At 34.5% G+C, this 63288-nt stretch overlaps 7 protein-coding genes and 1 non-coding gene across 13 annotated transcripts; 3 read left to right on the forward strand and 5 right to left on the reverse strand.

The window, feature by feature from the left end:
• Window positions 1–7017: 7017 nt before the first annotated feature.
• Window positions 7018–15099, forward strand: EMB1211 (MORN (Membrane Occupation and Recognition Nexus) repeat-containing protein). The gene is made up of 11 exons (XM_086445130.1): window positions 7018–7682; window positions 9160–9231; window positions 9811–9900; window positions 10021–10194; window positions 11095–11185; window positions 11329–11391; window positions 11508–11574; window positions 11930–12033; window positions 12122–12248; window positions 12979–13712; window positions 14433–15099. The coding sequence occupies exons 1-11, from the start codon at window positions 7102–7104 to the stop codon at window positions 14841–14843; spliced, it is 2514 nt and encodes an 837-aa protein (XP_086301256.1). The 5' UTR covers window positions 7018–7101; the 3' UTR covers window positions 14844–15099.
• A 2306-nt stretch (window positions 15100–17405) lies between these two features.
• Window positions 17406–17488, reverse strand: TRNAL-UAA (transfer RNA leucine (anticodon UAA)). The gene has a single exon. It is a non-coding gene; the product is annotated as a tRNA-Leu (tRNA).
• Window positions 17489–17584: 96 nt separating this feature from the next.
• On the forward strand, window positions 17585–22458 carry LOC147399676 (splicing factor U2af small subunit B-like). 5 transcript variants are annotated; one of them, XM_086445133.1, is made up of 6 exons: window positions 17585–17873; window positions 19054–19140; window positions 19367–19448; window positions 20166–20292; window positions 20383–20839; window positions 20959–22458. In XM_086445133.1, exons 1-5 carry the CDS (start codon window positions 17637–17639, stop codon window positions 20816–20818), a joined length of 969 nt encoding a protein of 322 aa, XP_086301259.1. In that variant the 5' UTR covers window positions 17585–17636; the 3' UTR covers window positions 20819–20839; window positions 20959–22458. The 5 variants fall into 5 exon arrangements, with proteins under 5 accessions (XP_086301259.1, XP_086301258.1, XP_086301260.1 ...); XM_086445132.1 differs by having other exon boundaries at window positions 22217–22458; XM_086445134.1 differs by having other exon boundaries at window positions 20383–20829.
• Window positions 22459–23775: 1317 nt separating this feature from the next.
• Window positions 23776–24405, reverse strand: LOC147399677 (uncharacterized). Its single transcript, XM_086446543.1, has one exon. The coding sequence runs from the start codon at window positions 24403–24405 to the stop codon at window positions 23776–23778; it is 630 nt and encodes a 209-aa protein (XP_086302669.1).
• A 2840-nt stretch (window positions 24406–27245) lies between these two features.
• Window positions 27246–28171, forward strand: LOC147399678 (peroxiredoxin-2E-1, chloroplastic-like). Its single transcript, XM_086445137.1, has one exon. The coding sequence runs from the start codon at window positions 27349–27351 to the stop codon at window positions 28003–28005; it is 657 nt and encodes a 218-aa protein (XP_086301263.1). The 5' UTR covers window positions 27246–27348; the 3' UTR covers window positions 28006–28171.
• Window positions 28172–30596: 2425 nt separating this feature from the next.
• LOC147399679 (glucomannan 4-beta-mannosyltransferase 9-like) lies at window positions 30597–36299 on the reverse strand. Its single transcript, XM_086445136.1, has 9 exons — window positions 35392–36299; window positions 35184–35282; window positions 34657–34909; window positions 33793–33903; window positions 32992–33128; window positions 32766–32879; window positions 31764–31963; window positions 31462–31659; window positions 30597–31328 (listed from the first exon to the last, which is right to left on the reverse strand). Exons 1-9 carry the CDS (start codon window positions 35719–35721, stop codon window positions 31166–31168), a joined length of 1605 nt encoding a protein of 534 aa, XP_086301262.1. The 5' UTR covers window positions 35722–36299; the 3' UTR covers window positions 30597–31165.
• A 12084-nt stretch (window positions 36300–48383) lies between these two features.
• On the reverse strand, window positions 48384–55185 carry LOC147399680 (P-loop containing nucleoside triphosphate hydrolases superfamily protein). The gene is made up of 7 exons (XM_086445138.1): window positions 54976–55185; window positions 53182–53817; window positions 52572–52660; window positions 51974–52073; window positions 50591–50842; window positions 49324–49496; window positions 48384–49149 (listed from the first exon to the last, which is right to left on the reverse strand). The coding sequence occupies exons 1-7, from the start codon at window positions 55126–55128 to the stop codon at window positions 48876–48878; spliced, it is 1677 nt and encodes a 558-aa protein (XP_086301264.1). The 5' UTR covers window positions 55129–55185; the 3' UTR covers window positions 48384–48875.
• A 2742-nt stretch (window positions 55186–57927) lies between these two features.
• LOC147399681 (AT-hook motif nuclear-localized protein 1-like) lies at window positions 57928–61995 on the reverse strand. 2 transcript variants are annotated; one of them, XM_086446611.1, is made up of 6 exons: window positions 61525–61995; window positions 61039–61106; window positions 60746–60877; window positions 58756–58917; window positions 58238–58573; window positions 57928–58143 (listed from the first exon to the last, which is right to left on the reverse strand). In XM_086446611.1, the coding sequence occupies exons 1-5, from the start codon at window positions 61832–61834 to the stop codon at window positions 58247–58249; spliced, it is 999 nt and encodes a 332-aa protein (XP_086302737.1). In that variant the 5' UTR covers window positions 61835–61995; the 3' UTR covers window positions 57928–58143; window positions 58238–58246. The 2 variants fall into 2 exon arrangements, with proteins under 2 accessions (XP_086302737.1, XP_086302736.1); XM_086446610.1 differs by having other exon boundaries at window positions 57931–58151.
• Between the last annotated feature and the right edge of the window lie 1293 nt (window positions 61996–63288).

Raw genomic sequence — 63288 nt, forward strand, 5'->3', positions numbered from 1 at the left:
ATTTGGATTCCAATTAAATAGAAGATCAAGCCTAAAATACTTCTCCAAAAGTCAAGAAATCATTTTCCGTTGATATAGTGCGAAGTCCTGAGAAAAGAAAATCTATAGAAGTCTCTATAGAAGATTAAATACAAACAAAGTCACCGTTAAAACAACCTTCTTAGCTGATCACACTTAAAGTTCAGAAATAAGAAAGCTACACACGCATCTTTATTTTTGTACTTGATTATTAATTAGAGGAAAATATTGAGATTTGTATCTCCCTTTTTATCAAAATCTATAAAATCATTTACAATCTTATTTCATGAATCTCAAGGTAGATTGTGAAATTTGTTATCGACACCCTTGTCATCAAATAAAAAAAATCACCAATAATACAAGAACACAAAACATATCATAAAGATAATTAAAGCCATCCTTCTGAAACAACCACCTTTAGCACGTCGGTACTTTCTTTTATAAGATAATTAAAATTCATGTGATCAAATCCCCTATAATATAACAATCTTTATTGCTTCGACCTGTGATTTTTAATCCAATTGTCCTCCTCAATCGATGAAGTTAATTGATCAAATTGTCCAGATTGAACTCCAAATTGATGATTTGTGGGTGACACATGTAAAATATGGGACATAAGAGCATCATCTTAAATGTTTTTAAAAGAGCATTACAAACTAATGATGAAAGGGAAAATGGTCAAAAGTGATGGCAACATTTTCTTCAATGTGTGGTATAATGGTACACACCATTGACAAAGAGGCATGTAGTGTCATATAAAGGAGATCCACATATGGGTTTTGGTGAAAAAAAAAAAAACTAGAGAAGAAAAGAAAAAGAAAGGTGCGTTAGGGTAGATTTAAGACCCACAATTGATTGTGTTGACATTAGGTTAAATCCATTGGATTCAACATCCTCGAGATTCACGTGTCACACATGACAAAATACTTGAGCTGACACACAATTTTACCCACCCACGCCACAAAAGCCATTAGATAATTACAAAGTTGTTCAGATTCAATGAAACATCAAAGTTGGTAAAAGAAATAAGTCTAAAAGATTTACTTCAAAGCTTTTTATCACTGTTGAGGAAACTTTGTTAGGCGTTGAATGAGAGAAAGAAAATTGCAATTAGTAGCACAAAGCCAAGGTCTCTGACTTTAGGCAAATGATTGTGAAACACGAAAAATAAAATAAAATGAAGTAAACAGCTTGGAAAACGTGACTGATTCTTTAATTAGTGGGTCTTATTTCTTTACTTCTATATCAATATATGATCATATTGGTTAATTTCAAAGATTTTCTATGTTAAATACCTAATTAATGAGGTGATCTTATCATATAATATCTGAAAAAAATCTTATATTTTTCCTTAATATTAAGCGTGTTTATTACAATTACCAAAAAATGATTTTTATTTACTGTTGAGTTCATCATTTTTATATACTGTCGAGTTCAACACTTCTATTTACTTTCGAATTCTACACTGGTAAAACCAACCCATTTTCAATTTTCGAGTTTGCTCGACTAAAATACATGGAAAGATCTATTAAAATTTTGAGATAATGACTTGTTTATAGATGATTTCAACACAAAAGAATCATTCTTGATTGATTTTCATCCAAAAACTTAGAAGAAAAAAAAATGAAAAACCCTAATTCTTTATATATATTTTCAAAATATTTGAAAAAAATCCTTGAAAATGCCTTCTTCTTCCTTCTTAAATCCTTGCCAATGAGAACAGTTAGGACATTCAATCTTGAGAAATGTGGGAGATGAGGTCCAGGGACCGTTAAGAAAAGAAAAGTTTACTAAATGAACTATTAAGAGACCGCCCAAAACTTCGGAACTATTTAGAAGAAGTCCTCCGCGAGGATCCCTTGATTTTAGCAATCTAACAAAAAAAGATATGTTTGTTTAACATTCCCACCTCACCCTACAAAAAAAAACAGAAGGGAAGATGATTCTCACAACGCTGTAGTACTCAGGTGGTCCTTAACAAAGATTAGTATTTCATTGAATAGAGCATGAAAAGGATGTGTGGAGCAACCACTTTCCAACCTTCCTAGTTGGCTTGGACTAGGTATAAGAGCTAGTCATGGATTCCTCTAGTGGGGCCCAAAAGCTGCACCCAACCATCAATTGAGTCCACACCCTATCTCCATCTATACAAAGTTTCAAAGGTGAGGGGACCCCAGACAGAGAGAGAGAGAGAGAGAGACCACTTTTTTCATGCTTGCTAGAAAAGAAATCATAAAGCCAAGGGTGACAAAGGCTCACCTCCTTTACTCATTTGTCTTTGTATTTAGTGAAATGGGCACAATGAGGAAATGAAGAGAAACTTTTCTATTTGTAAGGTACAAATGTCTAGCTAGCTACAACCACCAAACAAAAGAAGATAATAATAGATGTTCAAAACTTAGAATTCAGTTAACTTTTTTTTTTTTCTTATATAAATAAAAAAAGATGTTGGCGTGTTCATTAGTGATGAAAGGGTCTTGCTATCTATCTCATTTTAATGCAAAATGGTATCGAGCCTAGTTCATGAAACCTACACAGGCATTTCGAGTTGCTTGCAATGCACGATATCTTCCCTTAGAAGGTGTTGGAGAGTGAACTAAGAGTTAGTCTCGAAAGTTTCATTGGTGTAAAGTAGTAGAAAAAGACGACAATACCTTCGTCAAGAGTTGTGTCAAGGTTGGTAACCAGTCTAAAAATCCATCACCTCCTATCTTTTGGATAAGGCTCCGGTGGTGATGATTGATTGATTAGAAAGCTAACTAACTCTACCGCCCCATTGCTAAGGTCAATACGTGCTTCACTCCTCACAAGGGTCTCATTGATCATCAATTTAGTCCTGTTGATTATACTACATAAGTTCAGAATAATCCTAATATGAGGTAAAACAAAGGAAAGTCGTTCGAAATTATTTTAACATTTACAAAGGAGACCAATTATAATATGGAGGGATAGCTTAGAATTGCCATAATTTTTTAATCCTATCACATATCTTTTCTTTATTGATTTTTACAAAAAAAAAAATTGTGTTCTCCAACTAGAAGATATGCTATATGAACCAATAGATAAAAACATCAATCAAGCTGATTTTGGTGGGTTGATCCATATGTGGATGGGCCAAAGATTACGGGTCATGGGGCCCGAAATAGTGTGTATGTAGAACAAACGGAGATGACGATCATGTACACTTAGCGATGGTGAAAAGGAAGATCAACAAACATTTAGAAGGTAGAAACCCTCTCCAATTTCATTGTCGAAATCCAGAATTTTATAAGCCAACAATAAAATCGGTCATGGTTTATATTGTTAAATGCTTAGCTATAAGGAATAATATTTCATAAAATGAGCATAGCAGGGATAAGGATGATCGAGATTGATGAGTGGTAAGACTAGAAAAGATAAAATAAATAAAAATGAGTAAATCTCGTAAAAATTAAGAGTTCAACATATTTAATGTTGTGGACCCTTTCAATTGGGACTCTGAGGATGATGATGATCATCATCAAACCCTTGTCCCAAAATGTTGGGGTTGGCACGCATAAGGAATATTGTTCCTCCATTTTTCCCATTTTGGATAAAATAAAGTTATAATTGCAAACAATTGTATCTTTACGTCACGTGTCACACATTTCTGATGCCTCACAATATATTCCTTGAGCACCATTGTATTTGTACACTATAAACATGCTCTGTGATTTCTATTTGTTGGATTTGAGAATTTTTTTTTTAAATTATGGGCTGGAAATCTAATGTATTTTATCCTAGGCATGGTTTACGATAAAATAAAATAAAATAAAAAATCAGATTTTTGAATTATTAATTGGGCTTATTTTGTTGTTTAATAGGTCGGCCCATGAAAATTCATAGGGTCAGACTTTGAATGGGCTGGTTTTAGCCCAAGATAGATCTGTTAACTGGAATATTAAGAAAAAGAGATTTGGTTCACCAAATTTATATTGTGTGACCCAATACTATTTACTAACCCATTAACCAGTTTAAGGATATTTTTTAGTCTACTATTTTGGTTATTTTTCTTGTTTTTAATGGTCTTATAATATCTAAGTAACCAAAATATCGAATCATGAAGGATGAAAGGTTTCGTTTAACCACATAAATATAGAAATTTGAAGTTAAGCGCAAGCCCAATCCGTAGACTAAACTGATCAAATCCAGCCAAAGTAGGATAAATAAAAAATGAAAGCCCATTATTTTGGGCCAGGGAGGTTTGTTTGATTTTAGTTAATTAATGCAAGAGACCTTAGAAAAGGAACTCATATATGTTTACACATAACCACCAAGGGGGTGGCTGAATGGTAGTAACTTGGGGCCAAGGAATCTGCTCTTTCTATGGTCTCAAGTTCAAATCCCACTACCCATAAAAAACCTTGGTGGCCACGCACCGCTCCACGTAGTGGGGCATAGCCTGGGTGCGGGGGGCGTAGGGACTAGTCTGGTGCGCGCAAGCTGGCTCGGATACCCTTCGTTATAAAATATATATATATATAATCTCAACCGTCTAAATGAAAAATCTCTAATGGTCTAGTAAAAGACATATACGGAGAATAGATCTGCATCTCTAAGATAGTGCTAACCATTGGATTTCACATTTCACCGATTGGGCTTGACATTTCTTTGGGAACAATAGTGTCATTATTTTAAATTGTTTAAATTCATAGTTCAATTTTAATGGCTCATTGTACCCATTTAATGTGAAAAAAAAGAAGAAGATATTTTACAATTTTACCCCCCCCCTCTCTCTCCCCTCTTGAGTTTCTCGAGGAGTTGAAGATTAAGATTTTTTTTTTCACGTTATCTTACTCCCTTGAAATTACTGTTATTATTATTATTTTTTTTTTGTATTTAATCATCAAGGAGTTAAGTCGAAAAAAATCATTATTAAAATATCCAAAATGACAATTTTGGATTGAAGAACTCATATATTTTTGACTGATTTTTTTTTTTTTTTGGAAGGTTTAGAGTGAATTTGTTTTAGCAAATTCGGTAGGTACCTATTGAATATTACAAAACAAATTCGATAGCAAAACAGATTTGGTAGTTACCTACCAAACATAATTTTCTTAGGAAATCTTTGTGTTTGGTATGCTAATATTGAATCTTTATGCATAGGATTAGTAAGTACCAACTGAAAATTTTCAAAATGATTTGATACTGACATATTGAACATAAAATTGCTTCGGCTCGATTGTATTTTTGAAGTGTTGGGGTAAAACAAAAGAAATAAGATTAAAGCTAAATGCCATCGTTGAAATCTTTCTAAATTAAAGAAGAAGAAGAATGTGTATGTGAGAGAGAGAGAGAGAGAGAGAAGTATTCAGTAGCCACTTGAGTGCGAGCAATGAAAACTAGGTAAAAACTTGTGAATTGAGTTTGTGCAACGAGACATTTTGTCTTTAAGATGGGTATCACGAGTAAGTAGGTAAAATGAGCCATTGGGGTGTGTGAAAATAGAGTCATCCTTTTGATTATCGAATTTTATTTTATTTTTAAATTAGGATTATTTGTGGGGTTGAATTCAATCATACACCTTGAGATATGTCTTATAAATAATGAAGATCTTCTATTGGTGGCCTTATTTGCTCCCTCCGTTGGCATGGACGAGATTTAACAAATTACATCTTGATGTCCGAGTCAATTATCAAATTGACCGAATAACATCTTATTATCAACTCTTACTAGTTAAATTGAGTAGTCATGATTCCTTTAATTTCAAGGATTTGGTAAGAGTGATTGATGCAAAACTGATCCAATAAGTTATTAGAATATCAGAACCCAAATCCTTGATCCGGATCCATAATAATCGGATTAGAACGGGTTGAATTTCGGGGCTGATCCTATTCGTCCACGACCCTACGATATATGTTTTGATTTAAAGACTCTCAATAGGATTTGGCATACAAGAGATCTCTGGGTCCACATCATATGATGGGTCCATCACAATGCACTAATAGCTTATAATATAGCACTTTTAACCAACCAGTCCAAGATCCAACAAGAGAAAACCCATCAAGGGATTTTTCTAATGTCAAACCATGTTTGAGGCTAAGCATCATTGAAAAACACAAGTTGGTTGAATTTTTACACATGTTCGAATCCCTAGGAATATCTTCCCACTCTACCGTACGTTTGACCTGTTCGTCCAACGAATTGGTGATAAGAATTGTCCAAACTCCATTACTCTATTGCCACACCAACTTTACTATGATCACCCTAAGATGTGTATCAATCCATCTTAATTTAAGAAGTTGTTATTGGCACACCAACTTTTTCTTATTTCAACCCAATTTCTTAAATTATTTATCAAATCACAATTAAAATATTAAAACACACCCTTAAACATTGAGTTGTGATAATATGATATCCCCTCTGACACATGCCCCCATCACATAATCGTAAATCATTTATCTTAAGATATATAAGAAAAGATTTATGATTATGCACAGGGACGGAGCTAGTAAGGAGCTGGTGGGGGCAATTGCCCCTACAGAACTTTGAGACACCCTTATATTTTCAACTAATTACATACCCCATTTGTCCCTACTCCCTCACCTCTCTCCCCATTTGCCCCCACACCCCTCATCTTCCTCTAATTTTTGCCCCCACACCCTCATCTCCCTCCATTCAAGTTCTTCGACTATACAATTAATAATAGTTTGCCCCCATTACAAGAAAATCCTGGCTCCACCCCTGATTATGCATATCTAAAGGCAAATGATCTACGATTCTATAATTGAGGGAGGCGTTAGAAAATCATTACATTCAAACATTACTAAGCTTTGGCTAAAATTATAACTAACATTATAAAACAATTTGAGTAGTTGTTTACTAATGCCACACCAACTCTATCATAAGTAAAAGTCTCTCATATAAAATCTTAAACCCAAGAATGAAAATATCGCATGTAAATTGAAGTACTCTTAGTAAAAGTTGGTGTGGCAATAGAATCTCTCACTTAAGTTTAAAACCCTCAAATCTTAGCTTCGTGAGTGTCGCTGAGGTCTTCGGAGCACCTTATCTTCTTCTCGCTCGCTCATCTCAAATCCACTCGCAGTCGCATAGCAACCAACAATGGACGAAAAAGATTCAATCGAACCCAATGAAGAAGAACCAGAAGCCCAACTCGAGATGCCATCATCTTCTTCTTCAGAAGAAGAATCTGAGTACGACTCAGACGATTCATCCGGCTACGACGAGTACAGCTCGGAAGACGAAACAGAGGACAAAGACCCTGCAAAAGTCAACATAAGACGCATCACCGAAGCTCTCGAAACTAAGAGTAGGAAGAAACAAGAAGAGAAAGAAGACCGAAGTTACCGTTATTATGAAGACGTCTTCGATTTTCCAGAAGACCCAGAGAAATGGAGAGAAGAAGACTTGAGGGAACTTTGGGCAGATGCCCCATTTGAGTTGACGAAACCAGGTTGGGATCCAGTTTGGGCTGATGAGGAAGATTGGGAGGTTGTTGAGAAAGAAGTTGAAGAAGGGAGGGACCCACCCATTGCTCCATTTTACCTCCCATTTAGGAAACACTATCCTGCCATTCCAGATAACCATCACGACATTTATAGTCCCAGATCGGTAATCGAGGAACTCGATCGAATTGAGGAGTTTCTCAAATGGGTCAGCTTCATTTTCCCTGATGGGAGTTCGTAAGTGTAGTTTGCTTATTATCTTCATATTTTGCTAATTATTTATATATTTTATTTTGAACTTGTAGTGATTGTGGGTTTGGTATTTTTAATTCATACTAGTGTTCCTCAAATGGGTTACTCAATTCTTGAATTTTGGGAGTCGCCACTCTGTTCTAGGTCTAGGAATCAGAAAAAAAAAAAAGACTCAAGTAAGATTCGGGTCATTATATGGTCTCTGAGAATTTAGAAAAAAATCGGAGAAAAGATTTGAACGGGTTTGGTCCAAGCTATTGGTTCTCAGTTGCTTCTTTCTCATAATTAGAAATCCACATCAAGTTGCTATATCAATTGTATCGTTAATTGGAGAAATTAGGATGATTTGAAGACTACCCAAAGTGTTTTTTTTTGGTTGCTATTTCAATGGTATTGTTTTACCATGGTACATTTGTATTTTAGCTACATTTTCTCCATTTGGAGCACTATTGAGTGTAAGTTTGCCTTTAAGTATACTATTATTATTATTATCTATGTGGTTCAATGTTTATTTTTGTGTGCTTCGCTTTGATGGTTGTGAGTTTGATTGGGGACTTGGTAATCTTAGATGAATCAGTCATATTTCTTAATTTTTTTATCTACATATAACAATATGATTTCTACTGAAACGCGGATTGGATGTTTAAAGAATTTGAGTGGATAGAGGAGTTTCTCAAATTCTCAACTAGATTCTTATATATTTGGTCTATATTCTGATTGCATTTACTCCACTTGTTTTTATATATTTCTTTATGAGTTCTGGCCACATGTTCTCTGAGAGGAGACAACAAATGTCATTATCTATGTACTGTTTTTATCATCGTATTTTATCTGGCTGTTAGACATTTTCTTTTTCTGTTTTGATGAATATTACTCGATGGAGGGATTGGTAATTTCACTCTATGCTAGTATTCCTCAGATGGGTTAGTCACATTTTTTTCCTGATTTGCGTGATTTATGTGACTTTTGTTTTATATTAAATGATATGATGGTGGCTGAAACACTACAATGATTATATGAGTTTATTTGGTGAGTTAGTGAACCTTTTCTACTTGGTTTTTATTCCAAATTGTGGTGCTTTAGTATGTTTGGCATGTGTTTTGGCTTGTTGAGTTGGACTAGAGTGAGGGTTTGGTAGATCAGTCAGCTTTTTATTGTATGAAGGTTTACTTGGGTCTTTGATTTATATGAAATACCAAATTGGTGAATGAAGATCCATATTGGACAGGTGATCTTTCCTAAACGATTTATTTCATTATTTGGTTACAAAACTATTCATGCATATGCATATGGCTTAGATGCTTTTATTTTTCTTATTTGGTGTTTAGTAGCTGATATTTTGTATATGCTACTCTTTTATATAAATTTCTTTTTTTCTTTGGTTTCAATAAATTACACATGTTGGCAATTAAACTGAAAGATTTTTATACTCATAGCTCTCTTCATATAAATTTTGCTGAAGGTATGAAGGAACTGTTTGGGATGATTTGGCGCATGGAAAAGGCGTGTACGTTGCTGAACAGGGACTGGTCAGGTTTGTCTATCCTAATTCTTATGACCCAATGTTTACCACACTGTTTACTTCATGCTATGTGGCAACTGACAAGGACATGGATATGCTTATTGGTGGCTGATGGTGTTTGACGCTCATACAAAGTATTTGACACACTGGGCCACAAAAACATGATATGCCAACACGTGCATATGATCTATTTTGTATGTTAGGAGATACGTCTTTGTATAATACTTTATCTCATGTTAACTATGTAACATAGAAGAAATTTATTAGATAAGTTGATGTGAATCAAAATCATATAAAAAATATCCAACTAATAGAATAAAATGAAATATTTGAGCAATTAAAATTTTCTTTTGCAACATGTTTGGTACGTGTGTATGACCACTTTGCATTTTTTGTGTTGACCCATGGTTCTTTCTCTTGATTTTTCTAGAACATGTTAATGTTATTAGATGGTGGAACTTTAGTTTCACTAATAAAGTTCTTGGGACTATTAATTCTCGAGTTTTTGGTGGTTGAATGTTTTTCTAGCTGATGGTGTCAAATGTCTGGTCCATTCGTAAACATTTCCCAAGAGGCTTTCTCTGGTTGCAGGTATGAAGGTGAGTGGCTTCAAAACAACATGGAAGGTCATGGGGTGGTTGAAGTAGACATACCTGCGAGAGAACCTGTGCCAGGTTCCAAGTATGTATGCCATCTCTACTTACATACCAATGCTACTACTACCATATTACTAAAGGATCTTATAAATATTTTTCTTAATAACTAGTTCAAGTGAGTTGTTTCTGATACCTGTCTTTCTAGGCTTGAAGCAAAGATGCGTGCAGAAGGGAAGATCATATCTAGGGATTTTATGTCCCCGGAAGATAGAGAATGGATGGAGATGGACATTGAAGATAGCTACCGTTTAGCCAATGGAACATACGAAATTCCATTTGAGGAAAATAATGAATGGGTCAGACAATTTGGAAAGAGACCGTAAGCTTCTATGTCCACCGATTAGCCATTTATTTTTTTCCAAAGCTCTTGATTTTTCACATGCCTTCCATATCTATGATCATTGTCATCAAAGTGTAATCCCACATGAGGGGGGTTTGTTGAGCAAATCTTGTTCCACTGGTTGATTCTACATAAAGTCATGTCTAGTCTTTCATTTCGATGCCATTTTTTTTTTTTTTTTTGGATAGATGATGCCATTACTTTTTTCATTCATTGAAATAGTCATCACCTTCATCCACATAGTCTTATGGAATCATGTGTGTGCTCATAAACAAACACGGGTGTGCATGCATGTAAACTAGGGCTACAACTTGGGCGGGCTGGCCTGAGCTCTACCCGAGCTAAATTGATAGTTGAGCCTGGGCCGAGTTATGTCGAACACAAGTTGACCTTAGGTTAGAACAACTCAACCTGACCTTAATTGGGGCTGAGGATTCGAGCAACCCAACTCAACCCCAACCCAAGGTTATATAATATGTAAATGTATTTTAATTATTTTTTGTTTATGAGTAGAATTTCTTTGCTAATCAAAACAAAATTAGGCCTGTTCAATGAGCCCAACCTGCTCGAAACTACCTAATTTGGGCTAATCCCTCTATGGTCAAGGGTTAAGGTCAAAACTCCATTGGTTGATAATCAACACCAAAACCACGAGGCCACTGGAACAACCACCTCTCCCAGAAAAAGGAGAACTTGAAAATTGGTTTTCTTGTTTCCAAAATAGAGTAGCCGTTTAGTATGATATGTCCATTTCTGCACAAGTTCCTTTTACGTATCTCCTGGCATATCTATTTTTCATTTTGAACTGAGATACTCTGTTTCATATATTTTTATAGAAGGGCTTTGACTTGTTTATTAATGATAATGTTTCTCTTCCAGGGAAAAAGGTCGATACCGTTATGCCGGGCAATGGAAGCATGGCCGGATGCATGGCTGTGGTGTATATGAAGTCAATGAACGTCCCATATTTGTAGGTGCATAAAAACGAGCAATTTGTGCAAGTGTTAAACTTGATTCTTTCTCTCTTTCATACAAATTTTGCAGATATGAACACATGTGCCGATGCTGTATCAGACAATTAACTTTGCAAATATTCAAATGTTCTGTATTCAGGGCAGATTCTACTTCGGAGAGCTATTGGAGGATCCTTATGATTGTGATGAAAATGTTTCAACGGTATTTAAAAAAAAAAAAGGCTTGTCAGTCTTTTGGGTACATTTTAAGGTTTTTGTTTTGGGACTTGTACCGGTTTTGACAAAATAGTTTTTATTCTTGTTTTGGGTATATTTCAGCTGCACGCAGGTATAGCAGAAGTTGCTGCTGCAAAGGCTCGGATGTTTGTTAACAAGCCTGATGGAAGTATGTCTCTTAAACATAATGATTGCTTCAGGGTTAAAAATAAACGAGTATGAGGTTGTCAAGTTCTATATTAAGTACAAACTGAAATCTTAACTACAAGTCCACTTTAGTGAGTGGGTAATTCGGTAATAGTATATGTGGAACTTGGAGAAACCAATTTGTCAGTTTATTCTCGGAGTAGTGAGTGGAATCAAATTGTTAATCACCGACTCATTTAAGTTGACCTTGGGAAACTAATTTTTTTTGCTTTGTTGCTATATGTGGCACTTCACCTAATTTCCACGAAGCTCCATTGCATTTTATTATTATATAACTTTCATTTTAATGTCACTTGATTGTTACCCTACATGCACAGTGGTAAGGGAAGAGAGAGGTCCATATAGTGATCCTCAACATCCCTATTTGTATGAGGAAGAAGATGTGTGGATGGCACCGGGGTTCATTAACCAGTTTTATGATGTAAGCAAAGATTCTCTTTGGCTGGTGAAAATCAAGCTTTGGTTATTCCATTTAAGGAATTAAAAAAAATAAATATGTTTCTATGCAGGTTCCTGATTATTGGAAAACATATGCACAAGAGGTGGATCAGGAAAGGGAGATGTGGTTGAACTCCTTCTATAAATCGCCATTGCGGATCCCCATGCCTGCTGAGCTTGAGTACTGGTGGTCAAAAGGTATTAATTAACCTCGTGTTTCTTCCCTTTTGAAGGACACATCATCTTCATGCTAGGTCGGAGTTAATGGGGAGGGGGTGTGAACCCTCTAGAGGCTGTAGCCTTTCATTTCCTCATCAGAAGATTCTCATGAAACGAAAGTAGAAGGTAGAAAGTAACTGAGGAAGAAAGTAGTTTTGGGAGAAAGTAGCTTTTAGAAAGTAGAAAATAGTTTCATTTTGCTTTTTAAAAAGTTTCTTTTTTAACATTTTAGAAGTAGTTTTTTAAAATGAGTCAGGATCCAGAATGATGTCCCATTGCCATAGCATAGGAATGATATCTACGTGGTGTGTCTTGGTAGGATTTTAAGACACATTGGGTTCCTAACTAAGCCATTTTTTATATGGCACAGAACCCAATGTGTTTGTTTTCCAATAAAGACATGCCACATAGACGCTGTATTTTGCTTTAGGAACAGGACACTGTACTGGATCGCGACTCTTTTAAAATTAATCCAAACAAACTTTTAACTTCTCAACTTTCAAAAGTTTAAAGAAAAAAAAAATGTACTTTTAAAGTAATCCAAATGGGCTTTGAGGTCTCAAGAAGAAAGATAAAAGAGGAGCATAAAAATTCCCAGTGTAAAAACATTTCATGCTTTAGACCATGGGTTTTTTGGTTTGATTTGATAGTTTATAATCAATTTTTGAACATTTTTGTGATTTGATGAGGAATATATCATTTACATCAGATGAGAATCCCGAATTTGTTCTCCTAAACAAGGAACCAGAGCCCGACCCCGAAGACCCATCAAAGCTTGTATATACAGAAGACCCGGTCATTCTACACACACCAACCGGACGCTTAATCAATTATATTGAGGATGAGAAATATGGTGTTCGTTTATTTTGGCAGCCCCCTCTTAAAGAAGGGGAGGAAGTGGACCCGAACAAAGCCGAGTTTCTTCCACTTGGATTTGATGAGTTCTATGGGAAATCTGTGCCTATAAGGAAGGCAGGCATATGGGAACGCCTTAATACAAAACTTGCAAATACAATCAATCCAGTATTTGATAAGCTGGAGAATTGGATTGAAGAAAAGAAGAAAGAAAGTGAGATGAGATGCAAATTGATCGAACATGAGCTTGAATTTGTAGAAGCTGAATTGTGTCTCAAAGAAGCAATTGAAGACATGGAAACGGAGCTTGAAAGGAAACAAAAAGAAGAGGAGAAGAAAGTGGATATGGGTCAGCAGGATGGAGAAGATACTACTATTGCACCTGATCAGGATGGCAGAGATTTGGCAGAGGAGGACGAGGATGCAGACGAGGATGAGGGAGAGGACGATGAGGGTGAGCCTACGAGTTTCGGATCAGTTATAGAAGATCAGGACTCGGGAAATAATGACAAGAAGGGAAACAAACCTGGGAAATCTCCCTTTTCTTCTTCTTCATTGTCGTTCGCTTCTTGTAGCCTGGTTTTAACAGTAAGTTCTTTTATATTTTTCCTTGGCTTTTATTTGTTTGATCATTTGATTTGAAAAGGAAAAATAAATAAATCGAGACTCGATTCAGAATCAGTGACAGCCAAGTCTTGATCAATCATAAATTCTTATAGCATAGTGTACTTTCTGTTTAAAAGCTTATAATAGAGAGATGCTATTGGCACGCCAATTTTTACTTATTACACCCAATTAGAATAGAAAACAAAAAGTTAATGATGAGAATAAGTAAAAGTTGGGGAGCCAATAGAAACTCTCTTTTTTTTTTTACTTTTTTAGATTTTTATTTGTTAGATGTTGGAATTTATATGGGCCCTAATCCTAATTGTAAACAACTGTTGAAGTTGTTTGAATTGTTATAATGCTTTCCAATGTCGAAGTAATAGCTTGAACCAAACTTTTGCAATGTTTGAATGGCGTGTTTTAATCTTTAATTAGGGTGTGATAAATAATTTAAGAATTTGGTGGGTGTAATAAGTAAAAGTTGGTGTGCCAATAGCTGCTCTCTTATAATAACTATAATTTGATTCCAGGTACTCTTTAGATTCTTAAATATTTTAACTAGTGTTTTTTTCTCTTCTCGATTGCTTTATGAAAACTTACCCACTTAACTTCACCTGAATTTTGAAGGTAGACGACTCAATTTGGAAACATTTTGTATGAGAACCAAACTTGTGAATTTACTGTTCTCGTTGGGCCTTGCAGGTTCCATCTAAGGTTCAAGAATACTTTCTATCATGGAAGAACGGAAGAAAATGGCCTACAACTACAACACTTGGTCCTCAGTCATGTTCCGAGAACTCCATTGGTCCTTTGGAAACATTGAACACAGTTAGTTTCCCCATTGTGCCCGACCAACATAGAAGCCTCAAAGCAACAAGTCAAGAACCACGTAGGTTTTACAAGAAAGGCAACAAATTCTCTCAAATGCATTCATTGTCTCGGATTTTATTAAGAAATCAGGCTTCTGCAACCCAAAAGAAAACCCCGAGAGAGCAAGGACTGTGGAGGCATCACCAGCCACAACGAGCACCTGAAATAAATTATCCCAACTTGTTATCGCTGCACACCCCGATACATTGTCTGGAGTCTTATATGGATAAATTAATGGGGTGATTTGTGTGCTTCTCTCATTATTTGTACTCCTTTTTTGTGGATGAACTCTGTAGCGTAAAATTTAATAGTGTCTGTGATGATGAGAGACATGCAAGAAGCAATGGGTCTCCATTGTTTCTGCCAATTTACCTAAGCCTTCCCTTGTGTTTGTTCTAGTTGAGGTGAAAAATGTTGTTTGTCAATTTGAACTTTGAGGAATCAATAAGTTTAGAGATATATGAAAACTCAAAGAAGTATTTTTCTTCTTTGGTATCAATAGCTTCTGTTCCTTTTGTCCAACAGGCCAATGCATCTGCTAATATCATTGCTTATAATCATTTGCAAATGCAAATAATTTTCTAAAATTAATTTTATTGGTGCACCATGCAAATGATTTGCATTAAATTGCAAATGATTTGTATGTTATTGGATCACCTAAATTCTTAAGAAATTTTATTTGCACAAATCATTTGCGAAATTATTTGACTCCGAGGCATATCAAAATTACTAAAATATCTTTTATCAAGGAAATTAAAATTTATAAAAAAAAAAAATGAGGTATTATACTTTTTACAATAATATGCATATGAATTTATGAAAATACCCTTCCTCCAATATACATTAAATTGCATATTGAAATTACAAATTTAGCTCTCATCTATCTTATTACAAAATATCTATCATTGTGGAGGTATTTTTGCAAATTCATATTTATATTATTGTAATAGGTGTTAAGCTATTTTGTTATTGGAATTGGTTATTTGATGATGGGTAATTTTTGTAATTCCAATATGTAGATTATTATACCTTTTTATAGCGATAGTTTTGTAAATTCATATGTAACAAGTAAAAATTGTTTTCGAATTTTATTTTAACAAAAAAATTGCATTGCAAATATCAATCAAACACAAGACGAGATTTGCTAGAGATTTCTCAATGTTTAACAAGTAATGGTAAATATTTCATTGCAAACCATTTACAAATACAAATGATTTGTAGTGTACCAGGCAGGGCCTAAAATTCAATTGGGTACAAACCTATTACTAATATATTTTATTGCTGTGACCACTCATATATATCTTGCCACTAAGGAAAACCTCCAAAAATATTTTTTTTAATCAAACATTTCTTGGTCAACTTATATTATTAAATCTCATGTATGATGCATCTCGTATATGATACAAGAAATTCAAAATATTTTAATCAATTTACATCTTCAGTCAATCTCTAAGAGTCTTAATCAAATGCAATTCAATTCTATTTGATGACCATTTATTATAAATTTTAGTTTATAATTGAAACTAATTACTACAACTAGATAGGGCTCAGAACATTGCACCTTTTTTAAAGAAATCTCCAAGGTTGAGATTTGAAACCCCCAAGTGCTAGTGCCTGGTGAGAAGGCCAAGACCACACCTCAAAAAGTGAAGGTCTTGAGTTTGAATCCCCCTTTACGAGCTACTCTCAGGGATTTATATCAGAAATTATTGCATGTCAAGGGAGAGGACAATACGTGCCTCAAGGATTAGTCAAGTGCTCTAAGAGGCCCAAATAACTTGGTTCAAAAAACCTTTGGTTAAGCTTTGAAAATTTAGAATAAGGTCTTCAAATATTCTGTTGATCTCAAATTATTTTTCAAGTTTTAGTCATTTTTAGATTATCAAGCGAAAATAATGATTTTTGAATAGTCATCAAAACGATGACTATTTTAGGAAAGGGGAGAGGGATCTTCCTCCTAATATATGTTACAATAGGATTTTTCTCTAAAATCATGCCTACAACGCATCTTGTCCCTCTAATTGAAAGAATGAGTAGAAAAAATGGTTTTTAGGTGTTAAACGAGTAAAACATACCTTTTTCAAAAAATAAAATAAAATAATAATAATATTTTTTTAAACAGATTTTTCGTATTTGATTTTGGTCCTTATAAGCTTTGAAGGGTGGTGCTCAAATTAGAAAATCAACTAATTCTACAAAGAGGAAAAAGAACACAACACAACAATTTATATTTTTATAGTTTCCTTCTTCTTTCAAAAAAAAAAAAAAAAAACTTTTATACCATGGCAAACCCATAATCCAACATGGTGGTGGCTAACTAAATACATTCAAGGAGGAGAAAGACTTGGTCATACCTACCCAAATAAGATCCTTATTATCATCTCTAGGATTAAAAGTCTAAAAAATAAAGATTTGCTCTCTTTTTGTTGTGTGTTTGAAATTGAGTGGCCTCTTAATTTATCTTATTGCAAGTTAGGAAATTTTTGCACATCTTTGCATTATCACAAAAAAATAAATATTGTGGGTGCTTATAGTATGACTCAACTTCAAAACCCACCTTCAACTTAACTCACTTAGCATAAAAAAGAGTCATAATAATGTGATGCTCTTTTTTCAGATGCCCCTATACGTCCTCACCACAAAATCATAGATCCTTTGCTTTGAGATATACAAGAAAAAGATTTATGGTTTTGTAACTACGAAGTCAGGGGGGTGCCTGAAAAAAGAGGTCATTATCATTAGTCTAAAATTAAAGTATATTTTAAAAATATATTGTATTTTACATAAATTAAAAATTTTAAAACATGCTGGCTATGGGGTTCGAACCCATGCGCACTTATGTGCAGAAGATCTTAAGTCTTCCCCCTTAACCTCTCGGGCAAACCAGCTTATATTTTAGATGTAGACGTATGTTATAATATATACTAATTTACTTTATAAAGTGAATGAATTTCTCTAGAAGTTTCTCGCAAGTACAAAATCTAACTTTTGCCGAATCAAATTTCAGAGACGAGAACACAAAGCTTCGATTCATCAATGGCAGAGCACTTAGCTTCGATCTTTGGAACTGAGAAAGATCGAGTGAATTGCCCGTTTTACTTCAAGATCGGAGCTTGTAGACATGGAGATCGGTGTTCGAGACTCCATACAAAACCCAGCATCAGCCCTACGTTACTTCTCTCAAACATGTACCAGAGGCCTGATATGATCACTCCAGGGATAGATCCTCAAGGACAAGCCATGGATCCTCGCAAGATCCAGGAACATTTCGAGGTTTTAAAAGAAATTTAATATTTGTTTTTTTTAATGAGTATGTTTGCATGTAAATGAAGATCTTTGATTTTGATCAGAATTAGGGTTTTATTTCATGTTCTAGAGAAAGAAATGTTTTAAAGACTTTAATTTGATGAGAAATGTGGATTGTGTTAGGTGATTTTAGTTATTTAATTGGTTGGATAAAAATTTTAATTGGGTATGGTTATGCGGTCTTGGATTCGTCTCTGTTTTATATTATATTATATATAATACATAAAGCATTTAATTTAATTTATTATATAGGATAGCGTTCAATGGCTAACTTTTTGGCAAAACATTTTTCAAAACATGAGTTAGAAGTTTTGGAATGGGCTGATTTTTGGTGATGATGATCTCCTCACCGTAGAGATCATCCTCACCAAAAATCAGCCCATTCCAAAACTTCTAACTCATGTTTTGAAAAATGTTTTGCCAAAAAGTTTGCCATTGAACGTGACCCTATTATATATTTCCAATATAACATGTTCTCAAACATAATTATACATGTTATGATGCCAACAAAAAAAAAAAAAACTGATCAACATATCTTTTGTTCAAAATAATACACTATTGAAAAAATGCAAAATCATAACATCGAGATATAATCATCAAATCTCAAATTTATACATTTATGAATCAAAATTATATTATGTATAAAAAAAAAATCCCACATAAAAAATGATAGTATTTAGTTTAGTTTAGTTTTTTTTTTTGAAAAGAAAAAAACATGTTTAAAATGTAAAAAAGGCATTTAAAACAAAAAAAAAAAAAAAAAACTTGACTTTTTCAACCAAAAAAAAAAAAAAGAAAATGAGACATTTCAAAAAGTTGTGTTTTCTCATTGTTTTTAATCATCGGAGGTACAAGACGTGTTTTACATGCGTTTTTTGTTACTATGGAAAGAAATGATATATTACAAGTCTTTGCAACTGATTAGAAATGGAAAAAAAAAAAAAAAGGTGAAATAGAAAGATATAATTGGCTTGAGATTTGGGTCATGGGGGGCAGGGGATTTCTATAAATCTGCTAGATTTAGAGAAAAGAAAAATTGAAGATCACGTCAAAGTTTGATTCCCATTTGTTGATTCTATTATGTGCCATATGTGTATTGCAGTTGTATTTTATTTTTGTTAGCTGCAGGGTTTCCTTTTGAATGCAGGATTTCTATGAAGATTTGTTCGAGGAGCTGAGTAAATATGGAGAGATTGAGAGTTTGAACATATGTGACAACTTGGCTGATCACATGGTAATTTTCTTTGATTGCAAAGTCTTTGTATTTAATCATTTTACTTCAGTATATAAATTTTCTTCAAGAAGGTGCCACTTAGCTAAGTTGGTAAAGGCTTGAGGAGAGTTGATCCCATGACCTAGGTTCAAATCCCGTTGAACTCACCTTCACCACTGTTAGCCACTAACCCCTTTCTAGCCAAGCAAGAAACAAAATATAAATTTGCATTGATATTTGTATACAGGTGGGTAATGTCTATGTTCAGTTTAGAGAGGAAGAACATGCTTCAAATGCACTTCGGAATCTTAGTGGAAGATTTTATGCAGGTCATTTTTCCCTACTTTTTTTTTTTTTTTTTGAAACTTAGAAGATGGTTATTTACAGAATAGAGTGAGACTATTGATTTCAATCTGGACTTTTTATTTGTAGTCAGCTCTCATATTAGCCATTAGTAGCTTAGACTTAGGTCATAAATAGTAAAAACCAGCAATATCATTAGCTTCTTTGTCTGTCCTTGACTCGGTTTTTTGATAATAAAAGTTTGCCTTATCCTATATGGTGTTTCACTTAGAGTAAGACTAATCTTACTAACTTATGGCAACCAAAAACATGATCCGATGCCACAGGGTTGAGAGGACAAAATTCTATCAACTTCGGAAAAAAAAAGTTATTTTTTAACTGTTGAATTTTTATTTTAAATTTTGGAGTTTGCTGGAAGTTCAGTAGCTGTCCATTTTCAAAACCTTGGATCAAGCCCAAAAAAAATGTTTTTTTTTTTTTTAATTTTGTTTTTTGCATCTGAGTTTTTTCATGAAATCTAGTGGGCTTTGGTGTTGGATTGCCAATGTGCTAATCCATTTGAGCTCAACATTTAAATCTTACTAAGTTAGCAAGGAAACTGTTCTTCCACTTATTTCAGCATCTAGCATGTTATGTGATTGCATCCTTCTTTTCCATTGTTTAGTGGTTCTAGCTGGTTGATAGTTCTGATTATTTCATATCAAAACTCCATCTCACTACGGAGATATAATTAAATGTTTCAGGGCGTCCCATTATTGTCGACTTTTCCCCTGTGACGGATTTCCGTGAAGCCACATGTAGGCAATATGAGGAGAACACGTGCAACCGAGGTGGTTACTGCAACTTTATGCATCTGAAAAAGATTAGTAGGTAAACATACCGATGAATTTCTGTTCTTCCTTTTTCATTTCTTATAGACTCATTTTCTTGCAATTGATGCATATAACTTCAACATGTCAGAGAGTTGAGGCGGCAATTATTCGGTAGATACCGGAGCAGGCACAGTCGCAGTCGAAGCAGAAGCCGAAGTCCTTATAGGCATCGCAGCTATGAGGAGCACTTACATGATGGCCGTGGTCATAGTAGAAGGCATGATGACAGAGGCCGCCATTATCATGACGAACGTGGTAGGAGGCCCAGGAGTCCCCACACTGGACATAGGAGGGGACGTAGCGGAAGCCCTCAAAATAGGAGTCCTATTAGGGAAGGTAGTGCTGAGAGAAGGGCTAAAATTGAGCAATGGAACAGAGAAAGGGAACAAGCAGAATTTGCTAATAAGAATGATAATAAAACTACTAGTAATGATAACTATGAGAGCAATGGGTATGCACAAAGTGGAAACGATTATGACCAACATCAACAGCAGTCGGCACACCATGGAGGATATGGCTACTGATCATCTAATAGGTGTTCTCTGGTTTGTTCCCCTTGCTCTTACTTTATCGTTTCTCTGTTTAAGATTTAGTAAAGAGGGTTGCTATGTACAAAAGCACACACTAAACAAATATATCTTACAGTCCATTTTCCACTGTGCAGGTGGAGTGCAGGTTCAGTCCTTTGATATAGAATGATAAAAACCAAAAAAATATTCATTCTTTTTTCAAAAAAATGTTATTTTTCTTCCTAACCACCACAACAATGCCTTACTTATATGCTTGAATGAACGATGGTGTGCTTGTTAACCATTTCTTGTTTCCTTTTTCATTTTCCTTGTTTTTTTGTTTGTTCTGTGTCTTTTTGCCCTTCTTCCCATACCATTTGAATCTTAAAACTTATTTTTATGTATCAATTACTTTCTGAAATTTGGCCAAAAACCCACATCAAATCCACATGTCAGAGATGTTGACACCTTAATTTAGAGGAATCTATTGTTATCGTACATATTTTTTTCTTGACTATTGTTTATATAACTATATGTTTTTCATTTATATCTACTTATTTAAGAACATTCTCTTATATATTATGCTTAAATAAACAATTATGATTGAGTCATCCTTCATGATAGATAGGATGAACTTTTGCAGACCTGTCAGTGGAGTTTTGTTGAGGTTGGGTTGCCACAAAACATGTCTAGTTATGTTTAGCAGACTTCAAAATGGGTACTTTATCCTTAATGGAGATTCCAGTTTTAAGTGAAATATAATATTCACACTTATCCTTTATGTATCTGGGTAACATTTTATCCCAGTTAATTGGTTGTAATACAGTCAGTGTTATATTGGTTGTTTTTCACAATCATGTTTAAAGGCTCTTATTTTGTTAGTTATAATCTCTTATGATATTTTGCGCATTTTAGGACATCTGAAAAGAGCTTCTGGAATTTAAATTACGCCAAATGTTTTAAATGCAAAAGTTATATGCAGCTGTTTTTTCTTGGGCTTGAACCCACCATCTCAAAAGTTGCATTGCACATGTCAACCAACCAAGCTATTGGTCCAAGCCGTAGCTCTCAAACCATTTTGTCATTCCTCATAGGACCATCTGAACTGACTTGTGCTAAAATACATTTTTTGGTGATTAAAAGTGGAAACTGTTTGAGGGGGTGAGGAATGCTACTCGAACGTCTACAATTGCAAATTTGTTCTTGTGTAGACCATGATTGTTATGGTGAATCGACCTTTATCTTTGACTGCCGAACATGGTTAGACAACTGGATTTTTACTACTTATATTCCCCCCTTTTTTTGCCAGAAATAATTGCGATCTTACAAACTTTTGAGTTTTGCAGATTCAGGTATCTCTTATAAAGCTTGACCTTGGTTTTTATAGCACCTTACGATGAAATTTGTGTACAGGTTGTTGGGTACATTGTCAGTGGAGTGAGTTTGCAGGATTTAACAGATTGCATCCAGAAGAGTTATCAAGAGATCTTTCTCAAAATACAAAGCAAAAGCGGATGGAATGCTCTTTGAAGGGAACATACTTCAAACTTATTCAGAATTTATGTGTACTATGTTTATGAAATCTTATCAGAATGAGGCCTTGGTTTGCATAGAAAAATCAAAGTTAATTGCTCGTCTTTTTGTGTGACTTCTAATCATCTTTTTATATTTTTTCCTTGTTTCATGGCATAAACCTATAGTGGCGTTACAGATTCCAAGTGTGTTTGCTCTTACACTAACGCAGACACCATGACTCTTCACACTTAGTTTCTTGCCCCCATTAAAATTATTTGATATTTCCCTCACCACCTCCATAACTATTATTTGTAACTGGTAACCTTGTTATTTCGTCCATTTTTTTCAACAATTTTATGCAGCTCCACAACCTAAATTTTGATTCTCTCCATTTGTTTGTTTTAAGATAGAAAAATTAAAATCAATCATTTGCACCATTGGTGAAGCTGGAGAAAATAGAAATTTAAGAAACTTACCTTCTCTCCCTACCACCTCTGTAGGAACAAAAATTTCATACTGTCACCCAATTTAAGAAAAAGGTTCAGAGAAAAAAACTAGTAGTTATAAATTTCACACTTGGTGTGGTATAATGGAAAGTGGGTGTGTCAGTTTGAAATTTTTTTAAATTTATTTTCGTTTTTATAATTATATTTTCTTTTTAATATTTTTTTTGAGTAAATGCTTAAAATTCATGACGATTGGTTGGAAACTTATTTGCAATCTAATCTAAGTTTCTAGTAGTATAAGGTTAGTAACTTCTCTAAAATCATCGTCCTCCTCCGAAGCATGGTAACAAATTTCAGATTTGGTAGTCATTTGGGTGGAGGTTCAATTAAGTAAGTTAAGATAAATTCAAGAAAGTTTCGTTACAATATCAAAAAATGTGGGGGGGCACATGGGGTACATCGACATAGAGGAGTGCGCATGTTCGTAAATGCATTTTATGCGTATCTCGAAGAATATGCATTTGGGGCATACACACACCACCACTACCACCTTACGATGTTTCTTATGTATCCCCTACTGAGGTCACTTAAGCCTTAATCATGTACAAATAATGTTTTTTGATTTCTTATTCAAACCCATCATCTTCAACATTCTTTAAAATCGTATTTTGTTCTTAATACTTGATTTAAGAAAATAAAAAGTTGGGGGTGAATGACAAAAATATTAGCATATTCCACCATTAGATGATGAGTTAACAATTAAAAATCCATCAATTTGTTAATTTAATCAGTTAGTTTTTTACAAAAATTTTGATAAATTCAGAGAATTTTTCTCTTATCAGATTAATTGTTCTTAGGGTTTAGGGTGCAAGAACCAATTTTTTTTTTTTTTTTTTTGAGATGTTTTGCATGGATTAAGGAAGAAGAGATTCGTTACTCTGTACCACATTTTTTTTTTTTTTTGTCGATTAATGGGGGGTTAGGCAGACCCCCAACCAGAAAAAAACAAGATTAGAACCTTTCATAGGCATGCCCAGAAGCATCCTTAGATATAATATCTATCAACCTCTGAGGGAGGTCCCTATGCTCAAGAATAACGCTACCTGAAGAATGAAGGAGTGAAGCAAGAAAGTCGGCAGCTTTGTTGCATTCTCTGTAGCAGTAGGTGAATCCAATTTTTTGGAAGTGGTTCCTTTTCGTCTTAATGGCTTTAACTAGCCTTTCTTCTCTCCAAGGGATTGTTCTCTCCCCCTTAATGCATTCGATAGCCTCTTTAGAGTCGGTTCTGATCTCTAGCACTTTGATGTTTTCCTTTTCCGCCATTGTCATCCCCTTTAGGATTGCTTGAAGCTCATGGTGTAAGACTGTCTCTCCTTGGTTTTGCTCCGCTAAAGCTAACACCATCTTGCCATCGCTGTCTCTAATAATAGCCCCTTCCCCTCCCCTGTCACCTTTTAGAGACCCATCGGTGTTAAGCACAAACCAGTGCTCCGGAGGCTTGGTCCATATGCATTTCAGAGGCACTCTAACCATATACTGAAGGCTTAGGTTCCATGAGTCCATGAATGCTCTATTAGCAGGGTTGTCTTCCACAAAGGCTTCGATGCTTTGAATTCTCATTTGAACATCTCTGACTATCATAGTCTCTACAAGCTCAGAGGGGTTGTAGCTGTTTTGGAAGATCCTCCTACATCGCTCAGCCCACACATGGTGTATGAAGGCATTGAATGCCAATTTTTTAGTGACCGCATGAAAAGTTTTACCTTTGAAATTGTTGCATGCCCACTCGACCTCTTCTCTCCAATTTCTATTTGATTGGGGTATGTTAGATCTTCTTAGCATTCTTTGCCACAAGCCGTGAGAGAAATTACATCCCAAAAATAAGTGATCCTCTGATTCAGGATGGTTTCTACAGAAGCAGCAGCACGAGTTCTGAATGACCCCTCTAGCCTTGAGCATGTCTTGAGTTTTCAGACCCCTTGCTTAGGCAAAGCCATGCGGTGGCGCTATGCCGTTTGATGTTGTTAGGGAACCATACCAAGGTGTGCCATCTAACTTGAGGTATGGTCTCTTTAAGAGCTTTGTATGCAGATTTCATAGAATAAGTACCTTTAGGATCAACTGTCCAGATGACTCTGTCTGACTCCGAGCAGTCGAGATTCATAACTTTGATCTGATCCCATATCCCTCCTAACGAGGTAGCTAGGTGGGCTGGAAGGTGCCACTCGCCTCCTCTAACCAAAATGCTGACCCTGGCTTCACTGTGAAGTCTGGTGTCATAGGAGTTCCCTTGTTGTATTACTCCCTCAGTAGTCCAAGGGTCATGCCATATAAAGGTGTTGCTGCCATCGCCGATTCTATGAGTGATCATGTCTTTAGAGGCCTCTCTCATCTGAAGCAACTTTCTCCACATCCATGATGCATTACTCGGGATACTCATAGTCCAGAAGTGGTTTTCTTTTATCAGATTCTTATGGATCCATTCTACCCATATGCTTTTCCTGATCGAAGCAATATCCCAGACTTGTCTAACAATACCCGCTTTGTTTTGAAGACCGAGGTCATGAAATCCCAACCCCCCTTCTTCTCTTCCCCTAGCCATTCTCTTCCAGCTCACACAATGCATTTTGTTTCCCATGTTCGGCCCTGCCCATAGAAAGTTAGCACATATTCTTTCAATTTCTTTCAGCACCTTCTTGGGGAGCATTAAAATACTAGACCAATAGATATGCATACTGCATATCACTGATTTGATGAGCTCCATCCTTCCTGCAAAAGAGAGAAAATGGGCTTTCCAAGACTTGATCTTACTAGTTATCTTGCTAACAATAGGCTCGCAATCAGCAACCTTGAGTCTTGTTGAAATGAGGGGCAGTCCAAGATACTTGACAGGAAGAGTAGCTTCAGCGATTTGAATGGTATTGGAAATTCTCTCTCTCACTTGGCTGCCAATCCCAGCACAATAAAGCTTACTTTTATTCAAGTTCATCTTCAGCCCTGTGATGTTGTTGAACCATTCCAAAGCTTCTTTAATAGCAGTTGCAGATCTGATATTCCCTTTGAAGAATAACATCAGGTCATCAGCGAAAATCAAGTGGCTAACTTTGGGATCTCTGCAATTGTCCATCAGCTCCAACTTCCCTTTATTCGTCATATCTTGTAGTTTGGCTGAAAGCAGCTCCATAACGAGCACAAACAAGTAGGGGGATAAAGGGTCCCCTTGACGAATCCCTCTCTTACCTGGGAAGTATCCTTTCAAGCTTCCGTTAATAGCTATCGAGTACATAGGGGATGAGATGCACCCCCATATCCAAGCTATAAAATTCTCTGGGTATTTCATCAACTCCAAGCAGTGGATGATTGCCTCCCAAGCAACTGAATCATAAGCCTTCTTCAAATCGACCTTTGCAACGCATTACTCTGTACCACATTCAATTCAAATAAGCAATCTATCTTAATTTGGGCACTTTTATAGCCTTAACCCACATGAAGCTCTCTCCATCAACTAATAGTTAGGATTTGAGGGAAACCGCATATTTTTTAGGCAGATTTACCAAAACATGCACAACTTTTCATTTATTTTCCAAAACAGTACACTGTAGCAATTAATTCCGAAAACGGTATTTTTTAGGCAGATTTACCAAAACATGCACAACTTTTCATTTATTTCCCAAAACAGTACACTGTAGCAATTAATTCCGAAAACGGTAAATTTATCGTTTTCGGAATTAATTTTTTTTACCAAAACGGTAAAAACAGTAAAATGTATTTTTTTATACCAAAAATACCCTTTTTTATTTTTTGACTGAAATTACAAAAATAAAATTGATTTCGGTAAAAAAAAATTATAAATGTATATGATTGATGGATTACCGAAAGAGAGTGAATCTTTTTAGTTGGATTTTCATTTTTTTAAGGTTAAAATTGTAAATATATATGTAAAACAAAAAAAGGGTATTTTCGGTATAAAAAAAAATATTTTACTATTTTTACCGTTTTGGTAAAAAATATTAATTTCGAAAACGGTAAATTTACCGTTTTCGGAATTAATTGCTACAGTGTACCATTTTCGGAATTAATTTCGAAAACTCTACCGTTTTGGTAAATTATTCTATTTTTTAAGAGGTCTTTTAGGGTTAATACAATTTTCCTAGGGATTCTTTTATGGGAATAATCCCTAACTCCGATTTCCTTGTGACGCGCTTCGGGAGAACTTCAAGGACCACAAATAACGTTCTCCTCAGGACGACAGAAGAGTGCGGTTTGTCTTACATGTAAAATAGTAAAATACAACACAAATGCTTTCTGCAATTTTTACCTTTCTGACGTGGAGGTGCTCATATAACTATAGATGTCTTTAATCGTATCGCGAGGAAAAAGAATCTACGGTTATAATGTGCACATCCAATTCAGAAATGTAAAAATCGCAGTAAATCCGGTGTCACCCCAGCACGACTCAAAATACAAAAGTCTCCATCTCATGACACGTGAGCCCTTACTTCATCGTCTCCTCCGCCCCAAATCCCAACAGTACCTTTCCTCTTGTGTCTCCTCCACCACATAAGCTCTCTCTCTCTCTCTGCAATGGCGATCACAGCTTCTCTATCCATGGCCAGACTACTTGCAGCTCCAACTGCAACCAGTCTCTCCAACACTGCTCGTCTCTCATCCAAAACCCTCTCGTCTTCCTTTCCCCTCTTCAAACTCCAACGTAAACCTCTTCGATTCAGCACCTCCACCACTATCTCCGCCACCATTTCTGTAGGAGACAAGCTTCCTGAATCCACATTCTCTTACCTCGATACTTCAGGAGAACTCCAAACGACAACTGTCTCTGACCTCACAAAGGGCAAAAAATCCATCTTTTTTGCTGTACCAGGCGCTTTTACTCCCACTTGTTCACAAAAACACCTCCCTGGATTCGTCGAGAAATCCGGAGAATTGAAATCAAAGGGCATCGATACAATTGCTTGTATTTCTGTTAACGATGCTTTTGTCATGAAGGCATGGAAGGAAAGTTTGAAAATTGGGGATGAAGTGTTGTTGTTGTCTGATGGGAATGGAGATTTCACAAAAGCAATTGGGGTCGAACTTGACCTAAGTGACAAGCCAGTTGGGTTGGGTGTGCGGTCGAGGCGATACGCTCTTCTTGCTGAAGATGGGATTGTTAAGATTTTGAATTTGGAGGAAGGAGGGTCCTTCACATTTAGTGGCGCAGAGGATATGCTCAAAGCTCTTTGATTTTGTTTTTAGATCCTTTGGTGAGTGAGGGTTGTTGGGTTAGGTCCTTCTTTGTTTGATTTTTGTTCTCCTCTGTTGTTTGAAACTGGGTTCTTTAGTTCTAATTATTTGTGTTCTTGTTTTTCCTTGATCAAGGTATTAAATTTTCCCAAATATTTTGCCCCAATTTTTTTTTTTCCTGAAAAATTTCCATCAAAATCATTATTCACTGTTCAAGGAGAAAAATTGACTGAAATTAGGTTGAACCTGTTCAAGAATAACAGAATATTATGTTAATTAATTTAGCAATTTTTTTTTCCTTGGCATTTTTCTTGGAAGATTGTACCAGTTGATTGCTTAACAAAACTGCACCAAGGTTCCTCCCAAAAACACTCAATTCCCTCTCCCAAAAGAAGATCTCCCCTCGGATGCTCTCTGCCTATACTTGGCCTTGACCACCCTTTTGTAACGATTATCTTGATTGATCATGAATCTCCAAAGTCATTTTCCACAAATAGTAGAATTAATAACACTAGCTTCCTAAACAAAAGACTCATTTTTTTTATCCTAGGACAGCAAACAAGCTTCCATTTAATCAAGCGGAATGAATGTGATTACCATCCTAATCATTCCATAAGAAGTCTCCGACCAGTTTTCCTAAACTTTTTTCCACTGTTTGGCATTGAAAATGGGAAGATATAGTAGATTGGAAACCTTGCAAGTGTGCTATTGATCAAAGCCATTTTACTCCCCATTAGATAGATATATTGCTTTTTATAATCCCAAGCTCTTCCTCACAGGTTCAATGATGGGATCTTAAATGCTTGAGGACTTGTAAGCTCTAAGGGTAATTGTGAATATTTGAAATTGAGTCAACTCCAAAATCTTACTCTTCTTCCTAAGGTTGACAGGCAAACCAAAGTGTCATCTGCAAATTGAAGATGAGACATCAAAGTAGCATTGTCTTTAACACCAAAACCTTTCAAGGCACAAAGACTTACTCCACGTATCATTCTTCTGAGGGCTTCCACGACAATGATAAAAAAAAAAAAAGGGTGGGGGGATACAATGGGTCACCTTGCCTGAGTCCCCTAGAACTTGTAAAAGAATTACTAAATTATCATTCACAAAGACTGAATGAAGTAGAGGATTGTCAATTTATAAAAGATCTATTGGGCTTAATTCCATGGCTCAGTTGGTTTGATACAAATCAATGCAAAGAAACTTTGAGGTCGTGGGTTCAAGGATTGCTAGCCCATCAATAAAAAGAAAAAAAGAAGTGGAGGAAACACATTTCATAATCTATAGAATGCATCTTTTTCCTTTGCCTACTTAACTCTGACAATTTTCTTCACTTTATGGTCAATTCTTTTCTTTTTCCACTTTTCTAATGAACATGGAAACTTGTATTACAAATCATAATCATCATCATCAAAGCTTGATCCAAAATTTTGGGGTCGGCAAAACTTGAATTACAAACATCAGTACATGCCCAAGTCCTGCCATTAATGATATTTGTAGTCTGGTAGGTTAAGTTTTCATTAGTGACAAGGCTTTCAAACACCATGTAACAGTCACAGATCGAATTTTTGAGACTACCAATTAATGTATTGTTGAGATTGGAATTCGTCTGCTTTGCTCCCTTCTTGAAGTAATTAGTGTCCTCAAATGCCCTTGGAAAGAAACAAATAAATTTGAGCTTTGCAATTATTTGATTCTCCTAGGCGTGGTGAGAGTTGTTTTCTTCATGGCTTTAACTGCCATCTGAGAGTGTAAACTAGCTAAGAATGTCTGCCAACCAAATTCTTGATAGATCTGCTTTTGCCTTCAGTAATGGTGATTAACATGCCATGGTAGAATTCACAGGAGTCTTAAGAGGAAACCTTTATGATTTTGGATTGTCCAACCTCTTGCAACCCTTTTTTTAATGTTGCGCTGAAATGATGGTAGTCCATTTTTGTCCATCTGTGTTGGGACCATTCTATCTGATAGCGTCAATTTTTTATTTTTTTTTGTTATGGAAGTAGTTACTTAGAGCTCGTTCCTTCGCACCAAAATAACAAGACCACAATTATTATTCAGTTCCTTCCTCTCCTTTTGTTGGGTAATGCATCCTATTGAAAGCAGAAAAGCAATTGTATTATCTCTACCTAGTAGAGCCTTCGGACATGGTTAAAATTTTGATTATGGGGTTGAAACAATGAACATTTTTTCCATCAGTAGGTATGGGTATTTCTAATTCCAAGTCAGGTAAGTGGGTTCGTCTTGATTAGGAAACCAAGAATTGTTAAACCGTGATTTTGGTGGAAGAAATTGTAGCTAATTTATTTTCTCTTCTTTCTTTCATTTCCTTGAAGAAGTTGATAGCATCATCAGTGAAGGCAAGTAGGAGTTTGGTTTCCGTAGGAAAGAATATTGCTTTGCTCCATGAAGAGTCTCAAGGTTTTTGCATTGGAAAATTTGTGCTAGAATTTATCATGCTTGGAGATTGTAAAAAAAATGGTGAGTGATTCAAATAAGGTTCGGATGGCATTCTGATTGAATTTTGACTAAAAGGGTGTGTAAGGTGTGGTCCCCTGGAGGGTTTTGTTCTAACTTGGTCCATCTTAGGAGAAAAAACAAAAAGTAGTCCACCTTACTACATATTTTTGTTTTAAAGAGACTACAAATTATAAAAGGCAAAAACCCATTTCCTTGTCAAACACTATTCTCAGTCTGTGGACTGACACAGAAAAGGATAAAAGAGACACATATAGAGACTATGTAAAGGGAAGGAAAGATAATTTCAGCTTATTGAAACCCTCCAAAAACAAAACCCAACAAAAGGGATTGAAAAAAGAAAAAAAAAAAAAAAAAAAACTACAAATCCAACAATTACAAGCAATCCATTCAAAGATGTCACACCCACTTGGGGGTCAAAACCCATATGCTGCTTATGCATGCTTCTTTCTTTGCTTCTATATGATTTGTTCTTTCTTAAGTTTGTGTATCTTCTTGACTTCTCGAGTATTCACAGAATTCTTTGAGGCACGAGATGAGTGCGTCCCCTTGGCATAAAAGAATGACCGGCATTTTTTTCCCCTTATGAGCTAACACAATAGTAAATGTGATAAAAATGTTTCTAAAATATCATTAATATACGTTGTCGAAGAAAGAGATACCACCACAGACACGGGTCCTGCTAAGAGCTGAGGACGAAGGTGCCAACGTAACCAAACCCCACGATGAAGAATGCCATGGCTTGTAGGTAAAGGTATATGAAGTAATGGTTCTTCCCAAATGCAACGTCATAGCAAGCGCAAAAGAAGAGAAAAGCTCCAACCCCAAGTTCCAACAGATGGAGCCTATTGATGATTAACCATGAAACAATTAAATCAAGGTACGATACTATGAAGTTTGACTTCCATGAAAGGTACAAAATTGATGTATAATAGTAACTTGGTTAATTGAATTGAGCATGTTTTCTTAAAATTTTACCTTTCTCCGATCCTGAGTCGAGGTTTCTTGGGTGCTTTGGTTCCTGCTTTATTAACTTTGAGAGCATCTCCTAATTTTTCGGTGACAACCCATTCGTTTACTCTCCCTGCCTCCAATAGACCAATGAAGGTCGCTTTAGTTCGGTGCAGTGACATGACATTCTCAAACAGGATCCAGAAAACCATCAGATGGAGAGACCTACAAGATAAAATTAACACAAACAAGAACAAAAGGACCAAATAATTTTAGTAACTAAAGTTTGGGTTGGAGAGATGAAAGATTAAGTTGCAAAGATAACAGACCTTGGAGTTCCAACTGCATTGAGAAGGGTAATAATGGAGGGGATATAAACAGCACCCCATTTTGGGATCTCGACTTCTGGAACTAAAACCGTCGATGGAATTATCACACAGTAGAAAACAAAAGTGACAACATGGGCTACAATCTTTCGAACAAAGAAGAAGCTGTAGATGACATAAAGTTTCTTCCACAGAGAGACTTTCTGCAGTAAAAATAATAAAAAAGGAAAAATCAACAACTAAATTTAGATTTCACTTCCATAAATTTCAATATAGAGGAAAAAAAAAAAAGACATGGGAGCATGCATTGCCACACCATTTTTTTAAAAATTAAAATACACTAAACAGTAACAAAATATATAATGACCTGCAGGGCAATAATCATTCTATTTTTTTTCTAATGACTACACCCTCTTTCGGTTCCTTCTTCTCCAAAGTTCTTCAATTTGGATTTCCATCATGTCAATAAATTGAGTATTGGAGAGATAAGGATGTTGAGATGGATGAGTGGAACGACTAAGAAATACAATTTTAGAGATGAATGTGTTTTAGAATATGGAAAATGTTGAACTGCTTTCATTAGACACTGTGTTCAACACTGAGATGATGCGGTGGTGCATAGAGAACCGTAGATTTCTTTATTTATATCTCGAGGAAAGAAATCTGTGGTTATCTGTGCACTGTCCCGTTAGTTCAGTGTTGAACACAGTATCTAACGAAGGCACGGAGATGGTTTAAACATGTTCAATAAAGATTGATTATAGTCTTTTAGTTATAAGAGATATTCAAATTGAAGATTCTAAAAGAGAACGTGAATAAAGATAGTGATAACAGATATGTTCAATTTTTAATGATAAAATACATGACTTTGGACATAATGGAATTGGAGAACAAACAAAGCTCATTTAACCGAGCCTAAATCTTTAAGATAAGAAAAAAAAAATGGTGTGGCAACATAAATTCTCAATTCGAAAATTCGAAAATAAAATATTACAAATTACTGACCTTATTCCTTACAATCTCCATTGCCATTTTCCTAAATAAATTTGCGGGCCCACAAGACCACCTATGCTGTTGATAACGATATGCCTTCAAAGTACTTGGTAGTTCATTTTTCACCTAATCAGTTCATATATATATACAACAATAATCATAACCATCCGATCTAAATCTTCTCTTACCATATTTAAAAAAAAATATATTTGATGAAAAGATGGGACTACAATAATACCTTGAGACCACCAACATACACGAATTTCCATCCCTTGAGACTCGCACGGACCGCCAGATCCATGTCTTCCACTGTCGTCCTGTCCTTCCACCCTCCTGCTTCATTAAGTGCTGTAATTCTCCAAACTCCGGCAGTTCCTGTTTAATAAAATTAAATAATAAAAAACTTTCGGTGGGTCATATATAAACCACTAGTGTATTGACAAATTAAAAAGTGAAGAAAAATTTTATTTACACAAAAAAAAAGTCAATCTGGAATTTCATAGAAATAGAATTAATCAAGAGTCAGTGACTTTTTGACTTGAAAATTTTCACTTGATCTGTACGTGACTGACGTGACAAGAGCACAAAATCATAGATCTTTTTATTTGGGATGCACAAGGAAATGATCAATGGTTTTATATCCTTGCCACGTCAGTCGAGTGAAAATTTTCGAATCAGACGTAGGACGCTATGTGTATTGGGAGTATCATCAATTTACAAAATTACCCTCATTAAAAAAAGTACGATTTCGGAGACCCATATTTTGAAAACTGCACTGAAACCACATATTCCCATTAGCCTACAAATATTGAAGGATGTCCCCATATGAATAACTGGTATTTTGTAATTTGGGATGCCTTTAAGACCTAACAAATGGAATGTATGGTTTATGTGGGTCTCCAAAAATTGCACTCCATTAATAAAAATAAAAAAAGACATGTGACATCCTTCGATTGGTCAAATTAGAAATTCTGTGAAGTTCTGGATTAACTTTTTTACACGAAAAAAAATTATTTATAAAATTCATTAAGTGGTTTACCGTTGAAGCCGAAGAAAGCATAGGTGGCCGATCCAACTTCTTGCTCAACCGAGAAATGGTAATCGAGTGACATCTCCTGCATTCTTGTCATTAAACACTCATCGGAGTTCACTGCAATACCGCCCGGAAAACCACCAATAAGTCAACAACTGCTCCTAATAAAATTAATACTAAAATATTAACTTAAATTGAAAAAAAAAAAAAAGTAAGTCCATGTGTCGGTGGTTTAACGTGAGGTCCCACAAGTAAGAGTTCACTATATGACGAAGAACAACAAATGCACATGGGCTGCTGAATGAGTAAAACCCTAAATTACTTAAATACCCTTACCCTTTCATTTGTCCTTCTAATACGGACAGGGGCAGTATTGAAAAGAAATATAACATCACTGCCCCAGTGCCACAATCATAATATGACAGATCTGCCCCGAAAATTTAGTTATCTAAGTAAGGACAACCTGTCGCTGACCACGGAAGGTGTTTGGGGGCATTTCCGTCAATGTCAAAACAATGGAAGTAATTGGACACGTGGAGCCATTAATCTGGGCCTAGCGTAACGTTTTGATGTGAACCTTGGTAATCTTGATGGACGGTGATTACTGTGCCATTCAGGAGGACTGGACCATGGCTTTAACCATGATCGATTGGGTGGGCTCCATAACTTTACTTTCGGTCTGGAACAAATCTCGCCACAGAGACTGAAAGAGAAAACGACAACAACCACTACAACAACGAAAAAAAAAAACCAAAAAAAAAAACACCACCGACACTCGATCGAACTGAACTGTGTTTTTAATGGCTATTAACTATAAAGGTGTAAATTTGGCTATTAATGTGGGTGGATTAAGAAATTAAGAGAGCTTACCGAACTTCCAACGAGCTTGAACAAGACCAATCTCTGGGTTGTGAACCAAGAAAGGAATGGTTCTCCATAGAAAATCAGGTTCGGGTTGGAAATCTGCGTCGAAAATGGCGACGAAATCACATTGCTTTACGTAATTGTGTTTCATTCCTTCTTTAAGAGCTCCAGCTTTGTACCCATTTCGATTGTCTCTGATTTCGTATTTGATGTTGATTCCTTTGCTTGCCCATCTTTGGCATTCCATCTCCACTAAATCCTGTAATTTTAATGCAAAAAATTAAAGAAACCCAGATCAGATAAGGTAAACTAGATCGTAAAAGAACAATTCTGAGGGGGAAAAAAGTTAAAATTTTCTTAATTAGATGGTACTGTCTACTGTGGGGTTGACTATAATGGGTTTAACACTTTATAGCTAATGATGATTATGCTTAAGTAAATCTGTAAAGTTAGAAGCCAGTAGAAACCCAGATCACAAAGCCTCGTAAAACTAAGGAAATTTTTTTTTTAATATTTGGGGTTGGTGTGAAGACCTTGACGGTTGGGTCTGTGGAATCATCGAGTACTTGGATTATGATTCGATCAGACGGCCATGAAAGGCCACATGCAGCTCCAATGGAGAGCTGGTAAACCTGCATCAAACGCCAAAAACAAATCACAAAATTAACTTAATTTATCGCAAACCCTGAGGAAAATACAGAGTAATTAAGCGACATTGGATGGAGTGAGAGAGAACGATACCTCTTTTTCATTGTACATTGGGATTTGAACGAGAACCATTGGATAAGCAGAGTTACCCATCTCCACATCATCTTTAATGGGTTCCCATTTGTAACGTTTCTCAGGTTTTTGCCCAAATATCTTAATGAGAACGATTATGACACCCATATAAACCCTCTCGATAAAAAGCATAATCGACATAGCTAAGCACACAACCACTAGGATTTTCAAGAGAGGAATGATTAATGGTACTTTGATTTGGTGCCAAATCAATCCAATTTGCTCCGTAATGTCATCTCTCGATCCCTGAAGTTCTTCAGGAAGAAGGGTGGTTGTAGAAATCCGATCCATTTCTTTCTCTCTTTGAAAAGAATAAAACAGAGTAGAACCCAAAACAGGAGACTAGAAGACACACTTAGATCTGGAAGGATTTAAAGGGATTAACTTTGCGAAAAGGGCACGAATCTCTTTCTAGTTTCTCTCGAATCTTGCTTCTGAATTACGCAAGACAATGCGGCAGAGCTGGACTGTCAGTCTCTTGCTCAAACCCCTATACTCCATTATAGAACCAGACCCACAAGAGTAGAAGAAAAGAAAACCCCAGTTAAGATCTCACTCTCTTAAACACAAAACCCCTCTCTCTATATCAATCCCTTCTCATCTCTTTCAATGGTACAAAACTAATTAAAGCCTCCCTCTCTGCTTCTCTCCAGCTTAAGAAGAGCAGAAAACAGAGACAGAGAGAGAAAGAGAGAAAGAAATAATAAAAGAGATGAGAGAGAAGATGAGAACTGGAAGAGGGTGTTGTTATATTATATATATAATTAGGTTTCTGATTTGTAAAAAATCTGAGCTTTAATTCCTCTACAACTCCTCTCTTTATGTAAGGGAGGGACTAATGTTTGCTGTTATAAAAGCAGAGTTGGGACCCCAACTGTTCTTCCAACCACAAGTGCGTGCGCCCTAAACAAAACGGGTTTGATAAAACGGTAGGAAAGCAGAACGTTACGTTTTATATTAATTAAAGTACAATATCATATACATCCTGTCACCTCTAAAAATAATTACATAAGATTTTGATCTATTAAATGAAATCATGTAAACACGAAATTTGCATTAATATTTTAGAAACATTATTAGTAGGAAAGGGAAATAGTTTATTGTGAGAGATTTGAATAATCGCTCTCGAGGTTCCAATTAATTGCGTGACACGATGAACAGATAAATTGTGATATAATAGACTTTACATGAAATCTCCAAATTGATATGGTTTGAATTTCAAAATGCGATATAATTGTAAATTTTTTTTAAAAAAATCATAAAAGGCATTCGAAAAAGATAAATTATATAATGAAAATTAAAAGAAAAAAATAATATTTTATAAAAATAATTTACTAATTTGATCGTCAGAGTGCAAGCATAAGGTCAATGGAATTACAAATTGATAACTAAACTTCTTGGTCTTGTGAAATTCATGAAGATCTAAATTGGACTAGATTTGACACTCGTAAATTATATATATATGGGAACGGATCAAGAGACATATGTAAAAATAATGTAACATTAATAAATTTTCAAAATATGGGTTAGAAATTTTAGATTGAACTGATCTTTTGTGAGGATGACCTCTATGATGGGAAGATCATCTAAAGAAAAAAAAAATCAGTCAAATCTAAAACTTCTAACCCCATTAAAAGTGATTTAGAATGTGGACTGTCGATTTTTTATCAATTTTTACCAATAATTTGTAAATCATTTTTGATGGATTTAAAAGTTTCAGATTAAACTGATTTTTTGTGAGAATGATCTTCTCATCATAGTGACCACCATCGCAAAAAGTCAACTCAATCCAAAACCTCTAACTCATATTTTGAAAAACCATTGTTTATATATATATTGTTTGGATCATGTATTAGAATTGGGTAACAATTGTATTTTGCTTAATCAATAAATAGATAATGAATTTGCAATTAACAATTACAAAATAAAGAACAAAGGTTTGTTGTTACAAATTTTATGTGCTAAGCTAATGAACCAACGGCATGGTGCCACATGTATTGAAAAAACAACAATGATTAGTTAATGGAGAAAAAAAAAATTAGGAGAAAATTTCGAACGAATTTAAGTACTTGGATTTTATTATTTATCAATAAACATGACACCATACAATTGATTCATCAGCTTAGCACATGAATTTCAAAACAACACACCTTTGTTCCAAAATAAAATATAAGGATTTGTGAAAATTAAATTAATTTGTTTACTATTACTATTTTTCACTTCGGTCTCTTTATGTATAGTGTCTCAAATCATAGTTAAAAGAGTTGTGCTGGAGTAACATTGAAATTGACATTGTTTCACGCATTGGTGTGTACATAACTATATATACTTCTCACATGTATCATATGTGGTTTTGTACACATATTCATGTCAGCAATGTGTGAAATGAGGTCAATTTCATTGTTACTTCAGCATTTTTCTAGTCAAAATGAAATTTGACAATTACCTTAGTCTCACCAAAATCAGTGTATTAGAATTGGATGTCACAGATTGACAACATGATACCTTAATCAATTTAGAACATCTTTATATGAAAAAACAAAATACTAAAAAATACTAAAAAACCAAACTGAAAACACCTATTTACACACACAAGACTTAAAATCAAAAGTGAATTTGCTCCTAAGTAATCGAAATATCTTTCTAATCTTATTCTTTTAGTGGAAATGTCATGGCCCAAAGAAGGGTCAGCTCTACCATTTGACTTGTGTGGAGTTAGGGCACGCAGGTCAAGGCGTGTTTTGAGCCTCGACCAACACCGTACTTTACATAATCAATGGGGAAAGTGGTCATTGTCAACATAAATTTTTCCAAGAAACACAAGGCTAAAATAGGAAGAGTTGTGCTCGCGAAACATTGAAATTGACATTGTTTCACACATTGACTTGCACGTAATAATAGATGCTTCTCAATCGTATCTTAATGAAAAAGCATGTATGATTATGTATACACATCCACATCAGCAATATGCGGAACGATGTCAATTTCAATGTTACTTCAACTTTTTTCAAATAGGAAATATAATGCTAAAATAATGACTAATGATTTTCTGTCTCGAGTATTTCCACTCGGTTGGACATGGTAAGGGCACAACACCGTTGATTGATTTCTTGTGTATCTTGAAGCATCCCGAAAAAACCGTTCAGCAATTCTATACCCTTGCCCCGTAAGACCGAGTGAAAATATTCGATTTAGAAAATCATGAATCTAAAGTAATTTTTAAAAAAAATTATTAGAGTCGTGTTGGAGTGATGTGACCATAACTTACTTTGTTGATGTGAAGGTGTGTACAGAACCATAGATGCTTTTCTTTGAGATACAAATGAAAAGCATTTATGATTTTGTGCACGCTTTCATGTCTACAAAGTGTGAATTAAGATTAATCTTAAGGTCACTCCAACACGACTCAATTTTTATAAGATATTTCTTATCTCAAATGATGTACGACTTGTATAAGAGGAAAAACCTTGAAAAGGGGAAGTCTTTGCGGGAGGAGTTTTCCAACTTTAGATGCTTGGATTCATAGGCAACGAAAAACCTTCATCTCCCATAACTAAATCCATAAAAAACCAACTTGTAACTAAGTTCTTTAAAAAAAAATCAAGTAAAAGGGATTACAAAATAATTATTTTATTATCTTTACTATTATAATTAGCGAAGGGACTTAAAATGGTTCGACACCATAATCATGGTCATTTTGGTAAAATACCAAGAAAATTACAACCAACAGTGTAATTAAGTTGTGTAGTTTTCAAAATTATCAAAGTATCCTTTTTATTATGTAATATACAAAAACTCTTCCATCAATGATTTAAATTATAAATAAACCCTTTTGATACATGTGCATTTGCAAATGACGTCACACACAAAAGTTTAGAAGGTCCAAATTGCCCTCACCTCTATATTTAAATTTCATACCATCAAAGTCATTTTTGTCAACAACAAAAAAAAAAACCAATAAAATTAAAATTCACGATCTAGAGATTAAAATTTTAAAAGTACAAAAATATTTTTTTTTTTAATCTTCAAAATCCGCTTAATTATTATTTTAAATTATAAATAAGTCTTTATAATACATGTGCATTTGCATAGGCTACCTACTAGTTTCTTTAGAAACTGTCAAATAACAATCCCGTCTTTATTACAAATATTCAAATAAAATTATAAAAGTACCATTACGATTAATAACAAGGATCGAAATCTCATAAAGGGCAATATTTGGAGAAGTAAAAAATAAAATAAAAAATCAAGATCATCCCAATCAAAATATTTCGATACATTTTGAAAGATCTAAGATAATCCAATTATTTGCCAAAACATTCTAGTGATACAAAACTTTAAAGCATCATTTAATCTGATTTGAACTTTTGTTTTTCTTTTTCCTTTTAATCCAAAATTTTAACAGGTCATGTAAACTTTACAGTGTGCCACGTGGAAGTGTAATTGAGTTTAAGGTCCTCAGTCATTATCGTTAACGTAACATCATAAGACCAAAAGTCCAGGGTCAATTTCGTTATTAATCGTGGACTGAGGGGCCATATCATGACTTCTTTGTCGTGTACTTGGAACTTGTCTAAATGGGATCTTTGACAGCTCGATTGATGTTAAATACAGTTGAGATGTTTTATCAGCAAAAATATGTTAATTGTTTTTATTTCCTCTTTTTGGGGATTTATTATTTATTTTATTTTTGGTCACATATTTTTCAAACAAATTGATAGTTTGTTTTTTTATATATTTCGAGTGATTTTGTGTGAACCGAAGCAACTTACACTATTAGCTCATTGTTAGGTATCGAAGCAGTTGTCGGTATTGTGTGAAAAAACCGTCGGCAGGGGCTTTAAAAATAAATTAATTCTTAAAATACCTTTGATATCCTAGATTCCCATTTCTTAAAATTTAAATTCATTTTAAAGAATACTTTCTTTATGACTTGTTCCAATGATAACTACTGGGACAATAAAAATGATTAAAAATGGAGTGAATAAGGGTAATTCGGTCATAAAAAATTGTGAGAATATGTTTGACTTTTCAACTTTTTCATGACCATATTGGTAAAAAGAGTTGACTTTTCTAACCTCAAATATGCTCTAGTAAGAAGTAAGAACATCAAAGGTACAAGTGAGTGGAAAAACATGAAATTTTCATAAATTTATGTTTCTAAGAGATTCCTATGATAATCTCAGGTGTGTTCGTTGTGAACTCCTCAGATAAAAGAAAGAGTCGTGATAATTTGATATTCTTTTTTCTGACGCCCCCACTATAAAATTGTAGATCGTTTGTCTCGGGATGCACAAGAAAAAGATTTATGATTCTACTTCTATGTATCCCGAGGTAAATGATCTACAGTTCTTTGATGGAGACACAAGGGGGCCTTTGAAAAAAAAAAAAAACATCAAATTGTCATGACTGTAAAAGAATATTACACGAACTGCATGTAAATTGACATGGGGGATTTTCTCCAAAAGTTTATTTAGTTTAAATATATTTGTAATTTTTCTTAATGTGAAAAGTTTGACATTGCTCCTCTCAAAATGCATTGTTGCACAATTAATTGGCTCGTCTAATCCTATATAATCTGACTAATAAGTAGGTTTGAGTGTCGGAAAAATGATCGAGTTAATAGTTAAAGTTACTTGTTAAAAATCACAAATCTAATAAATAAAATTCACGAATAAAGTTGATTGTGTATATGTCCAAAAAAAAAGTCAAATGTCTAAGATTAGTGGGTCCGATTGAGTGTGCCACATTATATTTTTAAGAGGATATTAAACTTTTTGTACTAATAAAACAATTATTTTTGCCTCTAATGACATGTAAGTCCCTGCACATTTTGCACTAATTTGAGCATTCGTCAAATTCGAACCTCATTTTTCAACTTGTAGTTGTTTGGGAAATTCGAGGATATTTTATATATATAACTAAGATACTTTAGGTCGAACGTTGTTTTTGGTAGTTTGGGAATAAAAATAGTTAGGATTTCATTGTCCAAACTTTTTGTAAATCAGGGGAATGCATTGCACAAGGGGGAATAAACAAGGGAATGATACCATTATGCACATTTTTATATTTTTGTTATAAGGGTAATTTAGATATTTCACTTAGAAAACATTTCTACATTTCATCAATCATACACCAACAATATAATAAATGATTTATTTGACAATATGGAAAAGGTGTATCTCACAATCTCACTATCTCACTTACCTCAAACAAGAGATCATTTAATATTGAAAATAATTTAATAAATAAATAAATAAGATAATAATGATTTTCTGACACCCGCCTCTAGCATACGCCCCATGACGTGGCATGTGTTAGAACCGAGTATATTTTTTCTCAGGAATACACAACTACACATATTTATGGAGATGTGCGATTGTGTATCCCGAGGAAATATATATGTTGTTCTAGCCCATGCCACATTAGGGAACATATGGGGGCTTATGTCGGAAGGAGGCATCAGAAAATCACGACAAAAAAAAAAAAAAAAAGAGTAGAATGAGAGTAGGGGCTTGAATTAGGGTTAGGGTTGGAGCAATGTAAATAGTATGAGGAGGTTTTAGGGTTTTTTTTTTTTTTTTTTTGGGTTCTTAACATTGTGTGCTGGATGTAGTAGGTATAATGGCCCTACCTTTATTTATTTTGGTAAAAATACTACAACCATACCTCACATGGAAATGATATGCTATCTAACTTGTCTCCTAACCCTAATAAAAAGAAGGTGAGTTCAATGAGATACTTGTGAAGCTTCTATCTGTCAAAAGTAGGATACTTGTTATAGATTTCTCTCTCTTCTTTCCCCTAGTTTTGGTTTTGAACTAGACACTACACCTCACTCCCATCTAACACACTTAAAAAACTTAATTCTAAAGGGTGACACCTAATATCTTCCAATCAAAGAACCTGTAATCTAGGGTTTATTGTCTCATGAAACAATGGCCTACCACCAGCAATTCAACTACTATTACATTTAGGTCATCAATGAAAACTCAATGTTTTTTCAAAATAATAGGACCGATGTTTTGCTTTATATCAAGTGTTAATGAGACCAAATTGAAACTTTTGTAAATCGACAATTATATCTCCAACATTGTTGAAGACACCTTATCTTGGTTTGATTTTTGAACTTGATGACCAATCATCTTTATGTTCTACTTCTTCTAATTTTATCGTCAAATCATTACCTAACTTATCACACTAGATAAAAATATATAAACTTTTGAAAATCACTTTTAGAATAATTATGGGGGTGTTGGACCATTTGTATCAAATCATTGGGCCATGGATAGGGTTTTGGCCCAGAGTTTTGAATCGGGGTAGGCCCATCGGATGACTCTACCCTATAATTTATACTATACATACACACAAAATCCAACCATTCGGATTTAACTTTGCGATAAGTCTTTCCAAAATATGTATTATCGGGATATTTTTAAATACCAACCGTTAGATTTCATGTTTATATGGTTGGGATCATGTGTTTTTTCGTGAGTTATTTTCCATGAGTCATTCATTGCCTTATAATAAATTGATTCCCAATTTTATATAGGATTGTACATAAACCATGGAAATGAATTACCTTCAAGGTCGGCTTTACCTTTTTTTATGAAAATGCCCAGTGAAAAGTTAAAAAAAAAAAAAAGAGTTATGGTAATCTAACTCGAAAAAACGTACTTGATTTATATGCGGTTGACGCGGCAAGTGCACATAGCCACAGATCTTTTTCTTCGGGATACAAAAAGAAAAAAGATCTACAGGGTTGTGCACGTGCCACGTCAATCACGTACAAACTGAGTACATTTTTTCGAGTCATTTTATCATTTGTAAAAAATGAATAATAATTTTCCGACATACACCACACTACGCCCCATCACAGAACCATAAATCATTTGTCTTGGGATACGTAAAATCATAAATATTTTTCTTATGTATCCCGAGTAAATGATGTATGATTATCACGACTCATAAAAAAAATAAGCCTAAATACACATGGGGGCCAAGTTTTAATCTAAACTTTTTTATTTGGCCCGACTTGACCATCAAAAGGGCTAGATTTAGATTAGGATTTTGAGACTGAATCAGGATCAAATGGAATGAAAGTGATTTAATTTATTTTTATATGAAAATTCAATCACTTTCAATCTTCATTGGGCACCGTTCATCAATTAAATCCCACTAACAACAATTAGTTCGACCACGTTTAATTAAATTTTATTAGTCTCCTACCAAATATTATAATCTTAAATTTGTTGAACGAAACAAGACACATTATGTCAATAATGATTTCATGGGGCAGCTATCAGTGTCTTTGTTGGCTTATATGTCACTCTTGTTGTGATACGTGTCATTATGTCCGTGTACCGTCACATGAGGCTCGTGAACTTTGCTACCGAATTATCACTAAAGTTCATGTGCTCCCACATGTTTTATACAGATGGGGTCAGCTACGTGTCTTATTTTGGAACCTTGGATTGGATGTATTAGATCTTGACATGTGGCTTAATACTAGTGACAGTTGTTTAGTTAAAAGTTAAATCACCCATTCATGATGTTATCTTAGTTACTTTTACTTTTTACCAAATATGGAAATATCGATACAAGAAAGAGAGAGAGAGAGATTACAACTACCAGTTATATTTATATTAATAAAATAATAATAAAACTGATGACCAAAAGTTCTCTTGTGACCGTTTAAACGGCTGTTATATATATATATATATATATATATATAATATATATATATATATTTTAAACTTAGTTTTAAAAAGAGAGATTTACGGGGCAGACTTATCTGTAGCAATTTTATTAAAAAAACTCCCTTACTTTATTATTTTATAAATCAGATTATCATGACTAATTTAGTAAGATTTCAAATCTTACTATGAATTATTAGGCCCACATGGATAATCAAATTAGTAATTTAACAACACAGACTTTTAGGTTTCATGAAAAAACTCATATTAAAAAAATAGTACCTTTTTTTAGTTTGATCGTAGATGTTGAAAATAGATGACTATCGAACTTCAAAATTTAAAATTAAAATTTAACAGTGAAAATTAACATTTGTTTTCAAATTTTTTTTTCAAAGTTCTTAGAATTTTTTCCTTTATAACCATGTGACATTAGATCACGTTTTTTGAATGCCACATATTGATGCAGTTAGAATCCACTCCAAGGTATACTAGCAAATTAACATCATAAATTGAATTTTATAATGTAGATCCCATGCCAGAGTTCGCTCGGTAACGAAGTTGAAAAAGTGAGGTTTGGTGGCTAACAAACTTCATAAAGTAAGGTTCCCTCGGGGTTGTCAAAACTCAAAGTAAATTTTTGTAATAAAAATACAACAATTGGATCTTTAAGTAAATCTCTCTTCTAAGAATTAACTAACATGAAATTAAATATGATCTAAGGGTGTCGATAGGCTGGTTCCGGTTCAATTCCTATGTTACTTAGAACCATAACTGAAATCGGAACCGTAAGAAATACGGGGTATCACTCCGATTCCAAATAATTGAATATGAAAAAGTTATTTCAAAACAATTTAAAACGTTTTTTTTTTCTCAAGAAATTTAACATATTGTCTATAAAATTATCAACTTAATTATAATTTGGGCTACTAAAGATATAAATTAATGTTTTTTTTTAAAAAATTAAAAATTACATCTTTACAGGTTATAATTTTTTAGAAGAAATGACACATATTAGACTTGAGTTCATGGTTTATATGAAAAATTGAAGAAGTTTATGTAATATATATTAATTTTAAAATGAAAGAAAACCTTAAATCATCTATAATATAAAAATAAATAAGTAAATAAATCGGTTCCACACATCCATTGGATAGAACCTAATGGTTCCAGTTCCTATTGGTTCAATTCCATTTTAGACCCGAGGCGACTCATTTGATACGTCTCGGTTTCGTCCACCAACGAAAAGGATAGACAAGTCAAACATATCGGAGGAGATTTAAAATCACTGTTCATTTTTCTCATTGTTGAACGAGACAACTCCAATGTATCAAAAAACTCATTAGAGACGAGACATCAAAATGAATTATCAGAGGAGATTTAAAATCACAGTTCATTTTTCTCATTGTTGAACGAGACAATTCAAATGTATCAAAAAACGCATTAGAGACGAGACATCAAAACGAATTTTGATACCATGACACTAGTGCCCCCCCCCCCCCCCCCCCCCCCCAAAAAAAAAAAAAAAAAAAACTTCTCTCTCAATCATCTTTTACATATTATAACTTCAATTTCATTTTTTCCCCTTTAATTCATGCATATGGTATCCAATCTCCATCATCAGTCTCATTTTCTTTTCCATTGTTTCCCTCTTTTTTATTACTTTTTCTTAGTCTTCAACTAATAACTTGCAAGTTTGTTCATCTAAGCTACAAAGATGAATTGTTATCCACTCAGCCCAAACAAGGAAAATTTTCATTTTTAATAATGATTTCTTAAAATGAAATTTCTAACTATTTCAAAATTTTCCAAAACAGTAAGAGATTTCTCTTTGAAAGTCTAAATTGTTTAATTTTTCTTCCACAATTATAATAGGGATGGAACAACCACCACATAGATGATGAACTATTTGAAATTTGAAGGATGGGTCAATGTATGTAGGCATTTGTTGAAGAAGGACAATGATGCCATGACCTTAGATTCATTGAACCCCAATCACCTCTCAAATATTGATTTTTTTGGCCCACCCCTTCATGAACCTTGAAACCAACATCTTGGAAAATTATCCGAAACCAACACCTCAAGACCACAAATCCGACTTTCTTCTATTTTATCTTTTGGGAAAAATTGCTTAACGGACCCTAATAGAGGGATTTTTTCTAAGTAGTCTCTAAATTTTAGGACTTCTCTTACTAGTTCATTTAGTAAAAAAAAATATTTCTAATCAATCCCTGAACCTCATTCCTCACATTTCTCATGATTGAAACGTCGAATGTGTCCTAACCATTCGAACTCATCATTTTCATTCAAAAAATTGGATTTTCAACATCCCCATCGAATTTTGGAGATCATTCCAACGTAAATGATTTGAGAAGGGAAAAAAGAAGTCATTTTCAAGGATTTTGAATACATATGCAAAAAAAAATTAGGTTTTTTTATTCTTCTTTTTAATTTTTTTTACTTCGTTTTTGGATGAAAATTGATCAAAGATGGGTTTTTTTTTTTTTGTTTATTTAAAATCATCTAGAAAAGTCGTTATGTTAGGTTTTTAATCGATCTTTCCATGTATTTTAGTCGTATAAACTTAAAAAATAAAAACGGATGGATTTTGCGAACGTCAAGTTCACCAATTTTTATTGTCAAGTTCGACATTTTTTAAAAATTGTCAAACTTGACAATAAAAAATGGTGAGTTCAACATTAAATAAAAAGTGGTGTGCTCAACTATTTAGAAAGAAATCCCTCTATCAGGATCCAATTAAGTAATTTTCCTTATCTTTTGTGATATATATCCCATTAGAGAATAAGCATCAAATATTAGGATTAGTGGGTCAAAATATGGTGCAACGTGGTTTAATTTTATTTTACTCTTATATTTTGTGAATACTAGATCCTTCGATGAATGAGCCAATATTAGGGTTGGTGGGTCAAAATATGGTGCTACATGGTTTTATTTTATATTTTGTTTAATAGTATATCCTTCCATGAATAAACCAACAAATTTAAGGGTCAGTGGGTCAAAAAATATGGTGGCCACATAGTAATTTTGTGGCGTGTTGAATAAGAACCCTAGAATAATCAATGAAAACGAGTTTTAAAAGGAAAAAATTAGATCAACCCATCAGCTTGAATAGATAATTGTTGTGTTGCAACTGTTCACCACAAGAGCTATTTTGATTTGTGGATCATCTTTGGGAATCCAAGAGGACCTTAAATCAGGACCGTTGAGTTGTTAAAATCACTATCACATTATCACCTGAAAAGTGTGCACATTCCTGAATTAAAAAGGTATTATTAATGAAATATTAAAAAAAAAAAATCTTATTGACCAAAAACTATACAAGATTGGCATTTTTATTTTATTTTATTTTATTTTTGAGACCAACTAGTTGCACACCAATCTTAATTTTTTTTTTTTTTTCCATTTTTCTTATAACCACTTTTTTAACCTACTAATTGCACTTCAATAACCAACCTTTTAGGGTTTAAAGTTTATTCATCTTCTTGCAGTTTTGTATTTTCTGTTCATGCTCCACTTTGCATGTGATTTCTACTCGTGATTGATTTTGCTCGTATTCTCTTTGGAATCAAAGTATTTCTTGCAAAATAATTTCAAAATGTGTAATTTTGTAAATATGATTTAAAAATGACCACGTATTCTTTGTAAAAATTATTGAACCAATAATTATTTCTATGGGCATGGGTGAGGAAGAAGAAGAAAAAAAAGTGCAACATTTTTTAATTATTTTTGGAGTGTAATCATCCAAATGGAGTGCAAATGAGAATTTTTAAGTGATGAAGTGCAATTGGTAATGTGTGATGTGCAACTAGTCTGTCCTTATTTTTAACTTCTTTTTTTTATTTCTTATTTTCGGTACATACCTGAACTTTTGGACAAACCTAACCATGAAGTCCTTTAAGACGATTTTAGAATTTATACGTCAGGATATGATGGCAACAATAAAAATAGAGAGATTCTATTGCCTCGCCAACTTTTGCTAACGCCACCCAAATTCATATGTAGATCACCAAAGATTTAATACACACTAGGGGTGGCATTAGTAAAAGTTGGTGGAATAGAAGCTCTCTATAGGGATATCACACCAACTTTTACTTATAACATCAATCCTTACGAGATAAAAACTGTTAAACTGTTTACATATATAGATTGGTGTGTTATAAGTAAAAGTTGGTGTGCCAATAGAATCTCTATAAATATATCATCATTCAAGCCCGTCCCCAAAGATTTAGAGCTAAACCATTGCAGGACAAATGCACCTATAACCAAAACAAACCAAGAATACACTTTTGGTTCCCTTCCAATGTTATCTGGCTACTTCTGTTTAGGATAACTAACTTACCACAAATAACCTTCAACGCCACAGAAACTCACTCATTAAACAAGACCCTAGCCCATTAGAGGTAAATCTTGAGATCAAAACTTACAAAAGAAAAGATCCCGATACAATGGAGGACGGATTTAAAGACAAGATAGAAACATAAACAATGGGCTGTGACCAATTCACTAAGAAATTCTCATTCAACATGTCCCTAGCTTATTAGAGGCGACAGTAGGGCTAAATCCTATTTCCGCTCAAAAAATCGGATTACAATATTCGATTGATTTTGGATAGAATGAGACAGCTATGGTGGGGATAGTTGAATGATGATGAACAAGGGACAATGAGCCAAAAATGAAACATATTTCACCATTCCAGAGACCTTGGGCCATGTCTTCAGTGTTAAGCATGGATTACGAGTCATGGTAATCCTTAAGGATTTGTGGCACGGTCTGACCACACTGTTCCAGTATCTCTATCAATGGTCCAGCTAGTGGTGCATCTTCTTGACAGAAGAAGGTATGCAAAACACCATTGACGGTCTCACGGGCCATCTTTGTGAGGATTCTGACGTAGTCATCGATCAAAGAAGAGAAATCTATAATTATGACGATTTCGAATTCCCCCATATCTGTCCTGCTTCCAACATGCTCAGTATCAGTTACCGAGATCAGGATCCTATCCTTGCTGCAAAACAAAATTGGAATAGTAATTGGAGAAGTGAGATTTCTGTATGAGAATTTATTTATTGATTTACTTTATTATTATTATTAGTTATTTTTTTTTGGGGTGGGGAGTGTCAATGACAGGTTTTGATAGATCAACGAAATATGCACAATGAGCACACAAGCCCATATTTACCTGTTAACTACTTCCGAACAGTCGGAGAAGGCATCATTTGATATGGAATAACCTTCAGCAATGATGGCTGTGGCTAATGCCTGAGCCTTGCTACTTGTTCCAGCTACAAATAGCACCTTAAGACGCTCGGAGCATAATTGCTTACTATATTCTTGATTTAGAATTTGTATTCCCTGTAAAAATCACAAACATAAAAACAGTGTCCATTAAAAATGCAACTTCAAGATACCAGTTTAGCAGGAAAAGATGTGGTTTGCTGATCAAAATAATGGTAGGGGAATACTCGAGTGGGGAAAAAAATGATTGCAAGAAGCCTAGCCAGAGGAGGTAAGGATCCCACATTCGATGTCCCCCACTTGGGAGGTTCCTTGCCAGGAATTAACCAAAACAAATGATCTTCGCACCATAAGATCCATGGTTCTTTGTGATAGTTTGCTATACTTCAATTGGATTGTCCAAGACACACACGCGCACAATTTTTGTAAATATTTGAGATACCCCGTGTGTTCAAACTGATCACATACCCCTTTGACATTGGTCTACTATGACAGACTACGAGGAAACTACATAAATGCCAAAATCCATCTTCTTCACGCTCTTCAACCTCTAGGATAAATTATTTTTAACGTATTTGACCTTGTCTTCAACCTATTGTATGAATCCTAGAATTTTCTACCCAAAAAGCAATCGTCTTCTACTTTTCCAAAATTCCCATCAGGGTAGTTTGAAGAGGGGTATCTCAGCTATTCATCAAAACATGGAGGAGTATGCTTAAATCTCCCAAAAGAATAGGATTAATAACATTGTTTTTCAAGTACAATCTGACAGGATCCATGTTTTTGATCCGGGAGACCTATTTGGTGGGGCTTACCAGAAGGCAGGTCCAATGAAACTTAGGTCTGTGCCATGTATGGTATGTCAGATGGGACAAATTTCTACAAACTTCACCTCCTACTCATGTATTAAGAATAGTGATGTTCGATAGAAATCATAAAGGTACTTTTTGGCAAAGTGTATCGGTGTTACTTAGGTTGTTTTAAGTAACGACACCAAAGGTTTCAAATTTCAGTTTTGGTGTAATGAAAATATTTAGAGGGCATATTTGGATTGATAGAATAAATTCCAAATTCAATATGTTTCCTTGTATGATAGAATAATATCCCCTTAAAATTCCAAGATAGATTTACCAAGAGATGCAGAAGCATCCAACAGATTTTTTTGGTGTAATATAGCAACATTTTGTATTAATCTTTTCAGACGTGAATACCTTCGATAGCTTTTCTTCTGAGACACACACATGTACGCTCTGAGAGATGCATGCACTTTGACTGGCTATAGAATCGCTAAGAGACAATCTACAAATGGGACCCTCCAGTAGATTTCGAACCGCCGAAGTAGAAACGGTTCCAAAGCTATCGTTGAACACAATTGTAAGAGGATCTCCAGAAATGGATTGCCTAATAGATTTTATTTTATCTAGTAAACCATCTCTAACAAAGGTTTCTGATCCATCAATAACCTGTTAAGAGTAAAAATCATGTATCATGAATAGACGACAAAATTCAAAAGAGTGGTTAGGTAGATTTAAAAATAAAGAAAAAGGGAAAAAAATTTCACAGCAAATTTGAATTTTCATCAATGAGGTATAAGAAGCATAGAAAATTGCTTCAAAAGTAGTTGCACTTCATTTTTAAAACAATCTTAGGTCATATTCACCTAATGAAAAAGGAAATGAGAAAACTGATAGCACATCAAGCCGTTTTACATACACTGAAGTAACTAAAAAGAGTCATGATAATATGACACCCCCCTCTGACACATGCCCCCATCACAGAACCATAGATCATTTGCCTCGGGATACACAAGAAAAGGATTAATGGTTATGCGTATCCCGAGGCCAAATGTCTACAGTTCTGTGATGGGGGCGTGTGTCAGAGGAGGGCATCAGAAAATCATTACACAACTAAAAACGTGGCTTTGGACTAATGCAACTTAATATGTGAAGAGAATTGACTAAAACATTTACACTCAAAATATCAGAAAGGTTTTCCAAACGAGATCTTCTGTAAGCATCTTTGTCACAAAATCTCAATAGCAGCCAAATAAGATTCTACTCAACAGTATAATGATAAGGTGTCAGTTACATTGGTAGAATGAGCTGGGAACATTTATTCAATACTAGTAAAAGCAAGGGGCATCACAAAGATACCTTTAAGAGGATGAGACAGAGAAGGGTTAGCATATACTCTATCTGGTTAACAAAAATGGCCACGCTGTTTTACTCAAAGCAAACATAAAGGGAGAACATAAATAGACAACAAGGGAAGAATTTGCAAGAGAAGATATGTGGCAATTAAAGATAAAGTGAGGGGAGGTGAATTAATGGTCAAAGAAGACCCAATGGTTCAAAGCATTAAAATGCTTTGAACCATTGAGCTTTAAAACTCTCCAACGGCTTGGTCTTTATAAAAAGGCAAAGTTTAAAAAAATAAAACATTAAATTATTCAAACACCAACAATAGTGTTTGACTCAACACTCGTTACTTAGACAAAGATTATAAGTACACAGTATAACTGTTATAACTGAGGAACAATAATGAATTGCATGGGCATCAATACCAAGTGCCAACAAACTATGATAGAACCTTACCAATATGGATAGCTTAGATATGTCAATTGCCTTTAAGGAAACAAGCTCCAAAAGCCTCTCAGGAGTGGAAACAAGGAACTCAGGCTCACAACTTTTTAACCTGAATGAGGAATAAAAAATAGTTGTCAGTGAGAGAAGAATAGAAAAGGAGAATAAGGACAAAAGAAGAAACTCCAGCACTGATGTTTTAGCTTGTCAGTCATCTGCAACACATGCCTGAAAGAAATGCCATACATACATATGTAATATGTATGTAAATACATGTATCTTTCCCTATGTTTCTCCATAAAGGGGGCATATTGAACACATAACAAGAATGTTTAACATAATATATATACCTATTGGCATGCTCATTAGCTAACACCATTAAACCAGCTTGTTTAAATAGAATCAACCAGAAGTTTCCAATTATTTAATGAGTTGAAGAACCAATATGTATTCGATAAAATAATAAAATCCTAAATATAACATGGGTAATATAGAATTCTGTCAATGTGAACCTTCATTAAGTTTCTAATCAGTTTCTCCGTACATGTGTTTGGCTTTCCAAAGGAAAAAAAAAAAAGCAACTGGAAATAATTCACTTCCTATTACTCACCCATGAATCTGGTGATCTAATAAAGCACCTGGGTGTACGCTCACTGTGTGTAATCCAAGAGCCTTGAGAGGTTTGCACACTGATCGTACCTAAGAAAGATCGTAAGGCAAGTATAAGATAAAGCAAATTAATAATAACACCATGAAAATTATAGCATAACAGTAAAAAAAAAAAGGAAAAATAAAATAATCTAGGGAAATAAATAAACATCAGCATACTTCAAGGATAGGCAACTGAGTACAATATCATAAGAAGGCCGGGTACCAAGCTGAACGATCACCCTTATAACAAAATTATTCATCATCGAAGCCTTATCCCAAAGGTTTGGGTTCAACTTTCTAGCAAAATTCTATAATGAAAATAAAATAATAGGATGATGAAGAAAATAATCTAAGTCGGAGACAACAGAAACAAGGAAAGATGAGAACAATATCCCTTTTAACAACATTCATCATCATCAAAGCCTTATCCCAAATTTTGGGGTCAGCTTTCAAAAAAAATTACATTATGAAAAGCAAATGAGATGGATGAGAAAAAGAATAGTCCAAGTCAAAGACAACAGAAACAGGCAATAAGAACTACAGAAGATGAGAACAATATCACTGCATACCTTAATAGCTTTTTCTTGAGATGGTACAAGGATTAAAAGGAAGGGATTCACGACAGATAGACCTCCTTTCTCTGTACTTGTAATAATATCAGCAGCAGAAGAGACCATCCATGCAATCTGCTCTATGGAAGAATAAGCCCCAGTTGTCTCCAGTATATCCGACCCAACGAGGCAACATTTCCAAAACTCAATTCCCCACATATTAAACAACAAAGGTCTGTCTGTATTGGCATTGAAGGTACCGTCACCGAACAATGCATTCTGTATAGCATTCAAGCACAAATTCAGAAACTTCGATGGGCAATCTAAGTTTCCATGGAAGCCTCGTTTTTTGGCGTTTACAAGTCCACCATGTCCCAGAATCTGTTCCTTTGTTTTTCCTGCTTTAATCAATTGGCTCTGCTTGTACTTCTTATTTGCAATTTTTTCCTCTTTGGAATCTGTCGGTTTTACTTCTACCTTCAAAGAATTTGTACCAGAAAAATTCTTCTTGGGTGCAACACCTTTCTCGGTACGAGAAATCTTGGCATCCACTTTGGAAGAAGCAATCGTCTTGGCTTTCTTTCTGTCCAAAGCCTTAGGTCCTTGTCCGTCATTGAAGGGATCCTCAGGAGTAGGAAGGCTAAAACACATACCCTGAAAAGACATGACCCATTTTCTCTTAGTAACTCAAATGCCAAAAAGAAATTCGATAGGCAAAAATTTATTGAAATTTACTAGCAATTAGCATGGACAAGTACTCTACAATCTGTTTGGATTGAGAGAAATGGAAAGAAGAGAAAAGAACCTCATTAAGAGAAAAGAAACTAATTTTCTCTTCACTCTGTTTGAATAGATAAGAGAGAAAAGAAGAGAATATAAAGTAACTTGTCCTCATTCTCTCACTTTCTCCCCCAAATCTCTCCAATTTGGGGGAGAACAAAATTGAGAAATTTTCTCTCCACAATTAACTTCTCAAACAAGAGAAATGGAGAGAAAAGTATAATAACAATGCATTCCTGGTTGCAAAATGAAAACTGAAAGAAGAATGGCTAATGGTCGCTCAGCCATACACTTTCAACAAAATCCAAGTCAAACTCCACTCTGCCAACGAACATCAGCAACGATATGGTTAGCTTGGTTGGATAGCACAAGTACATTACAACTCTTGCGTGAAACAAATTGATCCTGTTAGTTGATTGATGAATGGATTATATATCCACCATAAAAATCATTCCTTTTCGGTGGGTATCAACTTAGGTTGGAGAACACAAGAAAACAACACGGGTCGTTTCGTTGGATTTCATAAGTTCCCAATAAGTTACAAGTTTGGTCAAGTTTTGTAATCAAACACTAGTACTCAAATGATTTCAAAGAGGATGCTTTGAAGCTTTTCCACGATTTAAAATCAATCGCGTAAAGGGTACTTAAGGTAATCGAATTCAAAGCTTTATGTGTGAAGAATTTCATGAATAAATGTTTGGTATCACTCATATATCAATCAAAAGCAAATAAATCCAACAAAACCCATTAAAAAAGCAACGAACCCCAAATTTAATTTCTTCATATCCAGCTAATTTAACTCTTGTTTATAAATTTTTCACTTTTTTTTTCCAGTACCCACTAAGCTTCATAGTTTCAAGAAGCGATTTTTAAACAGATTTTACATTTGTTCTCAGCTCTAGAGAAACACCAGTGACTTATCAATTGAACCTAATCGAATTCATCGAGATATCAATTTGATTGAGATCCAAAAAAAAAAATTTGCAAACTTAGAGAAATCGAACTCTAGAAGAACCCATTGTAAGATACTACCTCGCACATGCGACGCTTCCCGGATTTGCGGCGCTGTTTAGAAGCGATTATAGCGGCAACGCGCGCTGATACTTGTGAACTAGATTCTTTTCTCAGCTTCTTTCGATTCGCTTTGTTCTTCTTCTTCCTTATAGCGTCGTCGCCTTTCGCCATTGCGAGCGAACCAAAGAGAGACAGAGAGAGAGATGTGTGTTAACGGTTTAGTCGAAGAAGCGATGCTAGCTTGGAGAATGGGTAGGGTATTATGATATGGTGCGGGTCAGACTCGTCCGACTCAATGGTCCAAATTAGCCCAACCGCCCGTATCACTACATTATAACTTATATTGACACACCAATTAAATATGCAAGTTAGTATAGTCATTCTGTCCATTTTTTCATTTTGATCGGGACAATAAAAGATTGAAGAAAACAAACGTGGCTAACGAACATTAAATGTGCGTACACTCAACTTCTTTCTTTGCTCATGTTCTCTCTCTCGTTGCATGTTGTAGAGAGAGTCATATTGAAAAGACGAGCTTGAAGATGATGAATTGAGGACGAGCATGAAGAGGCCAATTGACTAAAGATATGGTTTCTAAATTTTATGGGGAAAAATTATAAGTTCTTTTATTATAATGGTGAAGATGAGATTTTGGTACATGTAGAAGCAATGACATGGGTGTCCAATGGGATTAGTCGGGTGCTAGAAGAGGCCTAGATACACAAGGCATCAATCAAAATAATGCTAAAGATTAGGTCATTTTGGTCTTTTTCTATTAGTCTCACTCAAAGACTTAAGTCAAGCAAACATCATAGTTTGAATACAGGGTATGTCTCATTTTCACCAAAATCGAGGGGTCCCTTTAAAATTTACTTTTAGACCCACTAATCGCTTTAACATTTGATCACATTGATAATTTTGATTTGTTGAATAAACGAACTTTTCGCTTCGAGATTAGAGCAACTTCAACGCATTACTCTTCCTTCTACCCATCAGCTCCCAACTGTCGATATGGGTATAGAGTTCGAAAATTTCAACTCCAACGCATGACTTATCTCTCACAATTTTTTGGGTCCAGACATTTTCAATATAAGAAAAATGTACTCTCATTTGGTTACCCATCCATTTTGAAAGGAAAAAATTCCAACAATTAGTTTGGAAAAAAGTTAATTTCAAAAGATTTTAAGTCTGAATTAAATTAAAAAATGATTAAATAATTTAAGGATAGTACAGTTAGAGTGCATATCACATGGATATTCATAATTGCTACCCACAATACTTAAAAGTCTCATTATGAGTATTGTAGAGCGTGTTGGGTTGGAGATCCTCTTAGACATCAGTGAACAGTGACATGACCACTGTCCCTTAAATCAAATTAGATGAAAAACAATAATCAAATCTAACAACAAGATATCAATAATATTAAGTCTTGAGTTTTGCTTCGTAGGTCAAAGTCAAGAAGACCACTTTCTCCAAATCCGAACTGTAGGATACTTCCTACGTTGAGATCAATAACGTGATCGAAAGGGATTGAAGTCCCAATGCTCTTTACATATGGCTCTTTTCCGATAATTTAATATTTGAGACACCCACAATGTTTCAAGTTGATGGCATGTCTTTGACTCGGTTATTCTCTTAAAGATAAAACAAAAGTTATCTAAATGACCTCGTCTTCAACTTCTAGCCAAAACACCCTTGATTTTTCTTCTAAAATTGGATTATTTTTAACCTATTTAACCTTGTCTTTCAACTTTTTATTGAAAACCCTTGATTTTTCTATCCAAAAGTCTATAATTTTTTACTTCCTCCAATTTTATTTTTTATTTTTATTGAGGTTTAACAAAGGTTAAAGATGTGGGTAAAATGTTTTACTTAAAAAGGTTCAAGACAACGGAGTTTGCAAAGAAAATCAAGGGTTTTGGCCAATAATTGAAGAAGAGGGCATTCAAATCATTTGTTGTTAGTCTCTTAGACAAGACCTATGTCAACAAGAAATGTCACGAGTTTGAGAACGAAAGGGGTGTCTTAAATATAACCAAAAAGTGGCCCAAATAAATGTTTTTGAAATCCAATCATCTTGAACTCAGGAAATAATTCCATACTTTTACCTTATCCTAATTATTAGAGTTGACAATATAAATCATATTTGTCTGATGTGGATTAAACTCAACAGGCCCCGGCACATGTGGGCCGGACTGGGCTGATGCATCTGGAGATATGAACTAGGTGACGTGGAGGAGAGGAAGGCCTGCTCTAATACCAGGAAAGGTTTGGAGTACAACTCAAAACCAATTGGAAATGAGTGGAGAGGCCCGGGTGCTTACAAAGAGAGAGACAAGGTAATGAGTGTCGGATGTGGGATTAAACTCAACAATCGCAATTTGTTAGATCCAATATCTCTTCTAAGGATTGAATTCAAAACAAGTAAAGCTAGTTGAAGCTTCAGCATAACGTGGAAGAGTTCATCTATTGGCTATGGTGGCCTGACTGCAAGGCATAAGAAGAGGGAATGGGATCTCGTGTATATGTTGTAAACCTCGGAGGCACTAGTTTTGTAGAACACATTCAAGACTGATGATCCGACCACCATATATTAATGAGATTTGGTTATCAGAGACAACATGACCATGACTGCTTGGAGCTGACAGGCCGCGTGCTAGGATCACTGTTGCCCTATTAGAGTGGCAATACACATAGCCTATGTCGTGTAAAAGTCTAATTTGGTTCATATTAAGACAATCGAATAATGTAGCTAAGGTATCTTCCAAGTGAGTGAAAAATAAATTTCAACCAGTTTAACCAAATAAATTCTTCTAGTATAGTGCAATTGAAGTGTTTTACAACTCAATATTAGCTGCCATTGGTGCAAATGGGGAGGTTAGTATTTGATCTATGGAATCAATTTCAACTGATTTACTAACCAATTGATAGAGAGGGTCGTAAAAATTATCTAGGATGGGACCCACAAAGGACGATGCATTCAAGGTTGATCATATAACCTTAAAATTAGCCAATCATAAAATCTCTCAAGTTACACATAAATAAACAACAACAACAAAATTCGATGTCTTTTTTCTTTTCTAGTTTCAGCCGTTTAAATCAAATGAACTACATCAACTATAACCCAATTCATATCAGCTTTGTTCGAATGTCCCGCCAATCTTATCTCTATATAAAGTTTGCAGTCTTAATACCTAACAGAAAAACCATCCTTCATTTTATTAGTGTTAAACATGAAATACATAAAAGAAAATAAAAATAAAAATAAACAGAAACATACCTTGGCATGCTAGTCACCGGGCACGCACACATTAATGTCAGGAGATGGTCTCTGGTCTGGGGTGGATTGCGAGCCATGCCAACCAACACCATGAAATGAAGTAGAGTTCTGGTTTTGATTACTGCCAGTGCCATTCTCTTCCTCTCCGTGGCTTTGTTCTGGCAAATTTGACGTTGGGGTCACGCAAGCATCATCATCAGGTGTTGCTTGAGAAATGGGTCTAGCTTCTGTCACCACATTTGCAGCGCTTGAAATTGCTAAAGTCGTTGAAGGCTCAAGATGGTGCTTCCTTTTGTGTGACTTGTGAATGTTTGGCATGAAACTCCCCACCACAATCTAGTAAATAAAAAACACGCGAAATTTATAATAAATAATATAGCAAATGATCAAGGCCAAAAAAATCAAAATATATTAGGTGTTCATGATTCCAATGCTTAGTGGAAATCTTGATCCAAACATGTACTATTGATGTTTTGTTATCATTCCATTTGTATACACGTAACAAATAAACGACTTACTTGTATCGGGCTAGCAGCCATTAATAAACCAGCAACTTCTCCACCAATCACACGACCATCAGGGCCAGCCAATGAAACACTTAGTGCACCTGTTCTACTACGTGCACCACCAGTGTCAGTGAACGAAAAAGACCCCGTTAAACCCAATATCTCGAAGCGGCCCTGCATGAAAGATAGTTCATTTAACATCTCATCCATAGCAAACAACCCAAAGTCATTAAAGCTGCATCTCAATTGTATTTTTCTAACACAACAAAAGAAGGGCCTTGACGTTAATTTACTGGGAAAGATAAACACGAAATTAAAATTGTGCACAAAACTCAAACTATATAAAGACCATCATCGTTATCATCGAAGTCCTATCCTAAGAATTTGGTCTCTGTTGAATGAATGTTGTTCCTCCATTCAATTATATTAGGATGCACAGAAGAAAGTAAATAAGCAATGAATGAAAAGAGAAAGGATACTAAGAGAGAAGCATGAAAATGTTGACAAAGTTCCCTTTGTACGTCTTCCGTTCTCATCGACAAAGATGATAAAAAACTTGAGAGAAACTAGATCAGTCGAATGCCATAGCATAGATTTTGAGGTGGGGTGGAGTGGGGCATCAAGCATGAAAGGGACTATCAACATCACTCCCCTTTAAACTCAATGTTTATGGGAATTTCATCTCTTGAACCTAATTTTCGTCAAACAAATGATCCTCCAAATTGATGAACATTTGGAAAATGAAATATTTCTCCAAAACCTTTGATATTGTGAGCACATCAAAGTTAACTAACTACAACCAAAGCAAACCATTCTCATCCAAAGAATTTTTTTTTGGTAATAAGGCTTTAGATATATAATTAAATGTCAATTTATTTTATGCTTAATTTGTAGGTCTTAGAAATCTTAGGAGAATCCTTGCCTATCATCTTCCATGTGATAATTTCATATATACACCAACTATCACATATCATCTTTGAAGCATTTCTCTGTTCCCAATCCTATATTAAAGGATAGAGGATTCTTCTTAGAGTTATGATTTTCCAACTCACCCTCTGACATACTCCCTCTCTACTCTACTGATATGGCATGTGCATAGAACCAATGATTTTTCCTCAGGATACACAATTGCACATGCAATGTCAGGAGTGTATGGGGGAGTATGTTAGAGGGGGAGTCAGATTATCACGACTCTTCTTCTTAGCAACAAGGAAGTCAAATCAAAGCTTTCTTATATCGGTGGCGCACTCATGTTACTAAGGCCTCCCAAGCTTCTTTTGTGAAGTTGCGATGTCTTCCTTGAGTAGACCTATTATGCCCAGGTCCAATGTCCTCTATTCACACACCATTTTTCTTATTGTTCAGCATTTTATAATAAATAGTTGGATTTACTTATGATCTTTTATGCACCTCAATTTTATTGTACCCCATCATGATGAGTCTGACTTTGAAGCAGGCAGCCCACTTCAAAATTTGAAATAACCCTCTTCATTACATAACACGTGGCATTTAGAATTTATTTCACACCCTGACATTTCCGCCAAAATTTGAAATACTTCCTTGGAAATGCCACATGTAATCCAATGGAGAGGGTTTCTTCAAAATTTTGAAGTGGGCTGCTCACTTCAAAGTTCTTTCCCATCACAATATTGAGATGTATTTTTTCATGGGAAAAAGGAGGCTGCGGGTGTCATTGAATCAATGAAGTGAAAGAGAAATGTTCAATTTTATGCAAGAAAACTAGCTCTGATACCAAAATTGATGCAAGACAACCTAGAGTTCTTATTGTAGTGGGTTGGAAAAAGTATTTAGGGTTTAAATTGTGTCAATCAAAAAGGTCTACAGAGTTGAATTTTATGGGGTTCGATTCTTATGTTCACACATGATATTAAACCTCGGACAATCATGGGAAATTTTAGAAAATATCAGAGAAATAGACCTAAAAACAATTCTACTAGATATTCCAAGAGAACACGTAAAAAAAGTAAGTTAGAGATCATGCCTCGTATGTCAAAATACCACCAGAAGAACCAGGCTGGTGAATAGTAACATTAGAAATGGATCCATTGGCAGAGAGAATGCAAATCGCCCGAGGTCCCTTTTGTGAAAATGAATGTATCTTCGCTGCAACATCCTAAAACCCAACAAAAAAAAAAACTACATTAAAGGATCTCATCATGTAATCAAGATCATATCAGAGCCCCAACCGATACAATTTGATAAGCCAGAGAAGAAAAAAAAAAAAAAAAAAATTCATCAAACGAAATAGTCTAACTTCCATAATGTATATATTACCTCCCCTGTATTTATTGTCACCACATGTGGCAAGAAGTTCCCTCCAGCCGACTCGAAAACCCACTCACCTTTACAAATCAAAGTATTTAGATGTCAGATATAACTAAACCATCAGATTGCCTAATTAACCTGGAAACTATGGTAGTTGGTGAGTTTTTCTACTAAATTTCATAAATAAACTTAACAAACATGTTCTTATCATATTAGTGTAAGTTCTATGACTTAGATGAGATGCTTTATTTGGATCAATTGAAAAAGGGAACTTAGTATCAGTGAAAAATATTTCTCAAACTAAAATCTGAGCTTCATCAAGATCAAATTAAAATCCCAAATCCATTTATAAGCCTCCTCTCTAACTCAAACATATAAACCTCAATTACTTAACTTTAAACACTAAAATCATTCATAAAAACTAAAAAGAAATCAAGTAGATAGAACACTTAAATGTAAATATAAAAAAACCATAATTTGTCAAATTGAACTCACTTAAAGAGGCAATTGATTGCTTGTTTCCAGAACCAAGTGGCCGCCCTCTACCTCGTTTGGAAGAAAAATCGTTAGGGTTCGACGAGAAACGCGGTGAGATCGTTGGTACTAAGGTCCCATCAGGACCATATTTCCTTGGTCTTCCTCTCTTTTTCTTAGCTAACATTTCCATCTCACCTCCTGTGATGCTTCTATCTATACTCATGTTTATAGCCATGTTCATGGTATGTGCAACCACTCCACTCACAGGAGACTCAGTTTCTGTGTTTGTTGGAGACCCAGAAACTGTACTCTCTCTCCCATCCATCATATAAGGTAAGTAATTCTAGTGAAAGAGAGAGAAGGGTTGTTTTTGTGAAGAAGAGAAGAGAAGATTTTATTTCTTTTTCTTCTTTTGAAATAAAAGGTTTGTCTGCAAATGGCGCCAGAAGTTAACAAAAGATTTATAAATCTCTCTCCATTAATGGAGAAAACTGAAACTGCTCTGTTTAATACATCAAATATAGTTGATAGTAACTTAGAGAGAATTACAAGAATACCGTTTGAAGTTTAATGTCTAAAATACCCTGCCACTTTCAAAAAATTACCATATTTAACTTTTATAAATTAATACCAATAAAATAGTAAAATTTAGATCTTCCCTTTTTTATGTCCCACCATTTTAATATTGAAACTTTAATTAAAAAAAAGAAAAGAAATGAAATATTGTTTGAATCAAATTGATTGTATAAAATATATAAATATACATTATATTTTATATTATATTTATTTATAGTTTCATTTGATAATGGGTTGCTCAAGACTTAGTCAAGGATTCGTAATTATGGTGGAGTGAAGGTTTACGAATAAACATCATTCCACACAAGATTTAGATTTAATGCAAATCTCACAAAATGTTGAGTCGATAAACATAGTAAAACTTCTTACCAGATTTCATTTTCAAATACAATGAATTAAAAGAAGAGAAATGAAATTTAAATTTACCATATTTTTTAGATTTTCAATCTTAAATTTTGGTGACATAGAAATTTATAAAAATATAAAACATTATATTTAATTTGTTTACATCTAAGATTTATACTCTATCAACCATGCACAGCTTACAACGAATCTCACACCATGTTTTATCGATCAAATCTCAACCTCAATTAAATGGAATAGTTTTCAAGATTTTATTTCCAAATATAATGAATTAAAAGAGGAAATAAGAAAATGGCATTTAAATGTACACATTTTTTTGGTTTTCATTTGATAATGGATTGCTCAGACTTTACCATGGATTTGTAATTATGGTGAAAGTGAAAGTTTAGAAGTAAGGTCGATGAACACGAGATTCATATCCTATTGTCCATAATAAGGTCTCAATGATCGAATATCACACCACATGGTATCAATAAACATAAATAAATCTGCCATTAAATCTCAATCCCAACTGAAGAAAAAAAAAATGTTTACAAGATTTCATTTTGAGATACAATTAATGAATGAGGATAATGTACCAAATTTTTAAATTTTAAATTACGATGAAAGACTAATTTATAATAAATAAAAATCTATTTTATTTTTATTTTTATTTTTTACATGATTTGTTGCCAAATATAATGAATTATGAGAAAATGAGAAGGATATAACATTAAAAGATACCTAACTTTCAAATTTTAAATTTTGAATTATGGTGTTGTTGCAAGGAACATAAATGATAAAAAATATACTAGATCTACTCATAATCAATTTCAAGGCTGTTAAATTTTATGGTCCATTTTA

The sequence above is a fragment of the Akebia trifoliata genome, chromosome 6 (assembly GCF_017979445.1).
Source record: "Akebia trifoliata isolate Shusen 1 chromosome 6, ASM1797944v1, whole genome shotgun sequence".
Lineage (NCBI taxonomy): Eukaryota > Viridiplantae > Streptophyta > Magnoliopsida > Ranunculales > Lardizabalaceae > Akebia > Akebia trifoliata.

Excerpts from the sequence above, each read along its gene's own strand:
- EMB1211 (XM_086445130.1), top strand. The coding sequence starts at position 7,102 with ATGGACGAAAAAGATTCAATCGAACCCAATGAAGAAGAACCAGAAGCC. Across the intron at positions 11,186-11,328 it reads TCAATGAACGTCCCATATTT|GGCAGATTCTACTTCGGAGA; the intron begins GTAGGTGCATAA and ends TTCTGTATTCAG. Across the intron at positions 11,392-11,507 it reads GTGATGAAAATGTTTCAACG|CTGCACGCAGGTATAGCAGA; the intron begins GTATTTAAAAAA and ends GGTATATTTCAG.
- LOC147399681 (XM_086446611.1), bottom strand. The coding sequence starts at position 61,834 with ATGATGGATGGGAGAGAGAGTACAGTTTCTGGGTCTCCAACAAACACA. Across the intron at positions 61,107-61,524 it reads GCAATCAATTGCCTCTTTAA|GTGAGTGGGTTTTCGAGTCG; the intron begins GTGAGTTCAATT and ends TGATTTGTAAAG. Across the intron at positions 58,574-58,755 it reads TGGCTGCTAGCCCGATACAA|ATTGTGGTGGGGAGTTTCAT; the intron begins GTAAGTCGTTTA and ends TTTATTTACTAG.
- LOC147399676 (XM_086445131.1), top strand. The coding sequence starts at position 17,637 with ATGGCAGAGCACTTAGCTTCGATCTTTGGAACTGAGAAAGATCGAGTG. Across the intron at positions 19,141-19,366 it reads ACAACTTGGCTGATCACATG|GTGGGTAATGTCTATGTTCA; the intron begins GTAATTTTCTTT and ends ATTTGTATACAG. Across the intron at positions 20,293-20,382 it reads CATCTGAAAAAGATTAGTAG|AGAGTTGAGGCGGCAATTAT; the intron begins GTAAACATACCG and ends TCAACATGTCAG.
- LOC147399679 (XM_086445136.1), bottom strand. The coding sequence starts at position 35,721 with ATGGATCGGATTTCTACAACCACCCTTCTTCCTGAAGAACTTCAGGGA. Across the intron at positions 34,910-35,183 it reads CCACAGACCCAACCGTCAAG|GATTTAGTGGAGATGGAATG; the intron begins GTCTTCACACCA and ends TTAAAATTACAG. Across the intron at positions 33,904-34,656 it reads TCAAGCTCGTTGGAAGTTCG|TGAACTCCGATGAGTGTTTA; the intron begins GTAAGCTCTCTT and ends GCGGTATTGCAG.
- LOC147399678 (XM_086445137.1), top strand. The coding sequence starts at position 27,349 with ATGGCGATCACAGCTTCTCTATCCATGGCCAGACTACTTGCAGCTCCA.
- LOC147399677 (XM_086446543.1), bottom strand. The coding sequence starts at position 24,405 with ATGATAGTCAGAGATGTTCAAATGAGAATTCAAAGCATCGAAGCCTTT.
- LOC147399680 (XM_086445138.1), bottom strand. The coding sequence starts at position 55,128 with ATGGCGAAAGGCGACGACGCTATAAGGAAGAAGAAGAACAAAGCGAAT. Across the intron at positions 50,843-51,973 it reads TATCTAAGCTATCCATATTG|GTTATTGATGGATCAGAAAC; the intron begins GTAAGGTTCTAT and ends TACTCTTAACAG. Across the intron at positions 49,497-50,590 it reads CAGAAGAAAAGCTATCGAAG|GGAATACAAATTCTAAATCA; the intron begins GTATTCACGTCT and ends TGATTTTTACAG.